This window comes from Neolamprologus brichardi, chromosome 7 (assembly GCF_056152115.1).
Source record: "Neolamprologus brichardi isolate AB-2024 chromosome 7, ASM5615211v1, whole genome shotgun sequence".
NCBI lineage: Eukaryota > Metazoa > Chordata > Actinopteri > Cichliformes > Cichlidae > Neolamprologus > Neolamprologus brichardi.
In genome coordinates this window covers 37,002,257-37,074,345 of record NC_142110.1, presented here as the reverse complement: position 1 = coordinate 37,074,345, position 72,089 = coordinate 37,002,257, and the positions used below count along the sequence as shown (strand labels likewise).

Here is a 72,089-nt window from a genome sequence, read left to right as displayed (position 1 = left end):
ACACGCACACACACACACACACCTCTATTTTGCTCCTCACCTCCATTTTGCCCCTCAGGGCACTTACACACTCATCCTCCATTTTGGTCATCAGGTAATTTAAACACACACCTACACAACTTTCCTTTGTCCTCAAAGGAGCACCCCCACACACACACCTTTTGTTCTTCAGATTCAGCCACATGCTACTCTCTGCACAATCACACTTTGCAAACCTAAGTTTTCTTAAAACACAAACTCACAACAAAGTAGAATTTAGGGAGGAATATTTAACCAATCTGCTCCCTCGGCCTCAAACCGTTTTAGTAGAATTTAGGGAGGAATTTTAACCAATCTACTCCCTCGGCCTCAAACCGTTTTAGTAGAATTTAGGGAGGAATTTTTAGCCAATCTACTCCCTCGGCCTCAAACCGTTTTAGTAGAATTCGGGGGTCCTGAACTTCCCAGGCCTCAAACCTAGCTCCAGAAACGCCATCTGGGCCTATGAATTCGTCAACTCATAGGATGGGCAGCCACATCCAAGGACAATAGAATTTAGAAAGTCCTGCTTTCTGGGCCTCAAACCCTCACTTTTAGAGAAACCAGCTCTGTTCTACACACATCTCTTATCAAAATTTACGGACTTCTGCGTTCAGGACACTTTTGGGTGAAATTTAGCTTAATTCCAATATGCAGATTCGATTAAACAGGTTCTGCTTACCTTGTTTTTTGCCGGCAATACCCTCAGTGTCCATTCCACTTCAGTCAAGGTCCAAATGGAGATCAACTACCAAGATCCGGGTCACGGCACCAAATTGTCGAGACAAACGCCGGTCTCTGCGATTCTTTTGGTCCTGGTAGAGATCACTCTGAGATGTTTCCATGTTTCACACAATCCTTTTATTACCCATTATTCTTACAGATGCATCTGGAGATCAGCACACTGCATTTCTATGCAGTCCTATGCTAAAGGCTGATCTAAAGAACTCCACACAACAGTTACAGTTATAACCTCTGGTCTCCTCCCCCCTACAGTAAACACCCCCACAATGGAAATGCACTAGTACAGTGGCCAAGGGTGCTGACACCCTGACCCCCATCTCCTTTTATGGTAGTGCCCATTTGCCCTTTGTCTGCCCCTCACCCTCAGTAACTCTTGCTTCATGCCCTGGGGGTGGGGGTTGGTCCTCCTGCCCTGCACCTCAGTTCTTTGTTCCCATCCAAGGCCTATTTTCTATTTTGTATCCTTACACTCATTACCACAATATTATAATGTTGCAAGCAATCACAAACTACATTCTCTTTAACTCTGATCTACATTAAGGAATCTATTCTCAACACTGTCTATTCCTAACATATTCCTAACATGATAGCTGCACTTTAGAGCTCTAAAACTGGAACTGACAAATATTTAAACTCTACATGTTACTCAGTACATTCAGTTCTGACACTCGCCCACAGTCCAACAAAGGAAACATGGAGATCACATCAGTTTTTCACCAAAGTCTAATTATTCCAGAGGGCAGTGTTGATACAACTAAAGTTATCTGGAAGCAAAGTTGAGTTTTTTATTGTTGGAGTACTTCAAGTCGAAGTATCACTTAAATGCATTACACGCTGTTGATGGCAGCAAACAAACCACCCAAATAAACAGCGGTGGGAGGCTTGTGGGAGGAGTCTAGATAAACCAAAGAAAGACAAGCTAACAAACGCCACAGTGAAGTGAGTAGCTACAAACTGCAGGCCGATTATTGTTGTTGAAGAAGTCGGTCTGAGGAACGTTCTTAGGATCAACAAATGACGGCATGTATGAGCCTCCCTCAAGACGCACCATCACAAGAAGAACACATGAGCTGTAGAAGAAGGAGAGACTACGAAAGCCACGGTGTTACAACATGAACCAGCTGTTGGTCTCTCCGGAGACTACTGAAGGCTGGGTAACCATGGTTACTTGGGAGTTACAGTACATGATATTAATGAAGAGTGGGAGCTGCGTTCTATAGCAAACAATTTGTTATGAGGTAATCAGCTGATCTTACTTTAACCGGAAGCCCTTCACAATAATTGCAAAGACTTTATTTTGTACAACTACCATCAGTTCGTCTGTACTGATGGTAACTTAAAGTCACACTAATGTTGTTTAGTTTCTATAGTGTAAGTAGTAGAAGTATACTACAGTACCCTGATTACTGATAGGATAGATTTATGTAGATATACACCTTTGTGTTTAACATTACTGCATTATAGTACTGTGATCTTTGTCCTTATATATGGCTATGTTTGCTATACTGACGTATGCATATAACTGGATATGTAACTTATCTTAGGGCTGCTCGATTATGGCAAAAATGATAATCACGATTATTTTCACTGAAATTGACATCTCAATTATTTGACGATATATATTTAACAATAACAATGTATTGAATAATGACTTTAAAGATTGTCAAAAAATAATATAAAATAGTGTGCAAATACTGATAACAGTGCAAATGTTTGCAATATAAAAAATAAATGAAAAATGTAAACATCTATGTTTAGTGAACTTTGCAGTGTTGCTCTGTGGTGCAGCTACGACACTGTAGCAAAGTTTACACACTGTGTCTACTTGATCCACGTCTGACACCACGAACCCATAATGTTTCCACACCACTGAAGTTTTTTTACCTCTCTTTTCAACCAACAGCAGTCACTCTCCTCTCCAAATAACTTCTGCTTAGCTTTCCGAGCTTCCCTCGGGTCCTCTTAATCAGCGGTCCCCAACCCCCGGGCCTCGGACCGGTACCAGTCCGTGAGTCGTTTGGTACCGGGCCGCGAGAGTTGAGGCTCAGGTGTGAAATGTATAGTTTTATGGGTTTTTATCGGTTTTCAGCGTTATTTTGTTATCGTTTTTATCGTTTACTCGGTTTTCCTGTCTTTTCACGTGTGTTATGAATAAATCTTCTTTTTTCGGGACCGATACTAGTTTTATTTTGCTGTATTTATCCGCGACACCTTAAAGGCCGGTCCATGAAAATATTGTCGGGCATAAACCGGTCTGTGGCGCAATAAAGGTTGGGGACCGCTGCTCTTAATTGTTGTGACACGTGTTCGAAATGCAGACAGGTGCGTTCGATTTGCCACACGGAGCAGCGTGAGAGTAAAGCACGAGGGAGGGGCTAATAATCGGCTCAGTCATTTTTAATGATCATTGAAAGCCCAGATCGTAATCGTGATTAAAATTCGATTAATTGAGCAGCCCTAACTTATCTATTCATCTTATTTGTCATGTATTTGTATTGTGTACTTCCTTTTAGTAAGAAACCACACACGTGATTACAGCCACAAGAATCAATCAGTGAAAGAATAAAGTGCCTCAATCCGAACCTTAAGCTCCTTATTCCACACGCTGGGATCATTTGGCCTTCAGTGGTGTTCTGGCTGACACACCGGAGTGACCGGAGTGCTAAAGAGTGAATCGGACACACCAGTGTCATCCCTGATATCTGCACTACATTTAATCGTCCTTCAGCTTGTGGCTGCCGTTAGCTGATCTGCTAGTCAGCTGGTGTGCTGACCAGCGAACCAGTAGGTCACAAGATGAGCTTGTCTGTCTGATGAGCCAGCTCTCTCTGTTTTGGTTGTTTTGTCCTTGGGCAAGACCTAACCTACCGCTTACTGGTGATGACCAGAGCGGCCGATGGCGTGATATGGCAGCCTCGCTTCTGTCAGTCTGTCCCAGGGCAGCTGGGGCTACAACTGTCGCTGCCTCCACCAGTGTGTGAATGTGAGAGTGAATGAATAGTGGAATTGTAAAGGGTCTATGAGAGTCTCGAAAAGTGCTATATAAATGCAATCCATTATTATTATTAAGAGCATCTTTAGGCCTGACTGTGCTCATTCTTCCTCCAACCTCTCCTTACCAAAGATAACAACTACATCAGTATTAGCTCAATAACAATTTCTGCAAATCAATTGTGGACATTCATTTTTAAACCTTGTGTAAAATCATAAAACCTAATAGTCTGAGTATTATTCTTTGTGCAAATAGCTCTTGCAGGTTACCCCGGACTTAATAATTAAATAATAATAATAAAAATAACCTTTCCTTTAAGCAGCTGTTCAGGCTACTAAACTCATCCCAGAAATAACAAGTGACACCATTAATAGTGGAGCTACCTTTAACAGGTGAAACTGATTTGACCTATAAGGCTACTGCAGTTACTTCTTATCAGGGTTAGTAGGGAAGACATCTGGATGAGGTAGTTAGTAGTATGTAGTTAGTACCAGGCGAGTCCCCTCCCCCACATCGGCACCAGAACCCTGTATTATCTACAGGGTAAGACTGCCTGTTTTATCAAACTATGGCCATTACTACTGTGATCATTTGCAGCCCAGTGTGCCGCTCTCTCTGCTGGGATAAACCACTGGAGCTCACCCAGTCATCCCTCTCTTTCTCTCAAGAAGAAGTGAAATAAATATATTTATTATGTTACGAGTCTAATATTCTTAAAATCAAACTGTAATGAATAAATCAAGCAAGAAGATTTGGTGGCTCCAAGTGTTGTAGAAGAAAAGATAAACATCTCACTTTGAGAAATCAGCCTTTAAAATTAAGTAAGTACTGTGAATAAAAAACAAACAGCGAACCAATCAGTAGTGGCCAATATCCTCCTTATTTCATTCACAAAGAAATCAAATATATATATTATGGGCCCAAAGGAGCCTAAATCTTTAAATTAGGCAGTACATGAAGTATTTTTTTTAAATAAACAAAGACATGACTATAACAACTTTTAGTAATTCAGAGTCCAATTATCCACTCAAATGTGAATAAAAGTTCACTTGACAGCTGTATAAAAGTTACCTGTTTATACAATAATATAAACCACATTTCAAATGAGTATCTGTGGAAAAGTTTGAATCCTGACCTGAGAGTTTCCACTGCACACTGGGAACTCTTTAGTCCAGCAGACAGAAGCTTCACTCCTGAATCCTGCGGGTCAGAGTTACTCAGGTCCAGCTCTCTCAGACTGGAGGACTGGGAGCTGAGGACTGAGGAAAGAGCTTCACAGCTTCTCTCTGACAGGTTACAGCCACTCAGTCTGAAAAATAAAAGACAGTCTATACAACAAATACTCATGTACAGTTTGTTAATACATTTCACAACATTAAATCTTGACTTTCTATTTTTAAAGGAAACATAAACATACTAAGATACAACATCATATGGATGAACTTTACTTAATAATTTAAAAACAAAATGTTTTCTGATCTGACCTCAGAGTATTCAGTTTACAGTTTAAACGTTGTAGTCCAGCAGAGAGAAGCTTCACTCCTGAATCCTGCAGCTTTCTTATACTCAGGCCCAGCTCTGTCAGACTAGAGGACTGTGAGCTGAGAACTGAGGACAGAGCTTCACAGCTTTCCTTTGAGAGTTCACAGATGTTAAGTCTGAAGATAAAAACATGAATAAAGATTGTTGTTAAAGTGTAACCAGGGTGCAATAGCTTATTGTCTGGTGCTGAGCAGTTTAGTAAAACTTCACTTTAACTTAGAAATGAATATAAATGCTATGAAACAAGGATAACTGGATACAGATATAAACAAAAACAAACATCAAACACATAAACAAACAAAACTAAACAGAATACAAATTGATCTGACCTCAGAATATTCAGTTTGGCGTATGGACTCTCCACTGCAGTGGACAGAAGCATTATTGCTGAAGCCTTCAGGCTGTTGGTACTCAGGTCCAGTTCTCTCAGACTACAGGACTGGGAGCTGACCACTGACAATAAAACTTCACAACCTTTTTCTGACAGGTTACAGCCGCTCAGTCTGAGAGAGAAAGGAAAAAAAAAAACAAAACAATATATGTGATCAAATTAAATTTGATCACACCTAACCTCTTTCTTTTTTTTTTAAACCTATGAGACTATGAGTGCTACCAGTCCAGTGCCCACAATTGATTCCTTGATGGTACCTTGCTAAGGGGAACCTCAGGGTAGCTGTTCGGTGGATTCGACCCCCGACCTTACGATCAAGGGGCGACCACTCTACCTACTGAGCTAATAATTCTGTGTACACTATCATACAATAAACTACAACAATTATTTTAGAAAATTTTACTAATTCAGTAAATGTTATGCTAATTAACTGTGACTAACACTGGATTTTAAACACTAGCTGTATAAAACTCTTCCTGTTAAAGGTGTGTATAAAGGAGATGAGCTGAAATGCAGACTTCATGGAGAATGTTTGCTGTCAGGAAATATCAAAGACAAAGCAGAGATCCATCCAGTCTCTTCCACTAAGCCCACAGAGGGACAGACAACCACTCTCACTCACACCTGCATGAAGTTTAGATCACCAGGTAACCTAAATGCATGTCTGTGGACAGTGGGAGGAAACTGTAGAGGACCCAGAGTGAACCCAATGTAATTCTGTGGTAACACTGGTTATGGAAGCCTTACAGTTAGATATGAATACTGTCAAGAAACAGGACCTGAGTGGCAATTTCAATGATTAAGCCCAAGTTCTCCCTCCATCCTGGATGAAAACAGGACAGTCACAGCAGAGATTTATAATATAAAAGGGAGAGTGTGCACTGAAAGTGAGATAGAAAACAAACTGCTGGAGTTGGAGACATGAACAAGCTGAGGATAATAAACCTCTCAGAGGGGCTGAAGGATCAGAGCTCAGGTTCTTATTGGCTGGGCCTGGATTGTACTTTGATAAGAGTTACAGACAAAAATGTGTCAGAAATACTGACACGACCTGCTGGACTGAAAAAATATTTACTGAGTGACTGATGATCATTTATTTCACTATTTTTATGTTTTTTAACTGTTCTTTGAACTCAGCATTTCTGATTTATTTCCCATGGTTTTAAGATTTTTATCGATTATAAGATTTTAAGCAATGAGTTCATGTCTACTTACAGAGCTTTGTTGGAGGCTTTGACCACTGGCAGCATTCTCAGAAGAGCCTCCTCTGAAGCAGAGTATTTGTTAAAGTCAAACTCATCCAGATCTTCTTCTGATGACAGTAACATGAAGGTCAGAGCAGAGCACTGAGCAGGAGACAGTTTACCTGTGGAGAGACTTCCTGAAGTCCTGTATTGTTGGATCTCCTCCACTAGAGAACGATCATTCAGTTCAATCAGACAGTGGATCAGATTGATGCTTTTCTCTGCAGAGAGATTCTCACTGAGCTTCTTCTTAATATACTGGACTGTTTTCTTATTGGTCTGTGAGCTACTTCCTGTCTGTGTCAGCAGACCTCGTAGGAGAATCTGATTGGTCTGCAGTGAAAGACCCAGGAGAAAGCGGAGGAACAAGTCCAGGTGTCCATTTGGACTCTGTAAGGCCTTGTTCACAGCAGGTTGGTGAAGTGATTGGAGTTTTAGTTTGTTAAATAATTTAGACCATGTAGAGGTTGTTTATTGTTCTTCCAGCAGATTGCGTCCAGAGTTGATGAAGGTCAGATGGACATGAAGAGCAGCCAGAAACTCCTGAACACTCAGATGGATGAAGCAGAACACCATGTCCTGGTACAGTTCTCTCTCCTCTTTAAAGATCTGTGTGAACACTCCTGAGTACACTGAGGCTGCTCTGATATCGATGCCACACTCTGTCAGGTCTGATTCATAGAAGATCAGGTTTCCTTTCTGCAGCTGATCAAAAGCCAATTTTCCCAGAGACTCCATCATCTTCCTGCTCTCTGGACTCCAGTGTGCATCTGTCTCAGCTCCTCCATCATACTTGACCTTCTTCACTTTGGCCTGAACCACCAGGAAGTGGATGTACATCTCAGTCAGGGTCTTGGGCAGCTGTCCTCCCTCTCTGGTTTCCAGCACATCCTCCAGAACTGTAGCAGTGATCCAGCAGAAGACTGGGATGTGGCACATGATGTGGAGGCTTCGTGATGTCTTGTTGTGGGAGATGATCCTACTGGCCTCCTCCTCATCTCTGAATCTCTTCCTGAAGTACTCCTCCTTCTTTGGGTCAGTGAACCCTCTGACCTCTGTCACCATGCCAACACAGTCAGGAGGGATCTGATTGGCTGCTGCAGGTCGTGTGGTTATCCAGAGGCGAGCAGAGGGAAGCAGTTTCCCCCTGATGAGGTTTATGACCAGCACATCCACTGAGGTGGACTTTCTAGGGTCATTTAGGATTGTAGTTTTGTGGAAGTCCAGAGGAAGTCGACACTCATCCAGACCATCAAAGATGAACACAACCTGGAAGTCTTCAAAGCTGCAGATTCCTGCTTCTTTGGTTTCAGTAAAGAAGTGATGAACAAGTTCCACCAAGCTGAACCTGTCCTCTTTCAGCACATTCAGCTCTCTGAAAGTGAATGTAAATATGAACTGGATGTCCTGGTTGGCTTTGTCTTCAGCCCAGTCCAGGCTGTATTTCTGTGTTAAAACTGTTTTCCCAATGCCAGCCACTCCCTTTGTCAGCACTGTTCTGATTGGTTCATCTCTTCCAGGTGAGGCTTTAAAGATGTCTTCTTGTCTGATTGTTGTTTCTGGTCTGTCTGGTTTCCTGGATGCTGTTTCAATCTGTCTGACCTCATGTTCATCATTGACCTCTGCAGTCCCTCCCTCTGTGATGTAGAGCTCTGTGTAGATCTGATTCAGAAGGGTTGGGTTTCCTGCTTTAGCGATGCCCTCAAACACACACTGGAACTTCTTCTTCAGAGCAGATTTAAGGTTACGATGACAAACTGCAGCTGGAAGTTCTGAATAATAATAATAAAAATACAACTTCAACAATCATATTTTACAAAATGCTGATGACATTTTCTGACCCACTGAGAAATGACTGAACACACTGGTGTGACGAGTGTCTCATTTATCCAGCAGCTTAAATCTTTAGATAAATCCTCTTACTGCTCTGCAGACGGTCAGCCAGCTCCTCCTGCTTCATTCTCCTCAGGAAGTCCACTGCGATCTTCACAAATGCCTCTCTGCTGTTTCTCCTCTGCTCATCATCCTCCCTCTAAAACTCCAAGCACTGGGGCTTATTTGGATTCAGAGCCTTCTGGATCTTCTTCAGCTCGTTCTTCACAAAAGTGATGATGTTGTCCTCCAGCAGCTGGAACAGAATACTTTATGAATGAGCCACCACTCTGAACTTCAGTCTACACAACATCAAGAAGGTCCTGAGAAAATGTGAACGCTGGTTTGAGGGCGGAGTCAAGGAGGCCATTTATGTGAAAAGGGAAAGACCATCTCTGAATGGAGGAGGGGCCTAAGGGTACATCTGTCACCATCTTTAACAACACTTTAACAAACAACATGAGATTTTAACAGTAATGTAAAAATCCTGTGATTCATTGTTATTAAGCACAAAAAAATCTATGGCTCCGTTTCCATTAGTAGCCGCTCAGATTGACTCACCACAAGTCGCCACGACTGGACTGGATCCACTGGTTTCCATTACAGTTGAGGACCACCTAATGTGGTCGTCTCAATATAGCCGAGTGTCAACTCACATCATTAGTAAGTGTTAATGCTCCTAATTTCCATCATATTTGTCATTTATTGCTCAAAGTTATTGAAGAAACAGTTATTCAGCTTCATTCTCACTGATCTCGACTACAAACTGTTTCACTTTGGTTTCTGTTTAAAGCCTCGATGTTTAAAATGTTTCCCTGTGATCAATGTTGCCTCTAATTTTTTATGTGACTGAACACACAAACTCCCTGAGCGTCCCTTGGACCACTGTGAGCAACTGCAGACGTGTGCACTGTGGTCACGCCAGCATCGAATCCATCCAGGTTACATGTTTATTAAAATAATCTAATTACAGCATTTATGTTAGACTACTTTTAATTAACTGCTTTAGCCCACTTACAATGAAAATTAAAAGCAACCTTGTTCATGACCTGTGTAGCATGTTAACACTATTGGAAGTAAAAAAGAACTTGAACTCCAATTATGAAAACACAACTTCATTTAATTTTTATTTATTATTAAGCTCTGACCTGTATTATGAGTCTGTGGTCTGGGAGAGAGTCTGTAACTCTGGATGCAAAATACAGTAAATAATGACCAGTGCTGGGCAATTAATTATATACTTACTTCTTCAAAAAGGTAAAACAAAGTTTTTTGCAGCTGTTTACCTAAAAATGCAGCCAAGGCGTTTTTTTAAATAAACATTTCAAACTATTTACAGAACAATCAGCTGTTCTGCATCAAATCTGATGCCACACAAATTATTTGTGCCACTCCAAAAAATAATTTCTGTCGACTATGAGATGAAAGAGAACAACAGCCTGATACCTGCAGGCCTGACAGCAGCAGATGTATCACTGCTGTAACACCTGTAACATTCAGCAGTCGCCTCATTGTTCTGACACAACAAAACTATTGACTACACTACACACTAACTACACACTAACTACACAAGATTTGTGCTAAACGTCACAAATCTCTCACATCTCAAACACGCCGTCACTTCTAAAACTTCCCCCTCCCTAAACAACTAAATGCCATGTTGCCATATCATGTTTTGATTGGTCGGCATGGTACTTTTTTCGACCAATAGGAAAGGGCGGGGTGTTTTGGTTTCATCTTTGCTCACAGGTGGAGAGTGGTTTCGAGCGCTTTCCTTATGAAACGCTGTTTTTACCGTTTCTTCCCGCAGTAAATATAAACAACAATATTATTCAGGAAGAAAACCAAACAACCAAACCAACTCCAAAGGTTGTACACGTTGTCATTAACGTGGCTTCACTCCACATCAGCCGCTTTGCTAAAACACCGGTGTCGGCACATAAGGACGCTGTCATAGCCTGTCAGCGACGTTGATTAGCTGCGTTTATACGAATGTGAATCGCATCATTGGCTGGACTATGGGATAAGGTGGCATCGTTCTGATCCAATACGGGAGCAGCCAGTCACTGACTAACACTGCAAAACTGAATTGTTAACCTATTTACTTTAATTTCAATTCAGGTGGATTTTTTTTGTGAGCAATGCAGATTTTCTGTGCACAGAGACCGTGCCAGCAGTCAAAGTTTGTTTCTTTTGGACATTTAGTCCACAGAGTCCTTGGTGTTCTGAAAGGGACCTATAAATAAATGTATTATTAATAATAATAAAGTAGTTGTTGTACATGTACAGACCATAAACATGGAGTCCAGCTGTGTTTGATGCTGCTGGGCAGACTGACCACTGGGAACCTCTGAGCTCTGCTGGTCCACTCTGTGGAGGAACCATGGACACACACACACACACACACACACACGAGGCCACTTTGATTATTGAAATGTGAATTTAGCCTCTAAAAGCTGTGTTCAGTCACTTTTGCTGCTTCCCTTGTTGCATCTGTATTTGTAGTTTCTCTGTCAGAGATCAAAATGATCAATAATACAAATGATACTCCAGAGTCCTTCCACTGTTATCCTGATCACTGACACTTCTTTGTTGTGTTTTAAACTCTGTAAAAACACAAAGATCATAATTCCCTGAATGACTTCAGTTTTTTTCTAACTGAACTTTGATTCTAAAGTTAAAGGCTGTTTCTCAGTAAATGTACTTGTGATACGTCATCATTCACAGATCAAGTTTAACAACCGATATATGAAGGACTCGGCTCAACTCACAGAAAGTAAACAAAGTATGTTACTTTTTAACAGCACACTGCAACATTCACACGTTCATCTAACAAACTGGATCATTAACAGCTGCATTTTCACACATGTTTCACTTTGATTCACTACAGATTCAGCAGACAGAAAGAAGTTGATGAGGAAACAACAGTTCAGTTCATTTCTGTCCTGGTTGATGAAAATGGCAGCACTGCTGAGGAGCAGGAAGTGGGGATCAGACTGAGTGAAGAGTTTTAGGACAGACAGTTTCAGAACATCTCCCATTCCTAAAAATAATCTCTTAGTATCTGCTGTGTTTGTGGAAACACTCCAACACACAGCGCTGCACATATGAACATGTGTGTGAAACAGAGCTGACATTAAACATGATGGAGGATTTATTCACAAACACACAACAACATTTACACACACATTACCTCTCTACAGGAGGACACACGCCTGATTTAAAGTAAATACCAGCCTCTTTAGACCAGTCACTCTGTAAGGACACAGAGCTGGGTGGAGGTCCAGGCTGGTTCCTGTGAATAATGATGGAGCAGTGATGTGAGTGCTGAGCTGTGACATGGAGAAGAGTCATGGACAGTTAGAGATGGTCATCTCACCTCTGAGCTTTGGTCTGGCTCTCATGTTCCCCACACAGAGTGGTTTTAGAGGGAGGGGCTCCCTCCTCTCTGTCCTCACACTGATCCATGCTGCTCAATTCACATCAGCTCACACACACTTTCTACCTTCACCTGCAGAGGAAACACAAATCATTCATGTGCACATCAACTGAAATCCTCCTTTCCATCATGTGTGCTGTCCAAATATCAGCTGCTTCTTTCCTGCTTCATCTCAATGTCAGCTGAGAGAATGACAAACCCACTACGTGTCAACATTTGATGGATGATGACACAGAAATGTGAAATTATATTGACCTAAATCTGTCCTGATGATAATGAGAAGCTTTGATGAGTTGTGACTGTCTGAGATGTTACTAGGATGTAGAAACTCAGCCCTGAAATCTTTGCTGTTTTCACTTGATAACAGCAGCTGTTTAAAGTTACTGAGTGTGTTTGACAGTAAAGTGAATGTAAATGTGAGACACTGTGTGCTCACAGCTAAAGGCTGCAGTCAGCTGTGTTAGAGCCTCTTTCACACAATGATCCTTTAATAAACACTCAGAGCTCCATGTTGATGAAGCAGTCATGTGTGAGCTTGTGTGCTGACATGTTGACAGTTTGACTTCAGCTTTTACTGAAGAAAATCCACAGAAGGCTGAAAGTGAAGCATCACTTCCTGTTTGAGGAGAGCCAACAGTCTGTTTACACGTCATGTCTAAGTTACAGCTGGAATAAATGATCATTTGCAAAGTCTGCTGCTCTTTCTGTAACCATCTGACCATCAACTAACTCTGTGCTGCTGCTGCTCTCATTCACAAAGTGCTCAATTACATTTTTAACTTGTGTCTTTAAGAGCTCTTAGCGTTAGCTTAGCTTTAGCATGCTGTCTGACTAGCTTAGCGTCAGAGCTCTGCAGGTGTGTCGTGTGTAAATATTAATCACAGTGACAGTGAAGGAGGTAAAGGTGAGAAAAACACTGCAGCTGAGCTGTGACGTCATCACGTACGCTGCGTCCTCTGTGGGCTCTGAGTGAACTCACAAAGTACAGACTACAAGTACACAAACACGAACGTAGCTCAGAGTGGCGGACACACTCGGCCTCGTTGGTCCAGCTGTGAGTCTGTTACCGTGAACTATGGAGCGGCAGATTTGTGCTGAACTAAGCTGCACACAGCTGATGTTAGCCAGGAAAACATTACACACTGACTTTAATGGAGAGACCGGAAATACAAACACACACAGTTTGTTGTGTGAAGAAATCAAACATGAGCTGAACAAACAGTAAAGTTCCTAAAGACAAACTGTTAAAGGAGGAAACAAAGCAAACTTACAGTTTCTTCACACACCAACAACAAGCTCCACTGCACGAAGTTCAGGAAGTGAAAGTAAACTGAGCAGGTAGAAAACACCCAGAGAGGCGTTTGAGGACACTCGGGAGCAGTGGCGTGTCCAGCGGGGTGGCCTGGGGGGGGGGGCACAGGCCACCCCCCCAACCAGACTGGCCACCCCAGGTGCCACCCCGAAGCTAAAACAATAAAATTCAATCAAATATCAAATGTACGATTATGTTTTCACAGTGCAGCTCAGATATCCGAGTGTAAGTGAATGCAGCATCGGCTTCTGCACTATGAGTCTACCTGCAGTCTACCTGGGTCAGATATAAACCAAGTTTAGGTGGAGTTTATTTTTCGTTGTGCTGACTTTTTACCGTCAGTTACAATCTGACAGTAAGTTACTGCGTACTAGCTAGCAGGACGGAGTTTATATACAGCTGAGTGGGTGCTATGATGTTACTGATAGTGAACTTTATTTTATTCATAAGGTTAGTTAGTAGAGTTGCCAACGGCTCCTTAAAAAATGGAATGGTCCCTAATTCAGAGAAAATATTACGTGTTTTGTATTGAGCTGAGAAGAGACGCAGTTTGTCCCGGACTTTAGCTAGAATGGAAAAAGACACAAAGCTGGATTTATTCTGTCTTTGCTGCACAGCTGTTTCTTCTCTCATTCTCTCCCTCTCCTGTTGCTACTTCAATCATGAAACTGATCAATGATCAGCTGATCATCTCTCTTGTTTGTTTATCTTGAAGGGAAGTTATGAACTGTTTCTGAGACACAAACAACACCAGCTGACAGCTGGTAACTGTGCAGGGGCGGGTCTAGCAAAGTTTTGCCAGGGGGGCCAGGTAGGGCATTAACAGGAAAAGGGGGGCACAAAAAAGACTTTTCTTTCTTATTCTCATTTAAAATGTCTCGCTTTTAATAAATAATTATCTGAATCTTGCGAACAAAGTTTCTATCTGATGTAAAATGTATAAGGCAGCATAGAAAGTATTTACTTGCTTTCAGGTTTCATTCAAATGTTAGTCTTTTCATTTGTTTCCCCACTTTTTTCCTGTTTCAAAATCAAACACCAGCTTGTGAGAAGATTATCTTCTTTTTTTAATAGGCAGATAAAGTTTTGCATTGGCATTGGCTAATTTGCCAACTGTATGTTAAAAATGTTCATATTCAAATTAATATTCAAAAATGTTTTTGCCCAAAACATATGTGCACTACATGTCAGTAAAAATACTATGCAAATATTGCTGTCCTTGAATGCTGAATAAACACTGACTCATTGTATCTCTTGTACTTTATCAACACAGTATCTAGAAACTTTGCACTGTAGTGGTTAAAATCTCATTCTAATAAGAGTTAAAAGTGCATTCGGTTGTTAGGTTTATAGGGTTATTGAATTATGGTTAACGGTTGGTAGAATTTTTTTTTAACATTATCTGTCAATTACATCTGCCACCCTTCTCCAAATCTGTGCCCCTATCTGGCCCCCCCAACAAAAATTTTCTAGACACACCACTGCCCCCCCAGGGACCACCCCTCCTAAAACTTCCCCCTTCCTAAACAACTAAATGCGATGTTGCCATATCATTTTTTGATTGGTCGACATGGTACATTTTTCCACCAATAGGAAAGGGTGGGGGGTGTTTTGGTGTTGTTTTTGCTCACAGGCTTTCGAGCGTTTTCCTTATAAAACGCCGTTTTTACCGTTTCTTCCTGCAGTAAATATAAACAACGACAGTATTCAGGAAGAAAACCAAACATTGCAGATATTTTATCATAACTCTGGTTTTACGTGGCCGATCAACACAATTTAAAAACTGGTATAAAGTCCACACTTTTCCCGTCAGTTGTTCCGTCTGTCCTGCTCACATCTTCAATGGTTGTACACGTTGTTATTAACGTGGTTTCACTCCACATCAGCCGCTTTGCTAAAACACCGGTGTCGGCACATAAGGACGCTGTCATAGCCTGTCAACCACGTTGATTAGCTGCGTATATACGAATGTGAATCGCATCATTGGCTGGAGCAGCCAGTCACCGCTCACTTACTGACTCACACTGCAAAAAAGATTCAATTGTTAACATATTTATTTTCATTTCAATTCAGGTTAGATTTTTTTTTTGTGCGTAACACAGATTTTCTGTGTGCCGTGCCAGTGTTGTGCGATTACACACGCGTGCAGCTTAGAGCGAACATGGCTCCCATTGTGTTGAAGGAGTCCAAGTGACGGTGGTTCTGGACTCACTGTGAGTTCAGCTGCACTGGAGTAGTTAAAAGTACATGTGTATGTAGGTTTGGGCTCATTCCTTGTTGTCTGGGACAACAGACAGACATAAAACAGTGCTCAGTGACACTAATATCTTTGCATTGCATATTATCTAATGCAAAAACAAGTGAACGCACAAAAGCTGTTAGGATTTGGCTTCCTAAGCAGTTGGGGTGGACTCTGTTGGTTTCCAAAAGAGAGGAATGATTTCACAAACAGATTAAAAGTGTCAATAAAACCTGTGTTAGCAGCTCTGTATCTGGAGCCAGGTGCTGAGGCTAAGGAGTCTGCAAACATGTCCTGTGGTTCAGAAACAGCTCTGAGTCCTTCTTCTGACTGGGGACGACCACTTCAGCCCAGGACCATGGATGTGTGGTGTGGAGCAGGAGGAGGGTGAGGATGTTTTGAGGATGTTTTAGATTTGCCCCCTGTCACATTCCTATTTAAGATTCTCTTTATTTAATCACCAGTGTTTATTTATATATACATATATATATTTAGTCAGTTAACTTAAAATCTTTTTTTCTTTTACTACATCTTACTAATATTTCGCTCTTTACTTTATTTTTAGTTATTTTTTATTATTTCTTTTTTTTCTACTGTACCATTCTGCTGAGTGACTGTCTTCTGCTTGTCAAATACATTTCATTGCAATGTTGACCCTGTGATAACTTGCATATGACAAATAAAACTAAAAACTGAAAAACAGAGCTGAAAAGGAGAGCCGTCGATGCCTTACATTTGAAGAGCAGAGCAGCTGAAGAAAAGCTGTGACTCCAACGTGAGATGGACGCTGTGATTCATCACCAGCAACACACTGACCTGCATTCATCCATAGATGACACTCAGGACCCTGGATCCACAGCTGTTTTTGTTCACAGCTGCATCCAGTTAGAGAGGAAACTGTATAATGCAATGATGATGTTCCAGCGTCATGTTGTTGCTCCTCCTCCACATGCTTACCTGCCACAGTTTAACTCCGCCTCTCAGACAGTCATGTCACCTGATCTGCATGTTTTGCTGTACGATGACGTCATCTTGACGTTGACGAGGAGGGCGAGAAAAACTAGTTTAGTCCTGCAGATGGCGATCTTGCTGCTCTATTCAACCTGGGTTGGACTCTATATGAGCAGCTTCCACTCTGGATTCACTGTTAAACACACTTGTTTGATTTCAATTGAAAAAGTTGAAAAATAAATATTTTATTGCAAAATTATTTGTTGGTACATTTTGAGGGTCAAATATCTTGTTTGATTTGAGGAATGAACTGTTAAGGTGGAAAAAATGAATCAGGTTAAAATACTTTAAATCAGTGCAGATGTTTAATGTAATTTCAAATGTTGATAATGGTTGTAGTGGGCTTGTAATGTAAATGTGGTCTGATTAAATGTGACATTAATGGTGACGCTGCATAAACCTGATAAAACAGTTCTATTAGTGGGTCTGTGTGATCAGCATCAGTGGGTTAAGGTGAGGCCTTGACTAGTAGAACGTCATGTTGGTGACAACCAGTGTTGGGTAAGTTACTTTAAAATAGTAACTTAGTTACATTACTAGTTACTTCTATCAAAAGTAACTCAGTTACTTCAAGTTACTCGTTACTTTCAAAGTAACTAGTTACTAGGGAAAGTAACTTTGGTTTTACTCAGACTTCTCTTGTTAATGTGTTGCTTCCGTAACTGGATACCCAGCACTGCCAGTCTTCTAGCTTGCTTACTTGCCACAAGTGCACTGTGCCACCTACCAATAGAAAAAATAATAATAATGTGCATATTTCCACGAGAGAAATCCCACGCCTGGACCATCATTGACCGCCGCCATGATTCTAGCCTACGTCACAGCGTCATGTGCGCCTTTTACATCCAACACAAAAACTGCAGTCGTGGTGCTTTGATTGTACTCAGAACTCGGAAATTCTGCCTTCTGAATAGGAAGATGTAGGTAACACCAGACTGCAGATGAGCTGCATACAGGGCTGGACTGGGACAAAAAATCGGCCCGGGCACTTTGACTACAGACCAGCCCACGATTATAGGAAAAATCATAAAGTCTTTGAATGAAAACAAACGCTGTTGTGACAGTGATGTACACTGTTTTGATGGTATATGCATCAATCTATCAATCCTTTGTTGTAAGATTCAGATAATTATTTTTTAAAAGCTAGACATTTTAAATGAGAATAAGAAAGAAAAGTATTTCTTTGTGCCCCCCTCTCCTTGTTAATGCCCTACCTGCCCCCCCTGGCAAAACTTTGCTAGATCCGCACATGCACAGTTACCAGCTGTCAGCTACCTAAAAAAGGATCCTGGGGTTATCTGTCTCTCAGAAACAGTTCATAACTTCCCTTCAACTCATTCATGTCACCTAAAAGGTAAACCTGTTTCTCCATCAGCTGTTCAGCTCTGATGATTCAGTAAGGACATCTCCTGGTTTCATCTTCATGTTTCCCTCTCACCACATATCCAAACCGACATCATGACCAGCAGCTTTACAGCTGTGGCTCCAGCAAACATCAGCTGATACTAGAAATTAATATTAAATAAATTCTAACAACAGCTGATCAAGCTTAAACGTGCTGCTGTTGTTTAGCGCGACATCCGCTGGTTTCTTCTTTCTGGTGCAAAGTGGGCGATAAACAAACAAGAGAGAAAAGCCGATCAGCTGATCATTGATCAGTTTTCATTATTGAAGTAGAAACGGGAGAGGGAGGGGGGAGAATGAAAGAAGAAGAGGCAGCTGTGCAGCAAAGACACAGAATAACTCCAGCTTTGTGTCTTTTTCATTGTAGCTGAAGTCCGGGACAAAATGTTCCTTTTCACCTCAATAAGAAACGCGTAATATTTTCTCTGAATACCAGACGGGACGGTTGGCAACTCTAATAACTTATGAACAAAATAAAGTTCAAATTCATTAACTTCATAGTACCCACCCAGCTGTATAGAAACTCCGTCATGCTAGCTAGTACGTAGTACGGAAAAAGTCAGCACAACGAAAATAAACTCCACCTAAACTTGGTTCATATCTGACCCAGAGAGACTGCAGGTCATAACTTCTTACCTGAAGTTCAGTTCACACTTGGACCAGCGGCCGCCTCGGGTCTCTTTTCCTTCTGCGTCCCCTTTCCCTCATCCACCTGCTGGCCTCCAACACTTGCTAATGTTACTGAATCTGTGGAAGCTCCGCGATGCCACCACACGAAGTAACGAGTAACGAGCCTATCTAAATCCCAGTAACGACTAACGCGTTCCTGATTTTGGCATAATAACTAGTTACCGTGCTCGTTACCACAATAATAACGTAGTTACTGTAACGCGTTACTTAATAACGCGTTAGTCCCAACACTGGTGACAACACATGAGCCAACATCAGACTCCGAGCACTACGATGCTAAAGATCAGAAGATCCAGTGTGACATCATCGTTACCTGGCAACAGCAGCCCTCATCTGACTTTATTGGAGGATATTTACACCAGCAACACTGTTTAGTTTGATATGACGGATTAACAACATGCTGTGATATCCAGTTCATCTGTAATAGATACTGGATCTAATCAGTCAGCAGATATTTGATCAGCTTATTTATAACTATACTAGAAACAAACACAACTGTGTTGGTGATTCATGCAAACTTGCATATCAGCCTTTGAAGGTTTTGTAGTATTGAGAACAAAGAGGTTGTGTTAGGGCTGAAAAGCCCGACTTGTTCACCTCTGCAGGTCATCAAATGCACCACAGAAGTTTGTATTTGCACAAGCCTGTATATGTTTGATGGCTTTATTATTCTCTGTTCAAAGACAATAACTGTGGAAAATGTCTCATGTAGTATCAGCTTCATTTAAAATGACTGCAAACATTTAGAGAACATGTGCTGCTGTTTGTCCTACATTTCAACACTGAATGAACCCTGAAAACGTGATGGCAGCTGGCAGATTGGAGTCCACATGAAATATCGGCTGTATGAAGACTGGAAATATAGATGATACAAATATGCAGCCAAACATTTGTGGACATGGATAAACTCTCTGATCCAAAAAGCAGGAAGTGACACAGCTAGAAAATGAAAGTGTGTAACAGCTGAAGTCAAATGTAATGCAGAGTTGAATCTGCACTTGGATCATCTGTGAAAGGTCCACATGTAGGGATTACATGAGTCCTGATGTTTGTCAGTGCAGCTTGATAACTCCATCTACTGTGGCTACATATACTGGGCTGGTAGCTCCATAGTGTTGGAAAGAAACTATTAAATGTACAAATTTAAAATCATCGTCTCTTCTAACACAGGAGCCATGTTGAGTTTACAGCCGACCACCGGCAGTCTGAAATGGAATGAAGCCCATTGACAGCCAGCAGGTCTGAACAGGAACGCACCCATTTGTATGCGTGGCAATGATGTGGCTGCAGCTGACACAGGATTGGTTCAAACTAAACATCAGACGTATTTCACAGAGTTCACAAATAAACTCACGTTTTTATCTTTGAAGATCATCATAAAGTAGAATTGATGGTCCAGTAGAAACAGCAGGAGGTTTGAGCCCTTCTGATGCAGCAGAAACAGGATTTGGAGGAAGATGTTAATAGATTAGAAAGAATTGTACACTGTGAATCAATGCAAGTCTTTCTAGATAGACAGATCTTTAATAATCCCTCAGGTAGGTTCCTCTGGGACAGTCACAGATAGAGACACCAATTCTGACGTCCATTGAAAGCCTGACTTTGAATTTTCATCACTCGTCATGTACACAGATGTTAATTCTACATGTTCCTAGTACTGAACTCTAAATCAATATGAAGAAAATGCTCCTACTAATCTGCATATATGTTGATATCAAATCCTTTTCCAGCACATGGATAAATCTCTATAAATCTTTAATCTGATCAGAATGGGCACAGTGTTGTTATTGCAGCTCTCCCTGATGTTTGAAAAGCTAAATGTCCATTTTAAAGTGCTCGTGTGTAGGATTGTGTTTCCTTCCTTTGTGCAGTTCTTACAGTAAACATGTTTGAATGTTTCGTGTTCCCCTGATGCTTCTTCCTGTTGGATAAAGTTGGTTTGAATAACATGTTCTTATAGGTTTCAATGAACTTCAAACTGTGATCCACTTACAAAACTGTCTCATTTTATTGGAACGATCCACATTTGCATCCATTCACGGTACATTTGACATCTGAACACGTTTGTACACATGATGAAAGGACAGATGGTGTTTGTGTGTCCTTCTTAAACTTAGTGTGAATGTTTCATCATGTAGAACGACTTAGAACAAAGTCTTTGGGAACATTTGGAGAACACGTTTAGGAAAGTAACATCCTGGTAGAACATTTTCTTAAAGCAAAGCAGAGCTGCAACATGACTGTGAGGATTCAGAAGAATAAAGTCAGAATACTTTATTATTATGAAGACTAAAGTGCACCTTAATGCTGCCAATGAATACACATGTTCTTTGTGAAAGCATGTGTGAGCACAGCTGACATGCACTACACTGACCCCACTCGCCCCGTTTCTTCATCCACTTCTTGCTCTTACGTTGAAATGGGACGCAGACGCAGCAAAAGTAAGAGGCTCTAAAATCCACAAAAAGGGGGCTTGTTAGATCAGGATATTGGATGTGATCCACAGAAAACATGGATAATACTCCACTTTATTTGAAGACATCTGTAGCACTGCCTCAGTTCTGGATGTTTCCACAGACTCCTCTGTGCACCTAAAGAAAAGGTCAAAGGTCAGCAGCACATGTAGTTGGGACAATTCTTCATTTACAAACAAACTATGAACAACAAACATGAAATGACTGATAGATGTCAATTCATTGATCAGCTGAGCTGCTGCTGCTGATCTTCATCGTGCACAGAAACATTCAGCTTGTTTCAATCAGTAAATAACTCCCACTACTCTCAGTTTGAACTGTTCCCACTCAAAATGCTGTGAGAACAATGATCATTGTAGAACTTCACAAACATCACGTGTTGTTTTCCACATGTAAGATCAGCAAACATACAGAAACTTCCTGTTGCCACACACGGCCTCTAAAATCTCTTCCACGGTTTCTGTCTGAAGTCCACTCTCTGTGTCGGATCCACAGGAAACAACAAGATCTTATTAACATGGTTTTCAATGTGTCTCCTTACAAAAAGTCCAACCAATGAACAAATGTGTATATTTGTGGAGGCCGAACAAAAGCATGACACATTTCTCTGTTTCTATAAACTGGTGTCAAACACAAACATGAAGAGTTTCATTGACAGACTCCAAAATGTGCAGTGAATCAAAGGGAAATCCTACAGTGTGGCCAGAGAATCTTAATGGCTCCAACATCAACACATCCACAATGTTGGATCCAGTTCTACCTCACAGAGTTACTAAGACACACCCTCTGCCAGCATTACAACAGCTCCACCTGCTTCACCTGCCTCCTCAGCATCTGTACACCTGAAGAGAAAAGAAAGGCTCCAACAGCTCAAATCTACAAAGGATTCATGAAGTTTCATCCAACAATAACATGTTTGCCTTCCACAGTGTGCTGTTAGACACCACTGTACCTCTGCCATTTCAAAAGGAGCAGCTTGCTAACATTTTGGCTCCAAACACTTTGTGTTTAAGTTCCTAATCTTTGTTTTCTTTGTGAACAACATCTGGAGCTTTTTGACTCATAGAAACATCATTTTGTTCTTTAGATGACAGCAGATTGGGACTGAATAATCAATCACTATCAAACCAATAAAGACAAAAATGCTGATTTTACAGGAACTTTGTTGGAGAAGCTGTAAAGACATGAAACTGGTGGAGATCCCAAACCAGTTGATAGTGCTGGTTATTCCAAATAAAGCTGTTTTCATTTGAGATGAAATGACTTTCTGTCCTGATATATAATAAAGATGTTAGTTGTTTTTGAGCCCCTGTATTAAAAGTAGATCCAGTTCAAAGTCAGCTTGAGTTTGATGTCTTTATGTCAAAGCTGCTCATGATGTTGAGCTGCTGATGGAATAAAAACAGTGAAAAATCTCCTCAATATAAAAGCATGTAGTCCAGACTTAAATGTAGCCTATTGTTAGCTGAGGTCCACACACAGTGTTTGACAGTGTAAACTGTGTGAAAGGGCTGCTGCTGGAGCTCACTAGGATGAGCAGGTGACCATGTGCCACGAGGTGGAGAGCAGCTGGCCTGGGTTTGATTCTGACAACGCCCCCTTTCTCTCTCCCTCTGCTTTGCTGTCACTTATCTTCACTGCTCTGTCCAATAAAGCTGAAAAAGGCCCCAAATCAAAGAAATCTGCCTGCAGCCTCTGAAATGTCTTCTGTTTCCTTCCTGACGGCTTTTTCACCGTCAGCCCATCAGACAGTCCAGCAGCATTTATGATGATGTCATGATGTTGAAGAGGCTGCTATGGTGGCCTCCCATGACCCCCAGCCTCATCTACACTGAGATGCAGACATTTGAAAACATTCAGCACACAACTGAATAATAGTACAACACAACAGTCTGTGTACAGACACACACTGAGCTTTCATATAGTCAAAGGAGTCAATCAAACACAGCTGGTTGAGTCATTTCTTGTGTGAGTCTAAAGTGAATCTAGTATTTGAAAGTCCACTTCCTGTATTTGTTGTTGAAGACTTCTTCAGCTTCTTCTCAAGGACATCAGCTGCTTGTTTGGCTGCAGAGGCAGTTAAGAAGCTTCCTGAAAAACACTGAACAGTGAGTTCACTGTGGCATATGACAGATTCAGCTTTCTATGTGCAAATGTGTCTGTGTCAACCTTTCAAATGCTGTTGAATCCAAAACATCAGCGGCTCCTTGGCTGCTCACTTCATGCACTTCTGTCTTTGTGACAGTCCAATGACATCACAGCTGTTTCCACCCCCAGTGTCTCAGGACTGGACACCTTTAAACATGTCGAGGATCAGACAGCCGTCCAGCTAAACATACATGAAACTATCAAAGCTGACAATCATTCCAATAACATCTAATGGTACATATATATAGACACAGCACTACAAGGAAATGGCTCTCTCATCTGGCTGTGGTAACAAATGAGTCCCTGTTTGTGTTCAAATTGTGTGCATGTTTTAGGCGTGTGTCACACGTAGAAACACAAAAATCCCACAATGACACAAAGATTGGTTTGACACAACTGTGCAGCTGTAAGTTGTTTCTAATGATTCATTGAAGCTCTTCTAACATTCTGGAGACGATCAGTACATGAATCTGTTCAACACGACAACAATTTGACTTCAATGTGAACGTTTGCCATTAAATAACCTTCTTCATCCAGCTGACAGCATCCTTCATCCTATGATATTAACAGTTCCTCCTGTTGATGACAAACCTCTGACATGATCTGCTTGAGGAGCTTTTTCATGTGAAGCTCTCTGAGCTCAGGGCTAAGTTGCTGTGTTTCATCTTTAAGAGCTGCTGCCTCCTCGCCGGACTTGTTCTTCTCTTCTTCTCCTAATGACACCATTTCTGCTTCATATCTTTCACTGGGCCTAAAACAGATGAAGAGTAGATCTACTGCTGTTCACTGTTTGTGTCAATATGGAGAAATATGCAAAGACAAACACAGCACATACAGAGAAATGTAGACAGGATGTGCAGCCAGTGCAGTAAATGGTCTAAATATCAGCTCTTTAGAAAATGATCCTGATGAACATGAAACTAACATCCAATGAGAAACACAGCTTCCTTGTTTCATGTCCAATAACAATCAATGAAGAGCTAATAAAGAGCTATTCTATTGTAAAATGCTGAGATGATTATTAGACAGAACCCAGCGGCTCACCAAAAGCCTGCATTGAAAATCTATATAAAAGCAATCTATGCCCATATATGGCAAAATCCTTTAACTGTCACTGTGTTTTTCATCTGTGCTGTTGTTGGTTGGACAAGTTTGTAAATGACAAAGAGCTCAGTGGACTTTGCATCCATCAAATCCTGTTAGATGTTTGTATTGTTTTTCCTTCACAGCTTTGTGATGAAGGCTAAAGAACAGAGATATGAACTATTGCCAATATGAATCCTGATGGCATGACGTGGGCATAGATCCACCAAAGCAACACTCAGCTCACCTCATTCCAGGCGCTTGTCTGCTGGAGACCATGAGCCTTGTTAGTCACACATTAGCACCGTGGTAGAAAACAGCCTCCATCATTTCATTAGATCTGAATTTGGACTGTTTCCCTCTGGATGAACCAAGTCTGTCAAATCTATTGATCCAACACAAACTATCAAACACATTGGCTCACAGTCAGATTGGCTTTGTATAGATGGTGTAACAGGGGGCTGGGAAAGGATGCTGAAAGCTGAATATAATACAGAACAATAACAGGACATATAATCATGTAGCAAACATGATCTTGAACAGGCACACTTCTATTATTCATGATCACAAACACAAAGAACTTGTGCAGCCCTGATATCAGCCCTAATATATGAGTGTGTTTGCCCAAAGATTGAAACAGCATCAACATGACAGCTGTAAGAAATCTTCTCTCAGCCTTGTTTGGCAGAAGATCCCTGCAGCAAAGATTGTAGCTGAAACATGACGTGTGTAAAGTTTGCTCTTTGGGAGGGTTGAACATATTTCAAGTAAACAGCTGGACTGATCAGGTCCAAACACAGAGTGATAAACTTGTCAAACAGCTGTCATATCTTTATATATAAGCTCTTTATAAATCCTGTTCACTGCAGCCTGTTTACTAATAATGTCAAACTGTTAGAAACAAAGAAACATCAGAATCGTCTTTGTTCACATAAACCTGTCTGGGATCCTTTGTTGTTCTTTTGATGCAGAGTTACATTATAAATATAAAGAGTTATTTCAGAGTCTCATCAGTTTTCCTACATGTCTTTATTGAACACATCAGCAGGGCTGAAGCTCTCATGTTAAACACACACTGATCTATGGACACGTTCATGTGTTTCTAACACAACCAGGCTGTTATCAGCCCTGCACTAACATTATGTCACACACACTGAATGTAACAGTGACAGTTTACATCATCACACAATCAGCTGTGATTTTTTCACTGTCATCAAACTAGTCAACAGGAAGTAGAATAAATAGAAACCAATCATTTACTGACAGCATGTCTGATGTAAATAAGTGCAGATTATGTATGAAGTATAACTGCACACAGTAACTGTATTACAATAAGGGCTTAACAGCGCCCTCTGCTGGAGTTTTTCAGTACTGCGTTAACTAGAATACACCACCTCCTCCTCCTCCTCACACCACCTGCTACAGCTCTACTCTTCTATGACTACAGTCATCCACAGCACTGATGTGAGGTCACATGGTTCATATGTAAGGAGCACAGAGACGTCCTAGCAGCTGACCTCAGGTCAGTTTAATGACTGTGAGCAGCAGCTGTGTTATTGTCACTGTGACAGGGAGACACTCTCAGACACAGCGCTCATGTCAGCTTGTTCTCATGCAGGAGGATCAGGAGCTCCATGTTTGTCTTTCTGTTTGAATCATGATGTGTTTGTGCCATCAGAGTCTGTCATGAGTACTCAGGGTTTCACAGCAGCTCTTCTGAATGCTGACGAGGACTCCAACCTCATGTTTCACCTCTCTGAGCTTCTGATGTCTGTGAACACTCGTGTTTCTTCTCTGGGCTCATCTGGACAAAAACACCTTTCTGTGTTTGGCTCCAGCCTCATTCTGACTGACAGGAAGTGTGTTATCCATGAGCTGCACTTCTGTGAGAAAGTTTCCTGCTGTGTTTCCTGTCTGTGGACAAACACGAGTGTTTCAGCTGAGGACTTGGTTCCTTCCACCTGTCCATACAGGACATCACGCTGTCTTTTCTCTTTAAATGCAGCTCCAGGTCCTTCCACGTGCTGCTCTGTATTTGTGCAGTTTGTAGTGTGTCCTGGGAAACGTAGCACACATGGTGTTCTTCTGCTGTTTTCTCCTTTCACTGAGTGTGAAACACTGACGCTGTGCTGTTGTTCACAGAGGGGAGCTGATTCTAGCTGCAGCTGGACTCTGTCATCTAACTGAATGTGTTGGTGCTGATCACGGGGCTCTGAGGGGGGAGCAGCAGGAGGACTCTGGATACTGACGTCAGTGTATCTGTGGAAGCTCACACAGCGTGTCTCTGTCATTCAATATTGTGCTATATATTGTATCTATGCAAAGATGAACAGACTGTGTATTCACTGGTCTCTGTGCTGCTGACTGCTTTGCTGCAGCTCTGATGTCATCATCACTCCCTCCTCCACCCTCAGCAGTCCCAGCATGCTGCTGTGGTGCACCCCACCCTCACTCTACACCTGAGCCATAGACCACACCCTCCACCTCAATATACACCACAGTTTTCTCTGCTATGGAAATGAGATCAGGAGGAAATCATTATTATTATTATTTAATAAATGCTCACATTAATGTGGGCTTATTTGTTTCATATTAGAAACATTAGTTGAGTGTTTTTAGTATAAAATGGTGAAAGTCCCTCTTTTTGCTCCTCCCCTCACCTGTGGATGGACGGTGCTGTTACCGTGGTGACAGCTTGGATGTGTTTCAGTCCTGCCTGGTTATCACTGCAGGAATCTTTACTTTCACATTTATTACAGGTAATAACTCTGCTTTTTCTGTGTATTATGAACTAAATGTATCCTGATACACACAGAGATGGATGAGCAGAGGTCACATGATGAAAGAAAAAACATGGAGTCTTTGATTTATTTAGATATGTATTGATGAATGCAAACAAACCCTGACACTGAACCATCGTCCAGCTTTCACAGAACAAACCTGATCACATGACCTGCTGACCCAAACAGTGAAAAGCTCCATGGCAACAACAACAAACAGCCTCACATATGTTAACAGAGGCTGTTAGAAGCACAGAGTCTTTACAGTCTTTCTCCTGTTTGTACACAGATCTCTGCACATCTTCATCACAGTGACTCACAGACGTGCAGAGTGTGTGGATATCAAAGCTAAGTTTCCACCATGTTTGTAGTCTGTACTGGGACTCATGGGGCATCTCTCTATGAGCACTCAGTGCTTTAAACAGTGAGTCCCAGTTTAACCAGCAGCCTTCACACCACACATCACACAGACATGGAAACTTCAAACACTCAGACTGAAGACACCATCAGAAATAAATAGATTGTGATGAAGATGAAGAACTGGAACAGTTTGCTGTGGTTTCTTCTGTTCCTGTCAGAAATAAGAGTCTGGCAGCACTTTGCTCTCCTTCCACATGTTTAAGGAGGAAGTGAAGAAGAGTGAGTGAGTCGTCTTCCTCTGTGGGCCCAACATCAGGCAGCAGCCACGTATTTTTAAAAACCCAGCACACTGCTTCAGAAACACTGAGTCCAGGTGACCAGAGTCATGTGATCAGTGAGGTCTTCACTCAGGACGTCACAACTTCAGGACCTGATTCAGAGGTTTATAAGGACGTGGATCATTGGTGCTGATGTTGTGTGAGAGCTGGTGAACCATGGGGAACATAAATAACAACCAGGCCATCAGCAATTCTACCCCCAGCTTTAAAACCTACATAATACACTATACATATAGTTATATAGGTTATAGTATGTTATATATTGTTAAGGGTTCAAATATTAAGGAGGTAATCCAAGAATAATAATAATGGTTTCAGCTTTGCAGAGGAGAACCTGATCATTGACGTCTGACTCCACACTGAGACTGCAGTTCACATCACAGACACTGAGTGGATTCTGGCTGAGTGTAGAGAAGCAGTATCCACTCTGAGGTCAGAAGGCTGTGGGCGTTCTTCTTCCTTTAGTCTCATCTTTGTGAGACTGGCTTCTCTGCTTCTGCTGCAGACCAAGTCCAGGTCATGGGTTGATCATTTAAATGAAGCTGGACTCAGATGCAGTAAATAAGCTGATTGATCATTAATGAATAAAGCTGGTCAAATACATCACGTGGACACATGTGATTATGTATTGTAGTATTGATCCCAAAGCTGGTATTAGTACTGGATCAATAACACTGGATGCGTTCAGCATGGAGCCCCTGAGCTGTGTTACAGACAAACATGAAAACTGACAGGTTTGTGTCATTCACAGTCTGTAACACTTCTAAACAACAGAGGCTGACCCAAGTGCCTCAGAGCCAGGCACGCTCACATCACAGCTCTCTAAATAAGCCAGTTTCAAAATAAGAGCTGAAAGCTGTGTTTGGTTGTGTTAGCTTATTATTGTGGAGACTAACATTCAGTGATCATGTGTTCAGACTCATAATGATTCCTCTCAGAAATCCTGATCTTTGTATTTACTGTGTGTTGGATCAATAACTGAGATTCATCGTATCACACAGCTGTGCTGCTGCTGCTGGTGATGTCAGCACATCTGGAACAATACGAGGTCTCTGCTACCAGACTGAGCAGGACGTGAGACCTGTGGACTGTTTAAAGCTGTCCCTCCACAGGTCACTCAGACCTGATCCACACCTCAGTGATATTCTCTGACTTCCTCAGTAGAGACAGAAACCATTCAGATCTGGGACGATCAGCTGACTGATGATGTCACACAGACTGTGTTTTTCAGGAACAGTGATTCTGATGTGAGCCTGCTAGCTGACAGCAGACCTGATGAAACCACATGTTCACATCTGTGAGGACAGACTGGACTCTTTGACTGCACCTTGGTTCTCCTCAGAGGTCTGTACAGGAGCATGTCCACCCCCACTGAAGATCTCAGTCACTGTGAAACATAGAAAGCTGCTTGTGTAGCCTCTGCCTCACATGTAGATACAGCTACAGGTTTCTCTGTCAGTCAGACTGAAACAGTGTCCTGATGCTGCATCATTCAGCTCTGTGCCCCAGTCAGCGTCACTGTGAGCTACCAGTGTCAGTGTTTCTGCCCTTTTCCTGTAACACTACACTCAGCACAGGCTCAGCTGGTATCCAGTGTTGGACTTTGGCTTCAGCTGCTGTGATAGATCCTCTAACATAGATCAGCTCTGCTACATGTTGTTAGATAAGTGCAGCTGCCTGTCATGTCCTGATGTTTCTCTGGGTCAGCAGCTTCTCCATCAGAGGTTCACATGGAGCTGATCCAGTATCTCCAGTAACTGTGTTCTGTGCCTCACTGGTTCATCCTTCTGTCTGTGTGACGTCAGTCAGATGTTGAAGTTAAACTCTGTAATCTTCACTGTGTCACAGAGTTCAGTGAGTCCAGTTATTCACAGTATCAATCAGATCATCAGAGAACAGCTGATCAGCAATCAGTGGTGCCAACAGCACCTCCTGTGGTGAGAGGATGCAATAATGCAATGTAGCATTTTTACACTCAACACTTCCAGTCATGGAAACTGTCTGTTGGATCTGTTTGACGTTGCTTTCTTGTGTTGCTTTCTTGGTTAGAGTTCCTCACAAATGTCCAGATTATTCTTCTAATGAGGCGTCGACCATGTTTTCAGTTCTTTGGAAGAAAACATCGCCCTTTGCCATCCTTACTTTTCTTTGACTTCTTCAAATGCAGCTGAACTCCAGCTGGTATTTTATTGGACTTTGCAGCTGTTTCTGGTCATCAGTTCATTCCTGCAAACCTCTGAACCTGAACAACAATGATGCTGCATTGCTGGCTGATCCCAAAAGGTTGATTCTGTTCATCTGGACGTTTTCAGAAACGTTTGCTCACTGATCAGGTGACTTCTTCAGTCTCAGCTGACTGCAGCTTTACAACCTTACAAACAGCACATTTGCACAATGACTGAAACCAGCAGCAGCAGCACCTGATATATATGATACTAATATAATACATATACATATATAATCCATACTAATCCATACTCACTCTCCTCCCCCTTTTGTGAGTGTGGACGCTTCATCTCTTTGCTCTTTAAATGCTTTGCTTCTTTTATTGATTTTTATGCTGATTTTTCCCTTTTTTCCGTATGAGCTTACCTGCGATAGCTTCTGGACACTTATAGATCATTAGGACTAAAGTGTTCTTAACAGAAACAGCAACATTTTTACAGTTACCTTATCCTCAGCGCTCCGTGTGTCTGTGGCCTAGACACAGCTGAAGCCTGATTACAGCGTCTGGGCACCGAACTGCCTCAATAGCCTGGAAAGGTGCTAACCGCTAGGCTAACTAGCAACAAGATGCCTTCCCTCTCCACAGATGACTACCACAGCCTCCTGCAGAAGATTGCAGTACTGGAGACAAAAATTCATCGCTTAGAAGTAAACGTGGAGGTAAATGGACTGTGTGGAAATGAAACAACCTTGCCTTTGATTTAAAACAATGGCAATGAGCAAGCTAGTACACAGCTAAGGAGCACAGATAACATGACCAAGAAAGTAGACTTTGTGCACTATTATAAATCCTCAAGCGATAATCCCCCCTTGGACTGTCTTGGTGCAATACCAAGACATAAATCATGCCTCCTGGAAGGGGGAGGACGTATCACAGGCAGAGCACAGCGAGCTGAAATCTCTGAAACCGACTGGCCTTCACTTCCTACGAGACAGAGAAGCTCTTCTACCCCTGTATACGAGAGGAAACAGGACTGGACAACCGTGAATAGGAAGGTTAACAACAAACCTCCAAAACAACTGAATGTGAAACTGCAGAACAGATTTGCTCCACTATCAAAGGACCCTGGATCTATATCGGACAACCATCCATCTAAAAGTAGCGAAGTAAGGTCTGAAAATCTACTGAAAAGTAAAAGGCCACAGGGAAAGCTAAAGGCTAGGCCTGAAACTCTGATTGTGGGTGACTCTGCCGTAAAGGATGTACAAAGGATGTGCGGTAAGAACACTAAAGTCCTCTGCTTTCCTATGGATATGGTCAACAACCTGAAGGAGAGAATTCTTCAAATTGCAGATGAATATCCAACTGTGACAAACATTGTTCTGCATACAGGGTCAAACGATGTGTCCAAACAACAGTCGGAGGTTCTGAAGCGGGACTTTACTGGATTATTAAATACTGTAAACTCTCTGAATGCAGCTGTACTCATCAGTGGACCTGTACCGCCCGTCAGAGGAGGAGACGAGAGATTCAGCAGGTTGTTTACACTGAATAAATGGCTCATATCAGCATGTACTGACCACTCAGTGCATTTTATCAACAACTTTAATATTTTTTGGGAACGCAGGCATCTGTTTAAAGCAAATGGATTTAATTTTAACAAGTCAGGGGTGAAACTGTTCACCTCCAACTTGTTTTATTCCATACGTCATCCATCTGTGCTTGGTGCCAAGGCTGAGATAAACGAGGAGTTATCTCATAAAGAGGAACAAACAGTACTCCAAGAACAGACAAAGCCAAGCAGAAACCTTGAGGAGGAGCTCCATCTGCCCCCACCCGGGAAGAGCCTCAGAAAGGAGAGACATCTGAGGCAAGAAGAGGGGTCCCTATTTGCCTCCAACTCTCTCAATAACACCAACGACCAGGACCAGGGACCACAATCTTCCCCAGTCCCCCAAACCCCTGACAGGCCATCACCCTCCTCCCCTTCCCTTTCTCCCTCCTCCTCCCCACACCTGAAATTCACTGAGGAGATGATGGAGCGGGTCAATGCTGGGCTCAGATCTACCCCCCGGCCCAATCCCTTTTTGTCCCCCATAAACCCCCCACCAGAGCAGCCAAAGGTTCGCCATCGAGCCCCACCCTCAACAGAGCAATCGAAGTCACATTGCCCAGCCCCGCCCCCCTTAGTTCCTCCTTACCACCTTCATGCTCTGTCTCCGCAGTCTGATGTGTGATGTGTGGAGGGTCCGGGCTGCGAGGATTATGGCAGTGGTGACTTTTCCCAGGAGAAGCTGGGACCCTGTTTACTATAAGGTTTTAACATTTCTGTACTTTTAGGTGAGAGAAGGAGACATGTGGCCTGGTCAAAACACAGAGAGCTGCACTCTAAAAGACCTTTAAATATAGTAAACATACCTCGTGTGCCACAGACTGCTCCCAAACACGAGGGGGCAAGTAATACCTCTAAAACACTAAAGTTGGCTTTATTAAACGTTAGATCTTTAGCTGGGAAAACATTTTTAATTAATGATTTAATCACTGAGCACAGCCTTGATTTTATGTTTTTAACTGAAACTTGGTTGGACCAAAGTAACAGTGGAGCTGTTCTCATCGAGACGACCCCTCCTAACTACAGTTTTATCAGTGAGGCCAGGGTGAGCAGGAGAGGAGGAGGGGTTGCTGTCTTATTTAATGAATCATTTCAATGTAAGCAGCTACCTCCTGGAAGTTTTCAGTCTTTTGAATATGTGGCTTTACAGCTGAAGGCCCCATCCAAAGTTGTGTTTCTTAATGTTTACAGGCCTCCCAAATACTGCACAGACTTTTTTAATGATCTCAGTGAACTGCTGTCTGTGATCTGTGTTGATTTCGACTGTGTAATTATTGTTGGGGATTTTAACATCCATGTGGACAACCCCCAGGATAAAGGGACTAAAGACCTGAGTAACACTCTGGGCAACTTTGGGCTGACTCAGCATGTAACAGAGCCCACACATAATAGAGGACACACTCTTGACCTACTGATCTCCAAGGGCCTGAGCATTTCAAAGGTTACTGTGTCTGATGTGGGCCTGTCTGATCATTACTGTGTTTTCTTTGAAAGTAAAATCTCAGCCCACACAAATATATCAACAGCAGTGATCACAAAACGGTGTATAACTGAATACAGTAGTGAGATATTTAACCAGGTCTTCCCATTAACACTTGACCTGTCCAGAGGTTCAGTTAATGAGCTCGTCAATAGCTTCAATGCTAAAATGTTAAATATAATGGATACAATTCCTCCCATTAAGGTGAAGGTTATCTCTGGAACGAAAAAGTCTCCATGGAAAAACTCCACACTAGTGAAAAATGAAAAAAGAGAGTGTAGGAAAGCTGAGTGCAGATGGAGAAAAACAAACCTCCAGGTTCATTATGACATCTATAAAGAGAAACTTCACAATTATAATTTACAACTGAGGAGTGCAAGGAGGTCCTACTTCTCTGACATCATCACCAAAAACAGTCATAATGCTCGGGTCTTATTTTCTACAGTTGACAGGCTAACAAACCCTCCTGTATCAGTGGCAGCTGAACTTCAACCATGACCTGCAATGACTTTGCCAAATTCTTCACAGAAAAAATCCAAAAGATTAGACAAGCAATTGGTACATCAACAGCAGATCCAGAATATGTACTGTGTCCACCGAAAAACTGTTCAAACACCATGAAACAGTTTCACCCGATTAACAGCAAAGACCTGGAGGACATCTTAGGTCAACTGAACTCCTCCTCTTGCTGTTTAGATGTCCTGCCAACAAGTTTTTTCAAAAAGGTCTCAAAGACTTTAGAGTCAGACCTGTTACAGATCGTCAATTTTTCTTTATTATCAGGTGTGTTTCCAGAATCACTAAAAACTGCTGTAATAAAACCTATACTAAAAAAGGACAATCTTGACAAGACACAAATGAACAACTACAGGCCGATCTCAAATCTCCCATTTTTAAGAAAGATCATTGAAAAAGCAGTTTCTCAACAGCTCAATTACTTCTTAAAACAGAATAACTGCTATGATGCCTTCCAGTCAGGTTTTAGACAGAACCACAGCACTGAAACCGCTCTGACCAAAGTGTTTAATGACATATGTCTGAATACAGACAGTGGAAAAATGTCAGTCTTAGTTTTACTGGATCTCAGTGCAGCATTTGATACAGTTGACCACAACATATTACTCAAATGACTGGAGAACTGGACAGGTCTTTCAGGAACTGTACTAAACTGGTTCAAAACATACTTAGAAAACAGGAAATACTTTGTATCAATAGGTAACTTCACATCTGAGCAGACAAGTATCACATGTGGAGTTCCCCAAGGTTCCATCTTGGGACCCCTTCTGTTTAACATTTACATGCTCCCACTGGCACAGATTATAAAGAACAACAAAATAAACTACCATAGCTATGCAGATGACACACAAATATATATCACAATGTCACCAGGAGACCGAGGCCCTGTACAGGCTCTTGGTAAATGCATTGAGGAAATTAATGACTGGTTGTGCCACAATTTTCTCCAGCTAAACAAAAACAAAACTGAGGTAATAGTCTTTGGAGCCAAAGAAAAACGATTACAGTCACCAGAGAACTTCAATCTATATATCTAAAAACAACAAACCAGGCGAGAAATTTGGGTGTAGTGATGGATGCAGACCTAAACTTAGAAAAACACATTAAGACAATAACAAAATCAGCTTACTATCACCTCAAGAATATATCAAGGATAAAAGATCTGATGTCTCAACAGGACCTGGAAAAACTAGTCCATGCATTCATCTTTAGTAGGCTTGATTACTGTAACAGCATCTTTACAGGTCTACCTAAAAAATCAGTCAGACAACTACAGCTCATTCAGAGCTCTGCTGCTCGAGTCCTCACTAAGACCAAAAAAGTGGACCACATCAGTCCAGCTCTGAGGTCTTTACACTGGCTGCCTGTCAGAGGATAGACTTTAAAGTTCTGATGCTGGTCTATAAAGCTCTGAATGGTTTAGGACCAAAATACATCAGTGACCTCCTGACCCAGTATGAACCTTCCAGATCCCTCAGGTCATATGGATCCGGTCTTTTATCAGTTCCCAGAGTCAGAACCAGACACGGAGAAGCCGCATTCAGCTTTTATGCTCCTTATATCTGGAACAAACTCCCAGAAAGCCTCCGATCAGCTGAAACACTCAGTTTATTTAAATCCAGGTTGAAGACTCACCTGTTCTCAGCTGCATTTGAATAAAGCACCAAATCCGCACTTAAGCTTAAATTTCAAAACTTACATTTTAACAACTGATTTTATCTACTGTTCTGATTTTATCTGTTTTGATTTTATATACTGTTTTGTTTGTTTGTTTGTTTGTTTGTTAATTAGTTAGTTTGTTTGCTTGTTTTAATCAATTTTAAATCATGCTTTTATTTGTTTTTGTTTCTAATGTCTCTGTAAAGCACTTTGAATCACCTTGTTGTTGAATTGTGCTATACAAATAAACTTGCCTTGCCTTGCCTTGCCTTGCCTTGCCTAATGATGAAGGAACTGAGCTCACAGTCCATTGTTCATTCAGTGAACTACTCAGTTTATTTTGGGCCTCAGAAATGCTCACTCTGTTTGTACATCACTGTCAGCAATAGACTCATTCTGCTGTGTGGACAGGAACACATGTGACATCACTTCCTGTTTGTTTGTGACTGAAGAGAAATAAGTTTACAAGGAATCATTTAGAAGTTTCAAACATCAACTGATTGAATCCATGAATCTGAAAACGTGTTTGTGAGTGAAAGAGACAGACATGTACAGACTGAACTATCTGTTCAACAGTCAGAGTGTTTCTGTAACAGGAGACACTCTTTACACCCCACTCAGCACAGGGACACTGAGGCACCAGGAAACCAGACTCTAAACCCAGGATAAAGAGTTTGAGTGAATGTGGTGTTGAAGGTGTTGAGGTGGATCAGAGTGTCAGAGGAGACTCTGTAGAAGGACAGAGTGCCAGCAGGACAGTCCACATACACTGCTACTCTGTTAGAGACAGAGGAGGAGGAGGAGGAGGGGGAGATGGATGTTACTCTGTAATTGTGCCAAACATGTATGTTATTGTGACAGACAGACTGAGGACCATCATCAGAGCAGTTCAGACTCCAGGACTGATCATTGTATCCAAACACACAGTCATTACTGCGTCCTTTCCTTCTGATTCTTCTGTAACTCACTGATATAGAAACGTTTCCTCTCCACTCGACCTCCCAGTAACAGCGACCAGTCAGACCATTTCTACACAGCAGCTGACGAACATCAAATCTGTCTGGATGATCAGGATATGACTGAACCTCCTCCACACGTGTCACCTTCCTGTTGTTGTCAGACAGTTGGAGGTTTGTGTTCACTGTGTTTGTGTCGATTGTGAGTTGACAGGAATCTGATGGAGAGAACAAACACAATCCAGCTGCAGTTATTGATCCATCATCTGTTCATTGATTGACACTTTGATGATGACTCCTGACATGATAAAGATGGTTGAATGTGTGCTGCTTTGTTTTCATGAATCCCATTAAAAACACACTTACACTTCCTCAGACCTGGTCTCAACCATCGGACTCCAGCAGGCTCCACCCTGAAAGGAGGAGGGGGGTCAGAGCAGCACAGGCAGCATGCACACATGGACATTACATGGCTCTCATACACACACTGTTACACACTGATAAAGGAAAAGTCCAACATTTTCACAAATACACTTCAATCCATACGTGGATCAAACTGCTGATGATTGGACTAATCCTAGATCAGTACATCACTGTATTGAATGAAATATGACTGATTCAAACTGTGACCTTCATTATCATTATATTCCTCTTCTGTTTCGGTGGAAAGGACACCTCCCTGCCTTTGCTGCCAGCTGGTTTTCTCCTCTTGGAAACACATTTAACATGGCTGCAACTTTATTAGGTACACAGTGGCCACTGTCTCAGGTACAGTACACCTGTGACCTAATAAAGTGGCGGTCACTTTTTTATGAGCCATCTCCCTTCAGCTTTTTTAGCCGACCTGTTTACCTCCAACTTTGTATCAGCAGCAGCGAGCCGCAGAACGAGTCCGGCAGGAGCAACAATCCCACCACAACGTCTCCAGAAATGACCTCGTCTGGTTTCATTGAGTTATTTTATTTCCACACAGAACAGACTGGTTGTTATCAGCACACAGAAATCACATGAACTTGTGCATTAAAACATGTTAGTGGATTATCCACCAATAAATGAGGAGATATTGGACATGTTAACAGACAACAGATTAGGCCTGGGTCTGTAATACTGTTAGCAAACACAGAATATTAACCAGGAACAGCTCTTTCATTTCCATCATTTAAGTTGGCTAATACGAACCACACCTCATCTCCTAATGCACTGAGCTTTCCTTATCTCTGACTCTGACTGCTGGGTCCATGGTGTTCCTCCCCCTGCTGAGAAGGTGCAAACAGCTGCCTTCTTTGCGTAACATACATCAGTCTGTCCACTGTCATTCTTTCCATGAGATGTTTCCCTGGATGAGATGTTAGAGCTGTAGGCCTATAACCTGTGGTCTTAGTGGGGTCTTTCCCTGGTTTCACAGTTCTTTCCAGCTTCCTGATATATTCTATTATAGAAGAGCAGCAGAGCATCCTCTAACTGCTTCATCATGATGTAGCACACCTGATCCTTCCCAGGTGAAGTCATTTTTATGCATTTAAGAGCTGCTTTGAATTCAAACATTACAAACTGAATATTAGAACTATCCTCCTCTCCAGGATTTTCCTGATTTAACATTTCAATATGATTCATTTTTGTTCTCTCACATCTGCCGTCATTAGTTCAATTAGTCCCACTGTGGATTTGATCACATTGTTTGCCCAGCATCTCTACATTTTCCTATCCATACTACCTGTAGCCCATTAATACTATTAATACTGGAAACTGCTGTTGAAGCCTGATGGTGACACTTTCTGGTGAAGACGTTAATTGCAGTAACAGGACTGGCTGGCTTAGGATACACTGGACATTTCCATCAGTGGGTTTATGAAGCCACTGTAAGTAATAACAGGTTTATTACCTGTCAGGACCTTTGGGGTTATTAGTTTATTGCATGGCCTGTTAATGTGTGTCGAGAGGAGTTGTTGTTGAAGCTAACAGCATCATTATTATTTCAACTGTTTAATAGGTATTATGTAAACTACATTTATATTTCACTCATTGTGGGAGAATCAAAAGCGCTTTGTTTTCTCTGCTCACAGACAACACAGATACACGCATGTATATACAGCCCACGTCCAGCTCTGCATGTACTCCTTCTGCTCCATTTCTATAGAGAATAAACAACTTAACAGAATCATTCTCCATTGTTTTCAACTCAACCAGCTGCATTTAATGAAGGAGTTTGAATTTACTTTACGAACACTGCTGTTGTTTCCTGTCTGCATTCATGTTCTTAACTGTACTCCACACATTCTGAATTGGTGTAGTTCTTCCTAAAGTACTGCAGTATTCCTGCCAGTACATCCTTTTAGTTTTACTAACTGTTTCCTCACCTCTGATGCTCATTGCTATTTTTCCCTCAATGCAAATTCATGCTAAGCTCCTTCATATCCATCCCTGTTTCTAAACCTGTAATAATTCCTTTAATGTGTCTTTGGCCTAATTATGAGTCTGTCCACTTGTTTTTAGTTCCCCACTTGCTTTGGTTTCTTAGCTCTGATTCTCTGAAATTTATCCTTGAAATCATTTACTGGCATCTCTCCCTCTCACTCCCATTATCCCTAGAATACCAGAGTATTCATCTCCTGGTTTATCATATGGCCTCTTTACATTTTCTCCAATCATCCCTGCTTCTAGAGTCTTGCCACATCTGCAGGCAGTCCAAGAGAAACTGCCTCTGCCATTTTCTTCTTCTTAATCTTTGATTTTTCTCTTCACTTTCTCCATTGGGTCTTCTTAGACGCACTTTCCAGAAAGCGGCAAAAAAATTTTGTGCCCCATTTTTCAAATACACAGGTCATGTAAAAAAAAGTGTCTGACATTCAAAAATCCTACCAGAGGCTCAACAAAGCTGAACTGAAAGACAGCACGGGCAATAAATCAGAGCAGCACAGAACTTAAGCACACGGTCCATAGAAGCTGGGGTCTACAGTGTACCAGGACAAGCTTAGTGGTAAGTCCCCCGAAAAAGTTTCACTTGAGCTGTTTCTGTGTAAATTACTGGTTTATTTGAACAATTTCATCAGCTGAACCATAAATACTCCAAAACAATTTCTTTGTGACTCAGTGTGATTTTGCATTTTGTAATATTAGCATGTCAAACTCTACATTCTCTACACAGATGAGAAATGAAGTGTATTTAATAATAAAAGTTATCTCTCAGAGACAAAGTTAGTGTCTCATTCAGGTCTGTATCTGTGTAGTCTCAGACACATACATTGCTCATATTTGCTGTTTTGTTTGTCACTCAAACCTCTTCCTGAAAGGGGCAGCAATTTCATTTAAAGTCACATTCACTGATACAGGCTGCTAGAGCTCCAACCAGGAGGGTACACACATGATCCAGGGAAAAAATTTGATTAATATTTTTGTGCTGAAACTTGAATGTATATGTTCTCTTAGGTAAATATTAAGAGGTCCTGTGTTTTACTACTTTGATTTTGTAGTAAATCACAGGACCTCTGGGTTAGATATAAGGTGATTTGAAAAATCATGTCTGTTGCAAAGGAGTAAGCCATTTATCAACTAAAATCATCAAAAGAAAAGACTGAATCCTGACCTGAGAATTCCAAGTGTACACTTTGGACTTTCCACTGCAGAAAATAGAAGCTTCAGTCCTGAATCCTGCAGGTTGTTTTTACCCAGGTCCAACTCTCTCAGAATACAGGACTGGGAGCTCAGCACTGAGGACAGCGTTTCACAGCTTCTGTCTGACAGATTACAGCCACTCAGTCTGAAAAAATGATGACAAGAAGACATGAAACACTTGTGTTAAAGTATATTCATGGTGCCATGAGGAGCTACTACATTTACAATATTTCAACACTGTTTCAGGACATGCTGGAATCCTTATTACCTTATGTTACAAAAGACAAATGTGGCAGTTTACTGTGACTTGGATGGATTAATTAAAAAAAAAAAAACATACACACAATGTTAATTTTTTTCCAAATGAAATTGATTAAATGACGTTAATTGATGAAAGAAAAATTGATATCGCTTGATCTGACCTCAGCGTTTCCAGTTTGCAGTATTGACTCTTCATCCCAGCAGACAGAAGCTTCACTCCTGAATCCTGCAGGTTGTTGTTACCCAGATCCAGCTCTGTCAGACAGGAGGATTGGGAGCTCAGGACTGAGGACAGAGCTTCACAGCTTCTGTCTGACAGGTTACAACCACTCAGTCTGAAATCAAGCGGGAAGGGAGACAAGATCAACAAAACAAATCAGAGCTTTATTGCTTTTTTTGTTGTTTTTAAGCAGAAATCAGTGAGGTGCTGGTAGATTCTGTTCTTTTGGTTTATTACCCAATAACACACACATACACTAATATTTGTGACTTTTGTAATAGTAGCATTTACAATGCAAAGTAACAGCGATCACAGATTGAAGGGGCCTGAATAAAACTACAATGCAGTGATTTTTAAGATGACCTGTTCTTCCAATTTCCAACAACAGATTTCTCCAACCTTACAGTTAAAAATAATTCTTTATCTCATACTGAATCTTGGTGCACCTCCCCCCAGTTTATTAAAATGAAGTGGTACTGAAGTTGCTGTAAGTGATGTGTGATGCCACTGATTTCCTTTCTGATCCAATACAAAGTAAAATTCAGGCTGGTATCTGCGATACTGATGAAAACTATTCCTTCAGAATCAATACAAGACATCATAAGAAAATATGATGTTTTTTATAACATAAAAAGCCTGAATTTTAAAATATTCAATTAATAATCAAAAACAGATGTGACTGAAAAAAATAAAGCTGAGAAACATTTTATGGCCCATTGCTAAGGGCCATTCGATCCTTTTACAACCATTGCAAGAGCTTGGTTGGCATAGCCGGCAATAAGTGTGATAGTAATAAGTCCGGTGGGTGATGGGCTCCGCCAGGGCTGCCCTTTGTCACTGATTCTGTTCATAATTTTTATGGACAGAATTTCTAGGCGTAGCCAAGTGGCGGAAGGCTTTCACCTGGGGGGGTCTCAGAATCTCATCTCTGCTTTTCGCAGATGATGTGGTTCTGTTGGCTTCATCGGGTGATGGAACGGTTTTCAGCCAAGTGTGAGGCAGCGGGAATTAGGATCAGCACCTCCAAATCTGAGGCCATGGTCCTTAGGGTGGAGTGCCCACTCCGGGTCAGGGACAAGTTCCTGCACCAAGTGGAGGAGTTTAAGTATCTCGGGGTCTTGTTCACGAGCAATGGGAGAAGGAGGCAGGAGAACAAAAGGTAGATTAGTGCTGTGGCCGCAGTGATGCAGACCATGTACCGATCCATCCTGGTGAAGAGAGAGCTGAGCGCAAAAGCGAAGCTCTCAATTTACCCATCGATCTATGTCTCTACCCTCACCTATGGTCGCGAGCTGTGGGTAGTGACCTAAAGAACGAGATCATGGATACAAGCGGCGGAAATGGGCTTCCTCCGAAGGGTGGCTGGCCTCTCCCTTAGAGATAGGGAGAGGAGTTCAGCCATCCGGAAAGGCCATTGAAATGAGTCAGTTGAGGTGGTCTGGGCATCTGACAAGGATGCCTCCTGGGCAACGTGTTCTGGGCATGTCCCATTGGGAGGAGGCCCCAGGGCAGACCCAGGACACGGTGGAGAGATTATATCCTTCAGCTGGCCTGGGAATACCTTGGTGTTCCCCCAGACAAGCTGGAGGAGGTGGCTGGGGAGAGGCAGGTCTGGGCTTCTCTGCTTGGGCTGCTGCCCCCACGACCCGGCCCTGGATAAGCGGAAGAAAATGGATGGATGGATGGATGGATGGTGTTATTTTCTGTCTCTTTCCTATATTAAATATTTTGAATTGTATTTTTGTTGCTTAAAGCCAACAGCTGCTGTTTTACTCCCAGTACACTGTATATTTTTTAAATAGCTACAATATCTACAGGACTGCAATATCTACAATTTGAACAAATGGGATTTGTAGTTTTAAAGATGCAGTGAATTCCCATCATTTAAAACGTAGACAGAAAAACCCAGAGCCTGGATTTAAGTCACTTTACAAAATTCAGTAACCGTGCTATACAACACTGCCAGCTACATATTTCCTCCCTCTATACTGGGATAGAACCTGCCTGCAGCACTACTCTGTGTTAAGATTTACTTTTATTTGTGTTGGAAGAGTTTTTCACCCCTGCCACATTTCTCACAACTAGCATCTTGGCAGTTTGTGGAGCTGAAATATCTTCACACATGACTGGCTTATGATCATCACCTGAGTGAGCGAGCACACGTCAGCTGTGAAGTATTTTTACAGCTGTATTTCACACATCATTGTGACAGGTGGAAGAAGTAGTTCCTACTAATCATTTAGACAATCCCAACAATGCAGTTACTTTCAACTGTGTTCGTGTTAATAATGAACAAAAACAACCCAAATTACTAAAATGTTGATATTTTAATTAATTCTAGAACAGAAATAATATATATCAATAAATAACAATCAACACACCACACCCAGCAGCCTGGACACCCCTGATTCAGGTGAACCAGCCCAAGGCTACATACCGAGAGAAACGACAAAAGAACCAAATTCTCAAAAATCCAAACAAGGAAATATTAGCACACATGTGACTCTGCACATGGGTCCATCCTACCAACCAACCTCAGATCTCCACGCATGCTCACATCAAATTTGCAGACATACAGATTTTAATGTTCTGTTTTTAGAGTTTAACTAGAGTGTTTAATGTGGGTTCATAGATCAAAACATTTTAAGCTCCTTAAGTGTTTAAAGGCTGTATCAAACGTTCATTCAAGTTAAAATATATCTGTCATGGAAGAAATCTATGACCACTTTTAATCAACATTTTAAAAATAAACATGATCACAGATTTACTTACAGAGCTTTGTTGGAGGCTTTGACCACTGGCAGCAGCCTCAGAAGAGCCTCCTCTGAAGGAGAGAATTTCTTCAGGTCAAAAACATCCAGATCTTTTTCTGATGACAGTAAGATGAAGACCAGAGCTGACCACTGAGCAGGAGACAGTTTATCTGTGGAGAGACGTCCTGATGTCAGGGACAGTTGGATCTCCTCCAGTAGAGAACAATCATTCAGTTCATTCAGACAGTGGAACAGATTAATGCTTTTCTCTGCAGACAGATTCTCACTGAGCTTCTCTTTGATGTACTGGACTGTTTCCTGATTGGTCAGTGAGCTACTTCCTGTCTGTGTCAGCAGACCTCGTAGGAGAGTCTGATTGGTCTGCATTGAAAGACCCAGGAGGAAGCGGAGGAACAAGTCCAGGTGGCCATTTGGACTCTGTAAGGCCTTGTTCACAGCAGTCTGGTGGAGAGATTGGAGTTTTGGTTTATCAAATAATTTAGACCACATGGACGTTGTTTGTTGTTCTTCCAGCAGATTGACTCCAGAGTTGATGAAGGTCCGATGGAAATGAAGAGCAGCCAGAAACTCCTGAACACTTAGATGGATGAAGCAGAACACCTTGTCCTGGTACAGTCCTCTCTCCTCTTTAAAGATCTGTGTGAACACTCCTGAGTACACTGAGGCTGCTCTGATATTGATGCCACACTCTGTCAGGTCTGATTCATAGAAAATCAGGTTTCCTTTCTGCAGCTGATCAAAAGCCAGTTTTCCCAGAGACTCAATCATCTTCCTGCTCTCTGGACTCCAGTGTGCATCTGTCTCAGCTCCTCCATCATACTTGACCTTCTTCACTTTGGCCTGAACCACCAGGAAGTGGATGTACATCTCAGTCAGGGTGTTGGGAAGCTGTCCTCCCTCTCTGGTTTCCAGCACATCCTCCAGAACTGTAGCAGTGATCCAGCAGAAGACTGGGATGTGACACATGATGTGGAGGCTTCGTGATGTCTTGACATGGGAGATGATCCTGCTGGCCTGCTCCTCATCTCTGAATCTCTTCCTGAAGTACTCCTCCTTCTGTGGGTCAGTGAACCCTCTGACCTCAATCACCATGCCAACACAGTCAGGAGGGATTTGATTGGCTGCTGCAGGTCGTGTGGTTATCCAGAGGCGAGCAGAGGGAAGCAGTTTCCCCCTGATGAGGTTTATCAGCAGCACATCCACTGAGGTGGACTTTCTAGGGTCAGTTAGGATTGTAGTTTTGTGGAAGTCCAGAGGAAGTCGACACTCATCCAGACCATCAAAGATGAACACAACCTGGAAGTCTTCAAAGCTGCAGATTCCTGCTTCTTTGGTTTCAGTAAAGAAGTGATGAACAAGTCCCACCAAGCTGAACTTTTCCTCTTTCAGCACATTCAGCTCTCTGAAAGTGAATGGAAATATGAACTGGATGTCCTGGTTGGCTTTGCCTTCAGCCCAGTCCAGGCTGCATTTCTGTGTTAAGACTGTTTTCCCAATGCCAGCCACTCCCTTTGTCAGCACTGTTCTGATTGGTTCATCTCTTCCAGGTGTGTCTTTAAAGATGTCTTCTTGTCTGATTCTTGTTTCTGGTCTGTCTGGTTTCCTGGATGCTGTTTCAATCTGTCTGACCTCATGTTCATCATTGACCTCTGCAGTCCCTCCCTCTGTGATGTAGAGCTCTGTGTAGATCTGATTCAGAAGGGTTGGGTTTCCTGCTTTAGCGATGCCCTCAAACACACACTGGAACTTCCTCTTCAGTGCAGATTTAAGTTTATGCCCACAACGTCCACTGGGAGTTCCTATAGAAATAAAGGAAAGATATATATAATTTAACTATTTATCAAAGGTACATGACCTTTTCTTTCCTGCCCAAAATATGTGCTTGTGAAGAATCAGGTCAAGGTCTTTCAACATTATTAAATGTTTAGTTTTTCCATTATATATTTATAGATATCCTCTTACTGCTCAGCAGATGATCAGCCTGCTTATTCAGCTTCATTCTCTTCAGGATGGTTGCTGTGATCTTCAGAAATGACTCCTTGCTTGAATTATTATAGTTGAACTTTTTCATTTGTTTTGAATCGAGTTTAGGCTCACACTTTTGATATGACTCTAGAAAAACAAACAAAAACATAACAACAGATCCATCACAGCATTATTAAGCTGTTGCATGGTTTGTTTTTTGTGTGTCTGTTTTTTTACAGCATCGTGTGTAACTGAAGCCTTTTTTGTATTTATTAATAATTCACCATCACATCATGTCAGATGTTTATCTAAGTTACTTTGTGAGAAATTTTAACTTCATGGGAGTTAAAATAATGTTTTTCTTTATATTTAAACAGTTTGTAGACATCAAAGCCCTGATGATAAATAGGTAAAGGTAATCATCAACAGTCAAAAATAAAAACCAAACTAGACAAAAAGTTGGTAGCAAGTAGACAGAAGTTAAAACAAATTAACTAATATACGAAGTATGAGACAGGGGACTAACCTAAAGCTTAATGAAGATTACATTTAAATTTAAAATTCAAAACTGAAACTAAAACAGTAAACCATCAAAACAAGTGCCTAGAAGTGCAAAACCAGAACCACATTGTTTTGGTTTTGATTGAATTGACCGCTGCCTTTGAAACAGTAGACCACAATATTCTAATATCTTGATTAAATGTCCTATTGGGCATTAGTGGCACTGAACTTAAATGGTTTAGGTATTATCTGGCAGAGAGAACTTTCTCTGTGAACCTTCTTAGTTCTGATTTATCTGCTGCTTGTCGGTCATGTGGCCTCCCAGGGGGTTAATTTTAGGGCCATGGCTATATATTTTTCTTTCTTTACATTTTAAATGGACTGATTCATATATACTGCTTCTCTACTCTCCCAGAACACTCAAAGCAATAAAACAGAGGTGATAATGTTTGGGCCTAGTGGCCCATATGAGTCCTTTTTTGTTGATTTGGGAAGTATATTTTAAACCTATTATTACTGACCTTGGGTTTTTATCATTTTAGGCATTTTAGGCAACAGGCAGCAGTGAAATGTTTTCTTTCAAATTCAACATTTTTTTTTTGTCACACACACAACCATACACACACAGTACAACATGTGGTTTCTAGGCAGCACTTTGAAACAATGATCCATACTTTTATTTCATCCCATCTGGACTACTGTAATTGACTTTATCTGGAAGTCAGTCATTACTCTCGCATGCTCAGCTGGTTCAAAACACCGCTGCATGACTTTTAAGAAGAACCTGTAAAGGAGAGCATTACCCCTGTCTCCTAGCCTCACTCCACTGGCTGCCTGTATATTTTAGAGTTCATTTTCAAATTGTTATGTTCAGTTTTACATTTTTCACAGACTTGCCCTGCCTTACCTTCTTCACGCCTACACACCTCGTCAGTCTCTCAGGTCAGCTGACCAGCTCACTCAGATGGGTCCTGGCCTTCTCTATCATTGTTCATAAGTTATGGATTAACTTGCTGTTAGATGTTAGAGGGGCCCCTTCACTGTCCACTTCAAAAACACATCTTTAAAAAAGTTTTTATTCTTTCTGACCCAGTGAGACTCGGTCTGTTTTAGTTATTTGATCTTTTTAATTGTTTTTTTTATATCTCATGTATTGTTATTATTTAGTTTCAATGTACAGCACTTTGTGTCACCTATGGCTGTTTTAAAGTGTATTATAAATAAAGAAAGTATGGTAGGTAACTGCTGTTATACTTATTGGCAGCTGTTCATTAACTGGGGCTCAGAGCTTACTTACACTGCAGAGCTGAGGATACAGAGATACCACATGGAAACAACCTGAGTTCTTTTTGGTCAATTCAGGCTTCAAGTGTTTCTACCTTACCAATGGCTCCTGAGACAAACTAAAGAATTATTACCTTGTGATAAACAGGATGAAGATGCCTGGGCTGAGGGTTTCCCTGTTGGAGTAAAGTGCACCATGAATCAGAAACTGTTTGTTTAACAATGAAGACCTGCATGGCTTCAAAATACTCTAAATATAATCTCCAAAAGTTGATTCTGTTGATCTGGATGTAGCGTTATCAGTGGGAGAAATGTTTCGTCACTGACTGCAGCTTTACCCAATCTTATAAACAGTACATTTGGATAATGACTGAAACCAGACCAGTGAAGGAACAATGGGCTGGGAGGTCAGTTTCTTCATCGGGATTATGCAAATTCTCATGACCATTGACCAAAACCCACTGACCAAAACCCACTGATTAAAGACCACTGATCAATGGCCATGAGTACCATTCACAGAGAGTTGGGGAATGGCTGCAATCACAGCACTGTAAGATGGTGACAGATGTACGAAATGTTTCTCCCACTGAAAACGCTACATCCAGATGAAAAAGAAATCAACTTTTGGAGATTTACTTACCTGGATGTTTGAGCATGCATCAAGATGTCTAAATATAATATTTGTACTCAAACAAAATTAGAAGAGAAAAGACACACAATTGAAAGTTCAGACTAGAACAGCCTCGGTTTTCAATCCATAAACTGTGACAGTGTTGTCCTGATACTGCACTGAGTGTTTCATGTCTTTTTTCTCTGACTGACCTTCATTCATCTTCTTTAAAATCAACTCCGCCACCTCCATTACATGGTGAGTAGTGTATGTCTCCATCATAAGATTTACAGTTTCATGACGTCCATCCTTCCTTGCTTTCTCCAGTCGGCTCTTTTTGATGGTTGTGAAATCACCTCCGGGTCCTTTCTCCAGGTACCAGTGGAAAAGTTTCAGCTCCCCTTCTCCCAAATCTTCCAGAATGTTCAGTAACTGCTCCTCAACAGATTTCTCCATGTTTCAACTGTAAAACATGAGAGAGAACATGAATCTCATCACATGTCCATTGTATTTACTTATTTAGAATATTTTGAGTTTGAGCAGTTTGAGTTCAGGTTTTGTTCTCAGAGCTTTTATTGAGCCATGTCTCTTTTTACCTCTTGAGCCCCAGCGCCCCCAGTACAAAGGGGGTGAACTGCCGTTTAACCCTCCAACTGTCAGGTCTTTTATGCAAATATGGACATGTATGGTATCCAGAAAAAGCTCAGAATTCACCCAAAGAATAATGTTTTTAGGGGAAGACATGGATGTGTAAACCTCAAATATCTGCTTTAAAACATATTTTAAAAACGTATCTTTGCTCTGGCAGGAAACTTGAAACCAGGTAACCACCAGGAAATATTCATCACAGTGACAGTAAAGCAGGTAAAGGACTGTGACGTCATCACGTACGCTGCGTCCTCTGTGGACTCTGAGTGAACTCACAAAGTACAAACTACAAGAACACAAACACAAACGTAGCTCAGAGTGGCGGACACACTCGGCCTCGTTGGTCCAGCTGTGAGTCCGTTACCGTGAACTATGGAGCGGCAGATTTGTGCTGGAACTAAGCTGCACACAGCTGATGTTACCCAGGAAACATTACACACTGATTTTAATGGAGAGACCGGAAATACAAACACACACAGTTTGTTGTGTGAAGAAATCAAACATGAGTGAACATGAACAAACAGTAAAGTTCCTGAAGACAAACTGTTAAAGGAGGAAACAAAGCAAACTTACAGTTTCTTCACACACCAACAACAAGCTCCACTCCACACCTGGACACTAAACATGGACACACAGGTGAGCTGCTTCCTGGAAGGAGGCGGGACTCCACCTGAAGCTCAGCACAGGTGGGAGGGGCTCAGCTCTGTGTATGCTGATGTGTTAACTTTAAAAATATGCCGTCTGACTGCTCAGACTGAGTCAGAGTAAAGTTCACATGCTGACGTGTGGAGACATGAAACCTTGTTGTAGCTGCAGGTGTGAACACACTGATCCCAGATCAGCTCTGCTGTATTTGTAACATGAACATTTCTGCTGCAAAGCTTCAAATGTTCAGCATGTTTCTCTGTTTCCAGTCTATAGATCCAGTCACACTTTCTACCTTCACCTGTGCAGTAAAGACTGAGAGCAGAGCTGAAACCAACCGTCCAATCAGGGAGCAGCATCAACACCTGAGCTTCATTCAGACCAGGGGTCCCCAATCCCAGTCCACGAGGGCCGGTGTCCCTGCAGGTTTTAGATATCACCCTGGGTCAATACACCTGAATCACATGATTAGTTCATTACCAGGCCTCTGGAGAACTTCAAGACATGTTGAGAAGGTAATTTATCCCTTTAAATCAGCTGTGATGGATCAAGGACACATCTAAAACCTGCAGGGACAGGTTTTAGATGTGTCCAGATGTTGGATGTGTCCAGATGTTGTTGGTACAAAGTTCATCTGGTGCTCACATGAATCCTGTGATGAAAGCTTTATTTCACTGAATGTTTCTTCAAAGCTCATTTCAACCTGTTGAAGTCATGAATGAAAGTGCAACAAAGCTTGTGACCAACACAGCGCAGACAGAGGTGATGTTCACGCTCTGTTTCTGGGTGGGAAACTCACCTGTGGGTGTGGCTGTTCCTCCCCTACAATCTCTGATGTCACAGCTGATAAATTAGACTGAACTGAAGCCAGACTCAAACAGAAAAATGCCTCAAAGACTCAGAGAGAGAGCGCTGCTCCATCTCTGGACCGAAATATATGTTCCACCACCACGCTGCAATGCATCTTGGGATAGGGTGGGCCCACCTGTCCTTCAAATCCAGGGAGAAGGAGGACATGTTTGTGGGAGCCCGGGATTCTGGACGGCCTTCGTAGCCTCGCTGTGATGTCATAGACCTTCAGAGGAAGCAGAGGCTGAATTGAAACACACCTGCTGACTTCATGTGTTCTGCTCTGACAGCTGCCATGTGTCACAGCGTGGATAATAAAGCCATCAAACTGCACTCAGCTCCAATAACACCATCAGTGTTTGATGTCCAGAGGATTCATGAGCTTTAACCATGATAGAAGCAGGAAGTTAGGATGAAGATGAACCAGGTTGTGACTGAAGGACAAAGCTGAAACATACAGATGTGTACAGATGTGTGGAAAACTCATCAGCAGCCATGTTTGGAGGCTCACTGAAGTCCTCCCAGCTGACAGTAGAAAAGGACAACATGTGAAAACCACAAACATGTTTAATGAATCATTTTTAGAACTGTAATATTACCAATTATATTACATTATTATATTATTATAATTATATTATTATAATAATATTACCAATATTACCAAGCAATGATACAGAACATTGAACCACCAAATGTCTCTCGGTTTAGTCTTTTTTTTTCTTCTCCTACTTAGTATCATGGCCAAACTGAAGAACAGTGTCCGCTTCTGGACAAACAAGATAAAAATGGTGAAAATCATCAGTGGTGCTGTTACAGTTTCTACAAATGAAGTTCTCACCTCCCAGCTTCAGTCAGACTGGTTCACCTGTCCCCACACCAGTCTGACCACTGGCTGAGAACATGGATAATGTGAGTATGTCTGTGAAGGTTCTCAGTCATCCAGGTCATCGTAGTCTAAGGAGCTTGGAAAGAAAAGCGTCTGAACTTCTTTAAGTTGCTTGAAGACATTTCACCTCTCATCTGAGAAGCTTCTTCAGTTGTGAACTGAAGTAGTAGAACTACTATGAGACGGCACTTTGTACATGTGCACAGAGGGTTAGTGGATATATTGGAAAGAGGAGGATGAAGATGGAGCTCCCATCACCACCATGTCTCCATATGAGGGCAGTGGGTCTCAGGAGGGTCATAAAAACAAATGTTGAATGACTTCTTATCTTTGCCTCTTTTTCGTAGGTCAGCTATGCAACTGCTTTTTGTGTCTGTGAACCCGAAGCTTGTCCTTTCTGAAAATCTGGGCTTTGGCTACAGCGGAGAAGCGTCAGACGGCCTTTCAGTAGCTCTCCTTGAGCTGTTTCACCATCTCTCTGTGCAGGTCTCTGCTGAGGGAGTTTGCAACACTTTATGGTGGAAACACTGTCTGACTTTTCTGGAGGTCATTTAATAGTCATAAAGCTTCAAATGAGCAGGTTCATATCTCAGTATTTCATCACTAGACACTAGATTGTCATTCCTCAGTGTAACACAATGCAGATCATACAGTTTCACAGCATTTGACACATTTCTGTATATAAAAATATTTCAGGCTGAACAGTCCTTAAATGTTGACACTAGATCATATTTTCTACTCTTATGTCCACGGGAGTGGGTTGGTGATCAGTCTGTGTGGTGTTATCTAATGATCTCCATTATTAATACACATTAAAAACAAAAATATTTATGAAGCTGATAAGATGGTTCAAGAAGCGTTTGAAAATGGTTTTAAATAGTCTCCTGCTTGGATTTTCACTTGTAAATGTACCTCAGTGTTTGATCAATCAAACCTTTTTAAGTTTACTTCGGTCACAAAACCAGCAGAAAAACTAGATGTAACTGGTGTAACTGGTGTATTTGGAGCCTCCTGTCATCATGAAATCCCCTTCATGTTTTTGAGCATGACTCATGGAGAACGCTGAGTTGATAATCAAAGCTTAAGACAGTATTGAGTAATCTGGAAGTGTGTGTGTGTTTTCGTCGATGCCTTACATTTGAAGAGCAGAGCAGCTGAAGAAAAGCTGTGACTCCAACGTGAGATGGACGCTGTGATTCATCACCAGCAACACACTGACCTGCATTCATCCATAGATGACACTCAGGACCCTGGTTCCACAGCTGTTCTTGTTCACAGCTGCATCCAGTTACAGAGGAAACTGTATAATGCAATGATGATGTTCCAGAATCATGTTGTTGCTCCTCCTCCACATGCTTACCTGCCACAGTTTAACTCCGCCTCTCAGGCAGTCACCTGATCTGCATGTTTTGCTGTACGATGACGTCATCTTGACGTTGACGAGGAGGATGAGAAAAACTAGTTTAGTCCTGCAGATGGCGATCTTGTTCAGAGAGCCGACGCTTTGATGGTGCTGCTCTACTTACTTTTAGCCTGGGTTGGACTCTATATGAGCAGCTTCCACTCTGGTTTCACTGTTAAACACACTTGTGTGATTTCACCTGTAAAAGTTGAAAAATAAATATTTTTATGCAAAATTATTTGTCGATACATTTTTTGAGGGTCAAATATCTTGTTTGATTTGAGGAATGAACTGTTAAGGTGGAAAAAATGAATCAGGTTAAAATACTTTAAATCAGTGAGGATATATAATGTAATTTAAATGTTGATAATGGTTGTAGTGGGCTTGTAATGTAAATGTGGTCTGATTAAATGTGACATTAATGGTGACGCTGCTTAAACCTGATAAAACAGTTCTATTAGTGGGTCTGTGTGATCAGCATCAGTGGGTTAAGGTGAGGCCTTGACTAGTAGAACGTCATGTTGGTGACAACGCATGAGCCAACATCAGACTCCGAGCGCTACGATGCTAAAGATCAGAAGATCCAGTGTGACATCATCGTTACCTGGCAACAGAAGCCCTCATCTGACTTTATTGGAGGATATTTACACCAGCAACACTGTTTAGTTTGATATGACGGATTAACAACATGCTGTGATATCCAGTTCATCTGTAATAGATACTGGATCTAATCAGTCAGCAGATATTTGATCAGCTTATTTATAACTATACTAGAAACAAACACAACTGTGTTGGTGATTCATGCAAACTTGCATATCAGCCTTTGAAGGTTTTGTAGTATTGAGAACAAAGAGGTTGTGTTAGGGCTGAAAAGCCCGACTTGTTCACCTCTGCAGGTCATCAAATGCACCACAGAAGTTTGTATTTGCACAGCCTGTATATGTTTGATGGCTTTATTATTCTCTGTTCAAAGACAACAACTGTGGAAAATGTCTCATGTAGTATCAGCTTCATTTAAAATGACTGCAAACATTTAGAGAACATGTGCTGCTGTTTGTCCTACATTTCAACACTGAATGAACCCTGAAAACGTGATGGCAGCTGGCAGATTGGAGTCCACATGAAATATCGGCTGTATGAAGACTGGAAAATATAGATGATACAAATATGCAGCCAAACATTTGTGGACATGGATAAACTCTCTGATCCAAAAAGCAGGAAGTGACACAGCTAGAAAATGAAAGTGTGTAACAGCTGAAGTCAAATGTAATGCAGAGTTGAATCTGCACTTGGATCATCTGTGAAAGGTCCACATGTAGGGATCACATGAGTCCTGATGTTTGTCAGTGCAGCTTGATAACTCCATCTACTGTGGGCTACATATACTGGGCTGGTAGCTCCATAGTGTTGGAAAGAAACTAGTAAATGTGCAAATTTAAAATCATCGTCTCTTCTAACACAGGAGCCATGTTGAGCTTACAGCCGACCACCGGCAGTCTGAAATGGAATGGGACAGTCACAGATAGAGACTCCAATTCTGACGTCCTTTGAAAGCCTGACTTTGAATTTTCATCACTCGTCATGTACACAGATGTTAATTCTACATATTCCTAGTACTGAACTCTAAATCAATATGAAGAAAATGCTCCTACTAATCTGCATATATGTTGATATCAAATCCTTTTCCAGCACATGGATAAATCTCTATAAATCTTTCAGTCTGATCAGAATGGGCACAGTGTTGTTATTGCAGCTCCCTGATGTTTGAAAAGCTAAATGTCCATTTTAAAGTGGTCGTGTGTAGGATTGTGTTTACTTCCTTTGTGCAGTTTTTACAGTAAACATGTTTGAATGTTTCCTTTTCCCCTGATGCTTCTTCGTGTTGGATAAAGTTGGTTTGAATAACATGTTCTTATAGGTTTCAATGAACTTCAAACTGTGATCCACTTACAAAACTGTCTCATTTTATTGCAACGATCCACATTTGCATCCATTCACGGTACATTTGACATCTGAACACGTTTGTAGACATGATGAAAGGACAGATGGTGTTTGTGTGTCCTTCTTAAACTCAGTGTGAATGTTTCATCATGTAGAACTACTTAGAACAAAGTCTTTGGGAACATTTGGAGAACACGTTTAAGAAAGTAACATCCTGGTAGAACATTTTCTTAAAGCAAAGCAGAGCTGCAACATGACTGTGAGGATTCAGAAGAATAAAGTCAGAATACTTTATTATTATGAAGACTAAAGTGCACCTTAATGCTGCCAATGAATACACATGTTCTTTGTGAAAGCATGTGTGAGCACAGCTGACATGCACTACACTGACCCCACTCGCCCCATTTCTTCATCCACTTCTTGCTCTTGTGCTTGAAATGGGACGCAGACGCAGCAAAAGTAAGAGGCTCTAAAATCCACAAAAAGGGGGCTTGTTAGATCAGGATGTTGGATGTGATCCATAGAAAACATGGATAATACACCGCTTTATTTGAAGACATCTGTAGCACTGCCTCAGTTCTGGATGTTTCCACAGACTCCTCTGTGCACCTAAAGAAAAGGTCAAAGGTCAGCAGCACATGTAGTTGGGACAATTCTTCATTTACAAACAAAAGTCGCACAAAATATACAATCATTTTCCTCCAATGACGACTTTTCACTTGCAGAAATGATCCTGTGTGATTTCTAGGCTGTGATATAAAAACGAGTTCCTAATGGCAGCGATTCACTCAGTAAACATGTGTTTCCTTCACCAACCTCACACACAGATCCAATAAGATCAGGAAGTGGGCAGTATAGTACAATATGTGTTATTTTGTACTGCACTGCCCAAACTAAAGATCTGCTGAAGTGTTGGAAATGATTCAGATGTTTATTTTGGACGATACAGCAGAAGATCAGACATGAAAGTGGAGATAACACAGAAGACCTGCAGCAAAGGGTCAGAGGTCAGACTGGGCCACTGGATTCAACAATGAGCCAATGATCATCAAGTAGTGACTAAAGCAGAGCCCTGACGTTCTGACATTTATCACACAGTTAGAACAAATGTCTGCTGATGACTTCATCTCATGAAACGACTGATAGATGTCAATTCATTGATCAGCTGAGCTGCTGCTGCTGATCTTCATCGTGCACAGAAACATTCAGCTTGTTTCAATCAGTAAATAACTCCCACTACTCTCAGTTTGAACTGTTCCCACTCAAAATGCTGTGAGAACAATGATCATTGTAGAACTTCACAAACATCACGTGTTGTTTTCCACATGTAAGATCAGCAAACATACAGAAACTTCCTGTTGCCACACACGGCCTCTAAAATCTCTTCCACGGTTTCTGACTGAAGTCCACTCTCGGTGTCGGATCCACAGGAAACAACAAGATCTTATTAACATGGTTTTCAATGTGTCTCCTTACAAAAAGTCCAACCAATGAACAAATGTGTATATTTGTGGAGGCCGAACAAAAGCATGACACATTTCTCTGTTTCTATAAACTGGTGTCAAACACAAATATGAAGAGTTTCATTGACAGACTCCAAAATGCCCCCGCAGTGAATCAAAGGGAAATCCTACAGTGTGGCCAGAGAATCTTAATGGCTCCAACATCAACACATCCACAATGTTGGACCCAGTTCTACCTCACAGAGTTACTAAGACACACCCTCTGCCAGCATTACAACAGCTCCACCTGCTTCACCTGCCTCCTCAGCAAGGAGTCAATCAAACACAACTAGTTGAGTCATTTCTTGTGTGAGTCTAAAGTGAATCTAGTATTTGAAAGTCCACTTCCTGTATTTGTTGTTGAAGACTTCTTCAGCTTCTTCTCAAGGACATCAACTGCTTGTTTGGCAGCTGATGATTCAAATGCTGTTGAATCCAAAACATCAGCGGCTCCTTGGCTGCTCACTTCATGCACTTCTGTCTTTGTGACAGTCCAATGACATCACAGCTGTTTCCACCCCCAGTGTCTCAGGACTGGACACCTTTAAACATGTCGAGGATCAAACAGCCGTCCAGCTAAACATACATGAAACTATCAAAGCTGACAATCATTCCAATAACATCTAATGGTACATATATATAGACACAGCACTACAAGGAAATGGCTCTCAGCATCTGGCTGTGGGAACAAATGAGTCCCTGTTTGTGTTCAGATTGTGTGCATGTTTTAGACGTGTGTCACATGTAGAAACACAACAATCCCACAATGACACAAAGATTGGTTTGACACAACTGTGCAGCTGTAAGTTGTTTCTAATGATTCATTGAAGCTCTTCTAACATTCTGGAGACGATCAGTACATGAATCTGTTCAACACGACAACAATTTGACTTCAATGTGAACGTTTGCCATTAAATAACCTTCTTCATCCAGCTGACAAGCATCCTTCATCCTATGATATTAACAGTTCCTCCTGTTGATGACAAACCTCTGACATGATCTGCTTGAGGAGCTTTTTCATGTGAAGCTCTCTGAGCTCAGGGCTAAGCTGCTGTGTTTCATCTTTAAGAGCTGCTGCCTCCTCGCCGGACTTGTTCTTCTCTTCTTCTCCTAATGACACCATTTCTGCTTCATATCTTTCGCTGGGCCTAAAACAGATGAAGAGTAGATCTACTGCTGTTCACTGTTTGTGTCAATATGGAGAAATATGCAAAGACAAACACAGCACATACAGAGAAATGTAGACAGGATGTGCAGCCAGTGCAGTAAATGGTCTAAATATCAGCTCTTTAGAAAATGATCCTGATGAACATGAAACTAACATCCAATGAGAAACACAGCTTCCTTGTTTCATGTCCAATAACAATAAATGAAGAGCTAATAAAGAGCTGTTCTATTGTAAAATGCTGAGATGATTATTAGACAGAACCCAGCGGCTCACCAAAAGCCTGCATTGAAAATCTATATGAAAGTAATCTATGCCCATATATGGCAAAATCCTTTAACTGTCACTGTGTTTTTCATCTGTGCTCTTGTTGGTTGGAAAAGTTTGTAAATGACAAAGAGCTCAGTGGACTTTGCATCCATTAAATCCTGTTAGATGTTTGGATTGTTTTTCCTTCACAGCTTTGTGATGAAGGCTAAAGAACAGAGATATGAACTATTGCCAATATGAATCCTGATGGCATGACGTGGGCATAGACCCACCAAAGCAACACTCAGCTCACCTCATTCCAGGCGCTTGTCTGCTGGAGACCGTGAGCCTTGTTAGTCACACATTAGCACCGTGGTAGGAAACAGCCTCCATCATTTCATTAGATCTGAATTTGGACTGTTTCCCTCTGGATGAACCAAGTCTGTCAAATCTATTGATCCAACACAAACTATCAAACACATTGGCTCACAGTCAGATTGGCTTTGTATGGATGGTGTAACAGGGGGCTGGGAAAGGATGCTGAAAGCTGAATATAATACAGAACAATAACAGGACATATAATAATGCAGCAAACATGATCTTCAACAGGCACACTTCTATTATTCATGATCACAAACACAAAGAACTTGTGCAGCCCTGATATCTGTCAGGCGTTGTGGAGTGGAGGCGAGGAAGAAGGAACCCAAACGCAGGACTCGCAGGTAGGTGAAGCTGGGTGATTTATTGATGAAGGAGTGAACACACAGAACAGAGGAAGGACATGGCTGGCTGGACGACTGACTGAGTGAATGAACGAAGGACGGACTGACTGACTGGCTGACCGAACACTGGCGGAAACAACAACATAACCTAAACATCATCAATGACACGACAAAGAACGAATGGAAACAGAAGACTTAAATACACAGACTGATGAGGATGATAATGAGAGACCGGTGAGTACACAGCTGAACATAATCTGGCTAATGGCATGAGACGAGGTGACAGGAACAAACAGGAAATGAAACAGGAAGTGGCAAAATAAACTGAACATGAACAAAACGGAAAGCACTGGGTCACCGACCCAGGAACCCTGACAATATCAGCCCCCCCTCCAAAGGCCGGCACCCGACGGCCAAAAGAAAGAAAAACCAGAACAGGGCGGGCGGAGGGGGCCCAGGACGGAGGGACGGAGTCCAAAACAGAAACAGTTCAGGTGGGCGGCCACGCGGCCGGCGGCCGAGACGAGACAGGTCAGGTGGGCGGCCGCGTGGCCGGCGGCCGAGACGAGACAGTTCAGGTGGGCGGCCGCGAGGAGACAGGTCAGGTGGGCGGCCGCGAGGAAGGCGGCGGCGGCCGCGAGGAAGGCGGTGGCGGCCGCTGAGCTGGTCCGGTGGGCGGCCGCGAGGAAGGCGGCGGCGGCCGAGAGGAAGGCGGTGGCGGCCGCTGAGCTGGTCCGGTGGGCGGCCGCGAGGAAGGCGGCGGCGGCCGCGAGGAAGGCGGCGGCGGCCGCTGAGCTGGTCCGGTGGGCTGCCGCGAGGAAGACGGCGGCGGCCGCTGAGCAGGTCCGGTGGGCGGCCGCGCCGGTGATGACATCCAGAACGTGGCTGGGGCGACGGTGCGGCAGCCGCAGGACCAGGCGAAGCAGAGGCTGGCGACGCGGCAGCCGCCGGACCAGGCGAAGCTGAAGCTGGCGACGAGGCTGAGGCCGGACCAGGCGAAGCTGAAGCTGGCGACGAGGCTGAGGCCGGACCAGGCGAAGCAGAAGCTGAAGCTGAAGCTGAGTCCGGACCAGGCGAAGCAGAAGCTGAAGCTGAAGCTGAGTCCGGCCCAGGCGAAGCAGACGCTGATGCTGAAGCCGAGTCCGGCCCAGGCGAAGCAGACGCTGAAGCTGAAGCCGAGTCCGGTCCAGGCGAAGCAGACGCTGAAGCTGAAGCCGAGTCCGGCCCAGGCGAATCAGACGCTGAAGCTGAAGCTGAGTCCGGCCCAGGCGAAGCAGACGCTGAAGCTGAGTCCGGCCCAGGCGAAGCAGACGCTGAAGCTGAGTCCGGCCCAGGCGAAGCAGACGCTGAAGCTGAGTCTGAGGCTGGCCCAGGCGACGCAGACGCTGAAGCTGAGTCTGAGGCTGGCCCAGGCGACGCAGACGCTGAAGTTGAGTCTGAGGCTGGCCCAGGCGAAGCGGACGCTGACGCTGAGGCTGGACCAGGTGACGGCACGGGAGCCGGGGGTGACGGAGCCACAGCTTTAGGGCCAGCGAGCGCGGAAGCCCCTGGCTGGAGACAGGCAGGGCCAGCGGGCGCGGAAGCCCCTGGCTGGAGACAGGCAGGGCCAGCGGGCGCGGAGGCCCCTGGCTGGAGAGCGGCCGGGCCAGCGGGCGCGGAGGCCCCTGGCGGGAGAGCGGTCGGGCCAGCGGGCGCAGAGGCCCCTGGCGGGAGAGCGGCCGGGCCAGCGGGCGCGGAGGCCCCTGGCGGGAGAGCGGCCGGGCCAGCGGGCGCGGAGGCCCCTGGCTGGAGAGCGGGAGGGCTCACAGCTGGCTCTGGATGCTGTGGCTGCAGGTCCGGGAACTGAACTGACTGGACGGGAGGCGACTGGACTGACTGGACGGGAGGCGACGGGAGGCGACTGGACTGACTGGACGGGAGGCGACTGGACTGACTGGACTACAGACTGGACAGACTGGAGGACGGGAGGAGACTGGACTACAGGGGGCTGGAGGACGGGAGGAGACTGGACGACAGGGGGCTGGAGGACGGGAGGAGACTGGACGACAGGGGACTGGAGTGAAGGCTGAAGAGCAGGTGAGTGAACTGACTGGAGTGAAGGCTGAACAGCAGGTGAGGGAACTGACCGGAGTGGAAGCTGAACAGCAGGTGAGGGAACTGACTGGAGTGGGGAAGCTAAGGGATGAACAGAGGTGGGCGATGCTGATGGCTGAGCTAATGACAGAGTTACCGAAGGGGATAAGAGTGCGGCCTGGGCTAATAAGGCTGGTGCCTGAGCAGGGGACACCTCAGCTAGCCTAACCAGGGACAGTGCGAGGGCGTGAAAGGTTGGATCAGGAGGTGGATGAAGAGGTGAAGTAGTGGGTGGGCCGGTTAGCTCTTCCAAGCCTCCAGGGAGGTCAGGCTGGGTTGAGGCTGCCCTCAGCCTGGGCGCTGGGACAGGCACGGGAGGTGGCTGGACACCAGTCACCCCCACCCGGGAAACAAGAGTGGATGTGGAGGTAGACTGCGTCGCAGCTGCCTTCCTCCTGGGAGCTGGCACCGGTGTGGGTGTAGGCCGGGCCCTAGACATCTGAGGAGGTGAAATGGCTGAAGAGGAAGGCCAGATCTGGGCTGCCGTGCTGGTGGGGAATGGCTGAGTGACGGGTGTGGAAATGGTGACCGGGTGTGTGCTACTGGCAGGTTTATCAGGGTTTGGTCTGTGTTTTCTGCCACCACGATGTACAGTCTTTGTGGGAGCAGCGCAGAAAAAATCTTCCCAGTCTACATCCTCCAGGAGGGAAACACCCCATGGATCGGTGGTGGATCTGTTATGTGTTTTATGGGAATAATCAGATGACGGATGTGGAAAACAGTTAGTGGAACTCACCACCGGGAGTTGTGGACAATAGTCCGTGTTATGGCGGCGTGTGCGCCGCTTTCTCCGGGAAGAGGAAGCTGCCGGGGTAAACAGCTGAGCCTCTGGCGCGGTAGCCTCCATTGAGCCGAGGTGGGAGGCGTAGCCGCGGTGCCGTGGCGAAGGTGGAGGTCCGGCGAATGAGGCGGCGGGTGTGTGAACGAGGAGCGGAGCGGCGAGAGAGGGAGCGGCCGAAACGCGGCATGAAACGTCCGCTCTCCGCGGCGAATGCTCCGGGGCAGGTGAGGCGGCAGGTGGGGGAACGCGGCGTCTCCGAGGCCCGCCCAGAGCCAGGCGAGTCCCCTCGAAGACGTGCTCTCTCTCCGCGAAGAGCCGCTGTTTTCCCCTGACCAACTCTGCCCAACGGTAAAGCGCTGCCACCTGCCGCTCGTTGAGGTCCGAGTCCGCTGGGTCCCAATCGTGTCTTCGTGGCACGGGTCGTGTCATTCTGTCAGGCGTTGTGGAGTGGAGGCGAGGAAGAAAGAACCCAAACGCAGGACTTGCAGGTAGGTGAAGCTGGGTGATTTATTGATGAAGGAGTGAACACACAGAACAGAGGAAGGACATGGCTGGCTGGACGACTGACTGAGTGAATGAACGAAGGACGGACTGACTGACTGGCTGACCGAACACTGGCGGAAACAACAACATAACCTAAACATCATCAATGACACGACAAAGAACGAATGGAAACAGAAGACTTAAATACACAGACTGATGAGGATGATAATGAGAGACCGGTGAGTACACAGCTGAACATAATCTGGCTAATGGCACGAGACGAGGTGACAGGAACAAACAGGAAATGAAACAGGAAGTGGCAAAATAAACTGAACATGAACAAAACGGAAAGCACTGGGTCACCGACCCAGGAACCCTGACAATATCAGCCCTAATATATGAGTGTGTTTGCCAAAGATTGAAACAGCATCAACATGACAGCTGTAAGAAATCTTCTCTCAGCCTTGTTTGGCAGAAGATCCCTGCAACAAAGATTGTAGCTGAAAGATGACGTGTGTAAAGTTTGCTCTTTGGGAGGGTTGAGGCTGTTTTTAGACCTTTGATAGTTTCCAATCCAGTTCTGAAAGACAGAAATAAAAACAACATCATTAAGATCAGATCATGGAGCTGTTTTCTGCCTTGTTTCTATCTGCAGATTACAAGACTTTACTACAATAAAGATGTTAACATGTATCTGTAGGAACAACATCATTGAATCTAGAACAACTGGAGCCAAACCAGTGGCCTCTGCTGGGATCACTGGTGAGCCAACACTTCCTTGTTGGATGCAGATTTCAGGGCTTCCTTTTGCTCCTCCGTTATAACTGTTCTCTCTTCTCAACAAATGATGACACAAAGGAATCAGCAGTGACAAAGATGATGCTGAAGAGAAGCACACACTTCACACATATAACAGACCAGTCCAGTTACACACACCTCTGCTTGACATTAGGCCTCAAACAAAGACACAAAACACTAACTTGACTCTAAATAGAAGAAACGAGCAGCTTTTTCTGTTGTGTGCTTATTTATATTTGACACACATGCTTCTCTTTGTGCAAACACACATTGCACTATAAGGGTAACCTAGCACACAATGATTGGACAGCACAGTGATGATGCTGGGAGATCCTATACGAAGCAACACAGAAACACTGAGAACAAAACTTTAAACATTGATTATATTGAGATAAGCAGCCGACCCAGTCTAGATAAAGGCGAGCAGCTGGGACCACTGCTGCACCAAAAACAGGTTTCAGTGTTTCCATGTGTTTGTGTGTGTGATGTCGTTACTTATACTGGTCAATAGACTTTAGTCAACACATTATTGAAAGGTGTTACACATGAAATAAAAACAGTGTTTCATCTTTATTCCTCTGAAGCAGCTGCATTATAACCAATCTGCTCCTTTGTGGCCATTTAAAACAGCCTTAAATAACTGTTGTTATATTTGTTGCAGTTTCTGCTCCTCTTGGACAGACGACTCTTGAAAAGACATTTTTGAATTTCAACTTTTAACTGGATAAATATCGGATATATAAACGTCTACAACAAATTGATTCCAGCTTCTACCTCATGATAGGAATGTTTTTGTGGCTCAAGATGACCTGATATCTTTCATGATGGATACATTTGACACATGTTTCACATATTATAGACCAACAAGTTATTCATAGCAGTTTAAATACGGGGAGTCACTTTTGGGCCCAGCAGATAAAACAGAGCCAATATTTCCTTCTTTATTTAAGTGACGTGTGTCACAGATGTGACCTAGTAAAGTGTAGCTGAACATTAGTAACGTTATTAACACTCTCAGCTCGTCCTTGTTCCAGACCTGAAGATCCTCTTCTTTCATTCAGCAGCAGCTTCAGGTCTCTGATGGTCCAGGGCTTGTTGTTGGGAAACAGCCCTGCTGGGATGATGGTGTCCTCACAGAAACAGTCAGTGATGCTGTTGATCTCCATCACAGAGCACGTCCCAGTCTGCAGTCTCAGTCCTGCAGGGCCTCGCTGGCTTCCTGACTCCACCCAGTCAACAACAGGAAGTGTTTGAACTGCAGGAACAAACTGAGGCTGTGGTCAAACAGGAGTTTTTATCTCCTCGCTCTGACTCTCACTGCGGCCCCGCTGCTGTGTCAACATGTGTTTGTGCTAAACAATGATGGAAAGTGTTATAAATGACTTGTTGGCCTCTGATCTGTCACAAACAGCTTTAAACGTGTCTCTCATGAGTCACATGAAGGTTTTTGACAGAAAGGACAAAAAGTAGCTGCAGTCAGTTTGTGTCATTTTTATATTTATTCATCTGGGAGAAAAATCTGAGGGACATTAAAATGTGTTTTTCAACAGAGACAAGAACATAAATATAACAGAACAGTTAAATGAACATATTTCAAGTAAACAGCTGGACTGATCAGGTCCAAACACACAGTGATAAACTTGTCAAACAGCTGTCATATCTTTATATATAAGCTCTTTATAAATCCTGCTCACTGCAGTCTGTTTACTAATAATGTCAAACTGTTAGAAACACAGAAACATCAGAATCGTCTTTGTTCACATAAACCTGTCTGGGATCCTTTGTTGTTCTTTTGATGCAGAGTTACATTATAAATATAAAGAGTTATTTCAGAGTCTCATCAGTTTTCCTACATGTCTTTATTGAACACATCAGCAGGGCTGAAGCTCTCATGTTAAACACACACTGATCTATGGACACGTTCATGTGTTTCTAACAGAACCAGGCTGTTATCAGCCCTGCACTAACATTATGTCACACACACTGAATGTAACAGTGACAGTTTACATCATCACACAATCAGCTGTGATTGTTTCACTGTCATCAAACTAGTCAACAGGAAGTAGAATCAATAGAAACCAATCATTTACTGACAGCATGTCTGATGGAAATAAGTGCAGATTATGTATGAAGTATAACTGCACACAGTAACTGTATTACAATAAGGACTTAACAGCGCCCTCTGCTGGAGTGTTTTTACACTGAGAGCAGCTTTCCTCTGAATTCAGTGAGGTTATGACTGAAATGATTGGTGTAACCGGTTTTATAAAGACCAGACCACTAAAAACAAGAGTGTCTCTGCTGTCTGTGAGGAGATGGAGCCGAACATCAAGCTGTGCTGTTTCACAGTGAAGCCAGGTGGCTGTCACCAGGAAAAGTCTTGTCCCGAGTTTTTGAGCTCAGAGAGCAGATAAGATGTTTTTGGAGCAGGAGCACAAGTATGAAGTTGCAGAAAAAGTTAGTGATGAGAGCTTCCTGGCAAAACTGGCCTACCTGAGTGACATATTTGGAAATGAAGTAAATCTACTTTGGTGAGCTTGTGCTCCTTGTGTAGTGTCTTAAATGTTACTTCCTTTGTCTCTTAATCAGTTCAGCTGTGTTCCCGTGTGTCTCCACTTCCGTAATCACCCTTCAGTATACTGGCTGTGTTTTTCTCTGTTCCTCGTCAGAGCATTGGTCCAGCTGTCCTTGTGTCTCAGTGTTTCAGTGGTCCCAGTGTTTTTTCTTCAGTGTATCGTTCAGTATTTTGTGTTTTTGCACTTTTGCATCCATCTAAATAAATCACTCGTTTTCTTTTAAGGTCTTTTCCTGCTGCTGTTGTCTGCATCACTCTACGCATCCCTGAGTCTGCACATCACTCATGACACAGTGCAGCTTTTTTCAATGTTCTTTTACTTAGCGTTAATCATTTTAAACCAAATTATTCTTTCACCATAGAGTGTATAAAAGATGGAAACGGTGCTTTCTGTATTGTAAGGTAAAGACCCTACAGTGATACAACATATGACTGTTAGCCACCTTAAGCTAGCCTGTTACCTTGGTAACATCTGTCTTGTCTTTAGTAATTAGCTTTAAACATGAATAAATTAAAGTTTGATGGTACCTTTAAGACATTTAGTCAAACATTTCTCTATGAAGAAAAGTTTCAGACGATCTCATTGGAAACATAATCTGTAGTTATCAGTAGTAAAAGTTGTAGTCGTCACTAAAAAAAACCCAAACCTCAGGGACAGGGTTATCCTCTGAGGAGCATGAATATAAAATCCCATCGTTGGTACTTCAGTCTGGACCAAAGCAACGCTTCAACAAACACCAACTCACACCAAAAAACTATAAGAACCACAAAACACATGAAGTGTAACAGAGTCTGGTTCAGATGTGTTGTAGTGCACCTGTGACGCTGTGATGTGGTCCAGTTGTTTTTAAAGCAGCAGAAGATCAGAAGAAGAAGAATGAAGGGCAGACTCCTCAGGATGAAGATGACAGTCGATGATGAAGGAGCTGAAATTCATACAAAACCAAGTTCAGCTCTTCATTCATTCTTTATCATCACCGTAGTTTCACTGCAAGAAAAGCTTTTTTAGTAGATTCACAGGCTCACATTTTTCTAAGCCAGTCGTCACAAACGTCTGTAAGTTTGAAGGTTTTCAGCTGACAGACATTCAGGTAGTTTCATCGCTCTGGTTTGGATGATTCAATATTTATTAATCGTCCCTTCAGACGACCAAAGGCTGCCACATGTATGGTAACAGCACAGACACGTAACTAAACGTTTATGTGACAGCGTTTAATCTGTAAAACGTGACGTTCACATATTTTGGAGGCGTGTTGGTCACCAAGCTGAACTTGTTCACTTACTGGAGTCTGTGTGGTTGTTGTTGTTGTTATTCATCGTCTTCTCCTACAAGAATACTTGTAGGAAACTTTGGGAAGCGGCATTTTTCCTCATATCATCTAAATTGAAGTTAGCTCAGGTACTTCTTCCATACTTGCTCTACAGAAAGCCAAAGAGTTTGGAGCTCTGCAAACATTTCCAGCACAGCTGGATGTGTTTGTAACTTTGATCACCCCTGTATCATCCCTCAGATTCTTTTCTCTACTGCACAGCTTTGAAACCATGACACCACTAGTGATGCTGAGGAGATGTCCAGTTTAAATAGACCTTTATTCCTGGAAAACAAATATATGAAGTGATGCTGTTAAAGAAGAACATTTTATCACACTAATGAATCAAGCATCTGTATGTTTGTCTGTCAGTCTGTCTGTCAACAGTTCCTCTGATCTACTTCAGACTTGGTGGGTATTTTGTTTTTGCAGCGGTCAAAGTCTATCACCGTGTTGCTTTGTCTGCTGTAAATCTGCCTGTACAAAGGGAAACATGCATATTTTTAGATGCAAATTCACAACATGGCTGCATTTTTTGGTCATCTTGTATTTTATATTTATTTAATTCTATTATTTTTTAATCTTTACAAGTGTGTAGATACAAAGGCTTCATTAAAACAAAGGTCTCAGCTGTGCTGTTTGGGATGCACTCATATTTGTTTCAAGATGTATTAAATCAAAGGATTTTAGGTATTTCATCCTTTTTGTTTGGTTCTAACAGCAGGTGGATAACAGCATGCAAGTGATGGATATAATTTTGTGATATTATGAGCATTGTTAATAAAGAAAGAGCAGAGATAGTAAAGTAAAAAGGAAACAGGTGATGGACGTGAGATTTTCAGAACAAAAGCTCCTCAGTGAGACGATCACCTGGACACAAGGTCAGGCAGCTGGGACTCATCTAGAGAGCAAAATGGAAAAGTGATCTGTGCAGAACATCACTGTTGATTGCAGTTATTTACATCAAACTTCTTCTCTGAGATAAGAGCACCATTTCTGGGAGAGATGACAGTATTTTCAGGCTGGATGCTGGTTTGCAGGGAGAACTGAATGAAACTCTCCTGCACCTCAGCACTGAGGTCCACACCTGTGAAAACAGATGAGGTCAACCTGCTGCAGCACGTAGAGCTTTACTGATCAGCAGAACAGGTTCAAAGGATTCAGCAGAGCGTAGAATCAGAGCTAAATGCCACATCACCATAGAGTTTGTTAACAACAGCTTTCTTTCCCCTTTGTCTCGATGGACTGAATCAGGGCAGACTCGTCATACTTCACCTCAACCACGTCACTGAGAGACCCCAGCCTGACAAAGCAGCAGAAATGATGAAAGCAGAAACAGCAAACACCCCAGATGGTTCAGTTGTGTTTTTCTCTCTGTGTGTGCGCTCACGCCCACTTGTGTAAGTGAACTTTCCACGTACCTCAGTTTGTTTCTCCAACATGAGCCATTAGGGCTGCAAAAACATCACTAACACATGAATTCTTTCTCTTTTTTGTTATCACCTGTGATCATGTGTTTTATGTTTCTTTCATTTACGAGTTCTTGTATAGTTACGTGTAACTAGACTTCTGTGATTGTTTTGTATACAGATCTGTACAAAGGATGTAAACACTTGATTAAAAAGGAGATCTCAGCTGTGTTGTTATGGATGGACTTCAACGTATTTGTTAAAAAAGAGAATAAAGCAAAGTATTTTAGCTGTTTGGGAGTTTTTGTTTGATTCAATTCAGTTTTATTTCTATGGAGTCAAATAATAACAAAGGCCCTAGAATAGCCCTGAGTTTGTCCAGGTGACACTCCTCTGAAGAACAAATACAAAGAGGAATTGACCCTGTGCACGAGAAAATGCTAACTTCCTGGTCTGAGACTGGATGTGGGGTTGTACATTTTCAGTAGCTTTACTTTGCGGTCAATCGCTACTGCGAAGATATACTACACAATCATGTCCAAAACTCGAAAACAGAAAGATCGCGTTAAGAGCAGAAGGTGGGAACACTCACCACTGTTGTGTCATAAAAAATCTAATGATCAATTTTGACGTGTAAAGAGTTTAGATCGATCAGTTGTTTACATCACTCAACACAAGCAGAACTGCAGCAGAAGACACATCGTCCACATTCAGAAGCACATCTCTGTATAGTGACTGGTCTCATGATTTAAACAGGCAAATGTTCAGCATTCAAACTACAGGTGAAGAATAGTCAAACCAGATGTTTCCCCGTTATGTCGATATCAGCTAGTCAAGTACACACCTACACAGCATGTTAACAAACCGTGAAAAAAGCCACACAAAAGATGAATGATTGCTGGTATTTACGAAGAGTATGTTGTGACTTACCTTAAAAATTACAGTGGTCCCTCACTAATAACGCGGTTCACCTTTCACCTCGCTGTTTCGCAGATTTTTTAATAATGGATTGCATTTATATAGCGCTTTTCAAGGCACCCAAAGCGCTTTAAAATAGCACTATCGATTCCCTCTCACATTCACACACTGGTGGAGGCAGCTACAGTTGTAGCCACAGCTGCCCTGGGACAGACTGACAGAAGCGAGGCTGCCATATCACGCCATTGGCCCCTCTGGCCAACACCAGTAGGCGGTAGGGTGAAGTGTCTTGCCCAAGGACACACCGCCAGGACAGAGAACCCGGGGATCGAACCGGAAACCTTCTGGTTACAGATGCGCTTCCCAACCCCCAGCGCCACGGTCGCCCCTATTAGTGCAAGTTTGCATGGTTATTTTTTTACGTCACATTGTGTCCTGCGTCCTGATCGCTGCAGACGATCTCCTCCGTCTCTCCTGTACAGTATAGAATCACTGCATCGATCGCTAGCAGTGTGACTCTGAAGTGCAGTGCTGTATGTCCACGAAACGTTTTGCACCGTCAAAAAATAAAATTGGCTACTTGATTTCACCTATCGCTGGTTATTTTTAGAACATAACACCCGCGATAAACGAGGGACAGCTGAGAAATATAACATTTGAATGCCTTTTCTCTTTTGCTCTGAGGCGCGGGGAAAAAATATCGACAAGTCGATGAACATCATTTACAGATATATTGGGTAAATGCCCGAGACATCTATAGAAATGTAAATCGCTGCTTGATTCATTCATTTGCTTAACTTGTTTTGGACCGTAAACCAGGCGCGAATAGGACACTTGAAACAAAGCTCCCCACAGGAGTTTCCACACCGGAAGTAGCATATGCTAACGTGCACATAGTCAATAAGGAGATTAGTTTTCAAGTTTGGTTTCTTTCAAAATAAAAGCTGAAAGTACCATGTTTTGGAAGCATGATAATATTTTCAGCCAGGATGCCGGTCTCCAAGGAGAACTGCACCTCAGCGCTGAGCTCCACATCACGCCATGTGAAACCACAGATATAAATCTGCTGCAGTGAGAATAACTTTACCCAACACAAGTGTAGAATTAGAAATTTGACTTTACCATCCAACCTGTTAACAACAAAGCTTTCATTGCCTCTGTTGTTGATGGTGTAAGTCATGTAGGACTAATCATACTTCACATCAGCCATGCACAAGTCAGAGTATCTCCAGGCTTTCAATAATAAAGCCAAGCAGATGATGTGAACATAGCAATAGTAAAATATGCATCATAATCAGTTGTATGTGTTAACTATGTGGCACCTCGGTCTTGTTGGCATGAAGAAAAGTTGTGTAACATGTAGCATAAGGGCTGCAAAGACATCATTTAAACAGCAGTCGTCTGTTAGTCGTAACGTATCTCCTGTTAAATAGTTAAATGTCCGTTCTCCATCTCTGTCCTCTCACAGCTCGGCGTATACCAACTCCAGGTCCCCACCAGCAGCTGTGGTAACGATGGCTGTGCCCATCAACACGCTGAAGCTGAGACTCCACCCATCACTATGGCGACTCCAATAGGGTTACGTTAGGGTTATGTATGCATGGTGAAAGTCCCTCTTTTTGCTCCTCCCCTCACCTGTGGATGGACGGTGCTGTTACCGTGGTGACAGCTTGGATGTGTTTCAGTCCTGCCTGGTTATCACTGCAGGAATCTTTACTTTCACATTTATTACAGGTAATAACTCTGATTTTTCTGTGTATTATGAACTAAATGTATCCTGATACACACAGAGATGGATGAGCAGAGGTCACATGATGAAAGAACAAACATGGAGTCTTTGATTTATTTAGATATTTATTGATGAATGCAAACAAACCCTGACACTGAACCATCGTCCAGCTTTCACAGAACAAACCTGATCACATGACCTGCTGACCCAAACAGTGAAAAGCTCCATGGCAACAACAACAAACAGCCTCACATATGTTAACAGAGGCTGTTAGAAGCACAGAGTCTTTACAGTCTTTCTCCTGTTTGTACACAGATCTCTGCGCATCTTCATCACAGTTACTCACAGACGTGCAGAGTGTGTGGATATCAAAGCTAAGTTTCCACCATGTTTGTAGTCTGTACTGGGACTCATGGGGCATCTCTCTATGAGCACTCAGTGCTTTAAACAGTGAGTCCCAGTTTAACCAGCAGCCTTCACACCACACATCACACAGACATGGAAACTTCAAACCCTCAGACTGAAGACACCATCAGAAATAAATAGATTGTGATGAAGATGAAGAACTGGAACAGTTTGCTGTGGTTTCTTCTGTTCCTGTCAGAAATAAGAGTCTGGCAGCACTTTGCTCTCCTTCCACATGTTTAAGGAGGAAGTGAAGAAGAGTGAGTGAGTCGTCTTCCTCTGTGGGCCCAACATCAGGCAGCAGCCACGTATTTTTAAAAACCCAGCACACTGCTTCAGAAACACTGAGTCAGGTGACCAGAGTCATGTGATCAGTGAGGTCTTCACTCAGGACGTCACAGCTTCAGGACCTGATTCAGAGGTTTATAAGGACGTGGATCATTGGTGCTGATGTTGTGTGAGAGCTGGTGAACCATGGGGAACATAAATAACAACCAGGCCATCAGCAATTCTACCCCCAGCTCTAAAACCTACATAATACACTATACATATAGTTATATAGGTTATAGTATGTTATATATAAACGTAGCTGAAGCAGTTTAATTTGTAGCTTCACGCTGCACTTCATATGTTTGTCCACCAGATGGCAGCACAGAGGCCTGTGTTGGAAAGCTTTGAGTAATGAAGCGTTTTCAATCCAAGCTTCAGAAAGCTTCATGTGGTCATCAAGGAAGCAACCAGGAAATATCTGCTGTGTGTAAAAACAGCAACACAAGAATCCAGGATGAAGACAAGAAACTCAAAGCTCACAGACAAAACAGGTGGTAAATGGTAAATGGCCTGTATTTATATAGCGCTTTACTAGTCCCTAAGGACCCCAAAGCGCTTTACATATCCAGTCATCCACCCATTCACACACAGGTGATGGCAGCTACATTGTAGCCACAGCCACCCTGGGGCGCACTGACAGAGGCGAGGCTGCCGGACACTGGCGCCACCGGGCCCTCTGACCACCACCAGTAGGCAACGGGTGAAGTGTCTTGCCCAAGGACACAACAACCGAGACTCTCCAAGCCAGGGCTCGAACCGGCAACCTTCCGGTTACAAGGCAAACTCCCAACTCTTGAGCCACGATCGCCCACAATTAGGTGGAGCTAATTTTGTGACGTGTTTCTGTAAAAACACCACAGAAGTGAATCATCAAAGTTTCCATGTGAGCTGATGATGCTGCTGCAGAGTTTCTGTGAACCTCCTGTGACCCCGCCTCCTCATACAGAGACATCTTATTGCTCTTCAAACTGCATCACGTGGACACATGTGATTGTGTATTGTAGTATTGATCCCAATGCTGGTATTAGTCCTGGATCAATAACACTGGATGGATGCGTTCAGCATGGAGCCCCTGAGCTGTGTTACAGACAAACATGGAAAACTGACAGGTCTGTGTCATTCACAGTCTGTAACACTTCTAAACAACAGAGGCTGACCCAAGTGCCTCAGAGCCAGGCACGCTCACATCACAGCTCTCTAAATAAGCCAGTTTCAAAATAAGAGCTGAAAGCTGTGTTTGGTTGTGTTAGCTTATTATTGTGGAGACTAACATTCAGTGATCATGTGTTCAGACTCATAATGATTCCTCTCATAAATCCTGATCTTTGTATTTACTGTGTGTTGGATCAATAACTGAGATTCATCGTATCACACAGCTGTGCTGCTGCTGCTGGTGATGTCAGCACATCTGGAACAATACGAGGTATCTGCTACCAGACTGAGCAGGACGTGAGACCTGTGGACTGTTTAAAGCTGTCCCTCCACAGCTCACTCAGACCTGATCCACACCT

The 72,089-nt window shown here is 42.7% G+C and overlaps 2 protein-coding genes across 2 annotated transcripts; one reads left to right on the top strand and one right to left on the bottom strand.

The window, feature by feature from the left end:
- Positions 1-31,420: 31,420 nt before the first annotated feature.
- Positions 31,421-32,528, top strand: LOC148102137 (uncharacterized). The gene is made up of 2 exons (XM_087843555.1): positions 31,421-31,785; positions 31,876-32,528. The coding sequence occupies exons 1-2, from the start codon at positions 31,520-31,522 to the stop codon at positions 32,483-32,485; spliced, it is 876 nt and encodes a 291-aa protein (XP_087699681.1). The 5' UTR covers positions 31,421-31,519; the 3' UTR covers positions 32,486-32,528.
- Positions 32,529-36,024: 3,496 nt separating this feature from the next.
- Positions 36,025-48,154, bottom strand: LOC148102136 (NLR family CARD domain-containing protein 3-like). Its single transcript, XM_087843552.1, has 8 exons — positions 47,911-48,154; positions 47,223-47,264; positions 45,301-45,450; positions 43,337-45,137; positions 40,506-40,679; positions 40,055-40,228; positions 36,838-36,884; positions 36,025-36,689 (listed from the first exon to the last, which is right to left on the bottom strand). Exons 1-8 carry the CDS (start codon positions 48,152-48,154, stop codon positions 36,133-36,135), a joined length of 3,189 nt encoding a protein of 1,062 aa, XP_087699678.1. The 3' UTR covers positions 36,025-36,132.
- Between the last annotated feature and the right edge of the window lie 23,935 nt (positions 48,155-72,089).

Bases quoted from the DNA above. Each gene is read 5' to 3' on its own strand.
- LOC148102137 (XM_087843555.1), top strand. From the start codon at position 31,520: ATGTGCGGTAAGAACACTAAAGTCCTCTGCTTTCCTATGGATATGGTC. The intron at 31,786-31,875 runs GTTGTTTACACT...TTGGGAACGCAG, and splicing joins GGAGACGAGAGATTCAGCAG to GCATCTGTTTAAAGCAAATG.
- LOC148102136 (XM_087843552.1), bottom strand. From the start codon at position 48,154: ATGGAGAAATCTGTTGAGGAGCAGTTACTGAACATTCTGGAAGATTTG. The intron at 40,229-40,505 runs GTCAGATCAAGC...TCATTTTTTCAG, and splicing joins TGCAAACTGGAAACGCTGAG to ACTGAGTGGCTGTAATCTGT. The intron at 36,885-40,054 runs GTCAGGATTCAG...TCCTCCTTTCAG, and splicing joins TGTACACTTGGAATTCTCAG to GGTGGAGCCTGCTGGAGTCC.